This window comes from Dendrobates tinctorius, unplaced genomic scaffold (assembly GCF_039654945.1).
Source record: "Dendrobates tinctorius isolate UK_male_01 unplaced genomic scaffold, ASM3965494v1 ptg000019l, whole genome shotgun sequence".
NCBI classification, from domain to species: domain Eukaryota; kingdom Metazoa; phylum Chordata; class Amphibia; order Anura; family Dendrobatidae; genus Dendrobates; species Dendrobates tinctorius.
In genome coordinates this window covers 71,744,940-71,817,028 of record NW_027361687.1, presented here as the reverse complement: position 1 = coordinate 71,817,028, position 72,089 = coordinate 71,744,940, and the positions used below count along the sequence as shown (strand labels likewise).

At 46.6% G+C, this 72,089-nt stretch overlaps 1 protein-coding gene across 1 annotated transcript; it reads left to right on the top strand.

Annotated features, from left to right (window-relative positions):
* The first annotated feature begins 36,416 nt into the window (after nucleotides 1-36,416).
* Nucleotides 36,417-42,983, top strand: MCL1 (MCL1 apoptosis regulator, BCL2 family member). The gene is made up of 3 exons (XM_073567229.1): nucleotides 36,417-36,918; nucleotides 40,329-40,576; nucleotides 42,006-42,983. Exons 1-3 carry the CDS (start codon nucleotides 36,498-36,500, stop codon nucleotides 42,120-42,122), a joined length of 786 nt encoding a protein of 261 aa, XP_073423330.1. The 5' UTR covers nucleotides 36,417-36,497; the 3' UTR covers nucleotides 42,123-42,983.
* Nucleotides 42,984-72,089: the final 29,106 nt, after the last annotated feature.

Sequence of the window (72,089 nt, the reverse complement as noted above, 5' to 3'; positions counted from 1 at the left end):
AATTCCATCTTTAAAATTGGGTCCAAGGTTTATTGGGCCTTTTAAGATTGCTGCCATCATTAACCCAGTTGCTTATCGGTTGGAACTCCCTGCAGTATACAAGATACACAACGTGTTTCACAGGGCTTTATTGAAAAAGGTGTTAGGCTCTGTGGACACGACGCCGATGCCACCTCCAGTCATGGTGGATGGCGATTTAGAGTTTGAGGTCTCCAAGGTAGTGGACTCTCGAGTAGTGCGCCGTACTCTTCAGTATTTGGTACACTGGCGGGGGTATGGTCCGGAGGAGAGGTCTTGGGTACCAGCCTCGGACACACAAGCAGATCGGCTGGTCAGTTCTTTTCACCGTCGTCATCCGGACAAGCCGGGTCCTATGAGTCTTGAGGGCCCTGGGGTCCCTCGTAGAAGACGGGGTACTGTCATGTCGGACGCTATTCACACCACAGCGTCCGGCAGGCAGAGGTAGTTCCACCTCCGTCCACTATAGCCTCAGTGGCGCTGGCTTGAGTTTCTCAGGCTATCGGGGGTTAATCTAGCTGAAGATCAGGTTGGATGTTTGGTCACGCCCACGGTCTTTAAATAGTCGTGCTGGCCTATGGGCGTCGCCGATTATAGCTTGTGTGTCATACCAAGTGGTTCCGGTCTGGAGTGGAGGTGTTGGAGAGAGAGAGATTCATATCTGGTGTCGTATGATCCGTTGTTACCTTCTCGCCTTCCCATATTTGTGTTTTGTTGTGCCCTGTTCACATTACTGTATAGTCCTGTGTGTATGCGGCGCGGTGCAGTTTAAGTTCTCCCTGTCTGTCTTTATTGTTTGGGGCTTTGGTGGTTTGTCTCCTCACTGGGTGGAGGGTTAAGCTTAGGGCTGAGCAGGAGATAAGGAAAGGGTGGAGGCTCATGCATTTGCACCATCAGCAAAAACCCTGGGTTGAGGGTCAGACAGGGTTTCCCCTAGTTAAAGGGACATCACAGGGGCCCCGGGTATTTCTGCGTTAGTTGACCTAAGCCCCGCGTGACAGCCTCTAAAGACTCTGGGCCCTGTCGCAGCTGCGACCCCTGCGACCACGGTAGTCCCGCCCCTGCCCATAGTACAAGTCACACATTGTATGTCTCTTATCTCTATTGCACCTTCACTAACCCCTGTCCATTTCTATCTCAGAAAGGATTGTGTTTCTCATGCTGGGCAGCAGATTACATGCAGTGCAATGTCTACAGCGCAGACAAATAATAATCATTGAGAGTAATGCATGCAGCTGTCAATAGTGGCACAGTCTATTATAGGGGTACAGAATCATGGGAACTTTTGTCCTTTCTATTAGAAATCTTACAGCAAGTCTTGGTGGCATCAAATCAAAGGTGCAATGAAGAACTGTACAGAAAGCCCTTCAGGCTAGGGATGAGCGGACCTGTGGATGTTCAGGTTCAGCCAAAATGTAGTTCAAAGTTCGGCTCACCATCTGAGCTTGACCCTAAATCCAATAGAAGTCAAAGGGGACCCGAACTTCAGTGCTTTAAAATGGCTGTAATATGGTTATCGAATCACAAGGAAGTTCAATTGCAAGATAATATCCAATTTTAAATAACAGCCGACAAAATAAGGTGCACAGATAAGGATCCAACGTTTCGGTGTAATTGCCTTTGTCAAGGGTATCTGCATAAGTTAAACAAAATTAATAATGATAGAAATATGATTAACATCATCATATATGAACAATCAGGATACAACCATGCAAAAAACGGGATTACATCTCTGTATATAGAAGAAATCATGATTACAAACGGCTGTAAGTTCATATTGTAACGAGCGAACATTAGTAGGAACCTAGATGTGTTCATCACAAAAAGTTAATTCCAGGGTCAGGTGCAAGCCAGCATAAGGTGCAGGTAAAAAAAAAAGGAAGAAATCACAGAAAAAAGTCTAAAGAACACGAGTAACCACAAACACCACGGTGTGGAGCTATGACACCAGAAGGCAAGAATAATTGACCAAAAAGGTAGAATAATATAGTCTCTGTTATCCTTATTGGATTTACATCTATATATATGAGGCATCGTGATTACTCACTAATCCCGCCCCGTGCACAGTAGCTTCGCCCCCACCACATCACCACACATAATCCCGCCCCCCACCCCATTACCACACACAATCCCGCCCCCACACCACATCACCACACACAATCCCGCCCCCCCAACACATCACCACACACAATCCCGCCCCCACACCACATCACCACACACAATTCGGCCCCCAAACCACATCACCACACACAATCCGGCCCCCACACCACATCACCACACACAATCCGGCCCCCACACCACATCACCACACACAATCTCGCCCCCACACCACATCACTACACACAATCCGGCCCCCACACCACATCACCACACACAATCCCGCCCCCCAACACATCACCACACACAATCCGGCTCCCCACCAAATCAACACACACAATCCAGCCCCCCCACCACATCAACACACACAATCCCGCCCCCCACCACATCAACACAGACAATCCCGCCCCCACCACATCACCACACACAATCCCGCCCCCCCACCACATCAACACACACAATCCAGCCCCCCACCACATCAACACATACAATCCAGCCCCCCACCACATCACCACACACAATCCCGCCCCCCACCACATCAACACACACAATCCAGCCCCCCCACCACATCAACATACACAATCCCGCCCCCCACCACATCATCACACACAATCCCGCCCCCCCACCACATCAACACACACAATCCAGCCCCCCCACCACATCAACACACACAATCCAGCCCCCTTCCACATCAACACACACAATCCTGCCCCACCACCACATCAACACACACAATCCCGCCCCCCCACCACATCACCACACACAATCCTGCCCCCCCACCACATCACAACACACAATCCAGCCCCCCCACCACATCAACACATACAATCCAGCCCCACCACCACATTACCACACACAATCCCGCCCCCCACCAGATTACCGCACATAATCCTGCCCCATCACATCACCACACATAATCCCGCCCCCCCACATCACCACACATAATCCCGCCCCCCACCCCATTACCACACAATCCCGCCCCCCACCACATTACCACACATAATCCCGCCCCCCCACCACATCACCACACATAATCCCACCCCCCACCACATCAACACACACAATCCAGCCCCCCACCACATCAACACATACAATCCAGCCCCCCACCACATCACCACACACAATCCCGCCCCCCACCACATCAACACACACAATCCAGCCCCCCACCACATCAACACACACAATCCCCCCACCACATCACCACACACAATCCCGCCCCCCCACCACATCAACACACACAATCCAGCCCCCCACCACATCAACACACACAATCCAGCCCCCTTCCACATCAACACACACAATCCCGCCCCACCACCACATCAACACACACAATCCCACCCCCCACCATATCACCACACACAATCCTGCCCCCCCACCACATCACAACACACAATCCAGCCCCCCCACCACATCAACACATACAATCCAGCCCCACCACCACATCAACACACACAATCCCGCCCCCCACCACATCACCACACACAATCCCACCCCCCACCACATTACCACACACAATCCCGCCCCCCACCAGATTACCGCACATAATCCTGCCCCATCACATCACCACACATAATCCCGCCCCCCCACATCACCACACATAATCCCGCCCCCCACCCCATTACCACTCACAATCCCGCCCCCACCACATTACCACACATAATCCCACCCCCCCACCACATCACCACACATAATCCCGCCCCCCACCACATCACAACACACAATCCCGCCCCCCACCACATCACAGCACACAATCCCGCCCCCCACCACATCACCACACACAATCCCGCCCCCCCACCACATCACAACACACAATCCCGCCCCCCCAACACATCACCACACACAATCCCGCCCCCTCACCACATCACCACACATAATCCCGCCCCCCACCACATCACCACACACAATCCCACCCCCCACCACATTACCACACATAATTCCGCCCCCCCACCACATTACTGCACATAATCCCGCCCCCACCACATTACCACACATAATCCCACCCCCCACCACATTACCGCACATAATCCCGCCCCCCCACCACATTACCGCACATAATCCCGCCCCCCACCACATTACCACACACAATCCCGCCCCCACACTACATTACCGCACATAATCCCGCCCCTCCACCACATCACCGCACATAATCCCACCCTTCACCACATCACCACACATAATCCCCCCCACCACATTACCGCACATAATCCCACCCCCTCACCACATTACCACACATAATTCCGCCCCCCCACCACATTACCACACATAATCCCGCCCCCCCACCACATTACCACACACAATCCCGCCCCCCACCACATTACCACACATAATCCCGCCCCCCACCACATTACCACACATAATCCCGCCCCCCACATTACCACACATAATTCCGTCCCCCCACCACATTACCACACATAATCCCGCCCCCACCACATTACCACACATAATCCCGCCCCCCACATTACCACACATAATCCCGCCCCCCCACATTACCACACATAATCCCGCCGCCCAACATTACCACACGAGGCTCCATCCCCCCACATTACCACACGAGGCTCCGTTCCCACGCATTAACACACGAGGCTCTGTCCCCACACATTACCACACGAGGCTCCGTCCTCACACATTACCACACGAGGCTCCGTCCCCACACATTACCACACGAGGCTCCGTCCTCACACATTACCACATGAGGCTCCGTCCCTACACATTACCACACGAGGCTCCGTCCTCACACATTACCACACGAGGCTGCGTCCCCGTATTTTTTCTGGGGAGCGTTGTGGTCAAAAGGTTCTCATTCCAGGAATACCATTGGACACTAGCGAAAATTGCGATATCCCATTTAAGTTAACAAGAAAACAATTCCCACTTCGTCTGGCTCATTCCATGACAATTACAAAATCGCAAGGACAAACATTCGATAAGATGGGCGTTCTCCTACCTGATCCTGTATTCACACATGGTCAATTATACACTGCATTCTCTAGAGTAACAAGTTGTAAAGGTCTTTCAGTTCAAATTGTACCTGGTAGAAGTCAAGGAAAGATCTTTGAAAATGACGAAAATGACTATACATTTGATTGTGTTTACAGAGAAATTTTAACTTAATTTATGTTTCGTTATGAAATTTGTTTAGATGCTGGAATGAATAAAAAACACACATCTTACTGAATCCAGTTTGTTTTTGATTTTACACTGTGAATAAAATGTATCATTAGTATTATTCAGATTTTTAATGATTATTATTGTTATTAACTTCATTTTAATTTAATTTACCACCTGCGTAAGCGCTATTGAATGTTGTCACTATTTACCTTAGTTTAATCACCAGCAGCCTTAATTAGATAGCAATGAGCGTGCCGAGCGTTAGCTGGCTGGAAACAGCGAGTATTTCATATATTCCTTTCCTCTTTCGTCCAAGCAGTCGCCGAAGTCAACAAGACGGCAAGGTAAGTTAATAGATGTAGAAAAATTTGTTGAAAATAAAAGAATGTAAATAAAAGGATAAAGCGCAACAGATTATTATCTGCTATGTTTTATCCTTTTATTTACATTATTTACATTCTTTTAATTAAAAAAAGTAAAAATGTAAAAGATAAAAAATAAAAAATGAATAAAAATAAAAAAACAAAAAAAGTGTGAAAATATGAAAAAAATGAGAAAATATGAAAAAATGAAATAACTGGAGAAGTGGAGAAAGTCAAAGAAAATATAAAAAGTAAAAAAAATTAAAAAGGAAACAAAAAAGATGAAAAAATGTGAGACAGAAAAAGAAAAAAGAAAAAGGAATGAAAAAATGACCAAAATGAAGAGGATGAAAAAGGAAAAAAGAGAAAAAAGAGAAAAAAAATGAAAAAAGGGTTACAAATGAAAAATAAAGGAAAAATGAAAAAAAGAGGGGGGGAATCGACAACTAGAGAATATGAAACCAAAAGAAGTTAAAGACGAAGAAAAAATGAAAAAATAAGAGGGCTAAAAAACATAATGAAGAACATATAATGAAGAAACCAGGAAATGAAAGGTAATGCAAAGGGATATAATACCAGGAAAGAAGCAAAAGTTCACTACCTGTGAGGAGGTGTCCGTCAGTTTATATCAACAATAGAAGAGGTTCTGCCAAAAACTGTGCTGGGTTGCAGTGGATTAGTGCAGTTTCTGCATAATTAAAGAATGATAACATACGTACAATAATAAATTAAAGTCCCATTGTCAATGCTATAAGGGTGTGTGCACACGTTGCGGATTTCGCTGCAGATATTTATGCAGGGAATCCGCATCTCTTGGCAGAAACCGCATGGTTGGCGCTGTTTTTGGGAGGACTGTATGGGACCACTATGGTTAGTGCTGCATTAGGGAGTGCTGTATTAGGGAGGACTGTATGGGATCACTATGGATAAATCTGTATTAGGGAGAAATGTATGGGACCGCTATGGTTAGAGATGTATTAGGGAGGACTGTATGGGATCACTATGGTTGACGCTGTATTAGAGAGGACTGTATGGGACCACTATGGTTAGCACTATATTAGGGAGAACTGTATGGGATCACTATATTTGGCGCTGTATTAGGGAGTACTGTATGGGACCACTATGTTTGGCACTGTGTTAAGGAGGACTGTATGGGACCACTATGATTGGCACTGTATTAGGGAGGACAGTATGGGACCGCAATGGTTAGAACTGTATTACGGAGGACTGTATGGGACTATGGTTAGATATGTATTAGGGAGGACTGTATGGGATCACTATGGTTGGCGCTGTATGAGGGAGGACTGTATGAGACCACTATGGTTAAAGCTGCATTACGGAGGACTGTATGGGACTGCTATAGTTATAGATGTATTAGGGAGAACTGTATGGGATATCTATGGTTGGCTCTGTATTAGGGAGGACTGTATGCGACCACTATGGTTGACGCTGTATTAGGGAGGCCTGCATGGGATCACTATGGTTGGTGCTGTATTAGGGAGGACTGTATGGGATCACTATGGTTGGTGCTGTAATAGGGAGGACTGTATGGGTCCACTATGGTTGGCGCTGTATTAGGGAGGTCTGTATGGGATCACTATGGTTGGCGCTGTATTAGGGAGGACTGTATGGGATCACGATGGTTGGCGCTGTATTAGGGAGGACTTTATGCGACCACTATGGTTGGCACTGTTTTAGGGAGGACTGTATGGGATCACTATGGTTGGCGCTGTATTAGGGAGGACTGGATGAGACCGCTATGGTTATTCATGTATTAGTGAGGACTGTATGGAGCCGCTATGGTTAGAGCTGTATTAGGGAGGTCTGCATGGGACCACTATAGTTGGCACTGTATTAGGGAGGACTGTATGGGATGGCCTATTTATTGTCTTTACATTGTACATCCAAAGCCACTTGGTGCGTATATTTGCATTATTGAGCGATGAGTATACTGGGATATATTGAGACCGACATGGAAGGCTTTCCTCGAAAAGTGCTCAGTGCCTTTAAGTGTTGCCAGTGACTGATAACAGATGGCCCCGGTCTGTGCAGCGGTAATAACATAATGTGCTGCCATTCTTCTCCCATCGGTTATTGGCAGCAGTACAGAGGACACTCAATGCTGCAGGACACACGGCTGTGTTTTTCCACTCATTTTCCATGCTGAGCTGTGGGCGCCAGACTGGCATCAGGATCGAGTGTTCATCAGATATATGTATCTATAGGTGGGCTGTGTGTAGTGGGTAGACGGGTGGGCTGTGTAGCTTTATCAACACCTGTTCACTCCCCCACGTTTATGTTCCTGGGGGTTCTTGGCGGTGGGGCTTAATATCCTGAATATTTTGGTGTAAATGTACAATCCTCCCTAATACAACACCAATCACAGCAGTCTAATACAGTCCTCCCTCATACAGCTCTAACCATAGCAGTCTAATACAGTCCTCCCTCATACAGTTCTAACCATAGCTGTCCCATATAATCCTCCCTAATACAGCGCCAATGATAGCGGTCCCATACAGTCCTCCCTAATACAGCTCTAACCATAGCAGTCCCATACAGTCCTCCCTAATACAGCTCTAACCATAGCAGTCCCATACAGTCCTCCCTAATACAGCTCTAACCATAGTAGTCCCATACAGTCCTCCTTAATACAGTGCCAAACATAGCGATCCCATACAGTCCTCCCTAATACAGTGCCAATCATAGCAGTCCCATACAGTCCTCCCTAATTCAGCTCTAACCATATCGGTCCCATACAATCCTCCCTAATACAGTTCTAACCATAGTGGTCCCGTACAATCCTCCCTAATACAGCTCTAACCATAGCAGTCCCATACAGTCCTCCCTAAGGCCTCTTTCACACTTCCGTTTTTGACAATCAGTCAAGATCCGCCGATTTGGAAAAAAAAACGGATCCGCCATTTTTCTTTGCGGATCCGTTTTTTACCCATTGACTTTCATTATTGGCGGATCTTGACGGATTGCCGTCCGTTGCATCCGTTTTTCTGCGGATCCGCCAAAATGTTGCTGTCCGTCAACATCCTCAAAGACTTCCAAACGGAGCTTGCAACGTTTTTTTGGCCAGCGGATCCTCCACACACTGATTTAACCCGAAATTCTGTCTGGGTGCCAGACAAAAAAAAAAATCTCTCTCTCTCTCTCTCTCTCTCAAATTCTTCAGTCTGCGGATCCGTCATAAAATGGATCCTATTGCATCTGTTCACATCAGTTACAGACGGATCCGCTTTTCCGCCTTTTTGGTGGATTTTGACTGATGTAAATAACTGAAGTGTGAAAGAGGCCTAATACAGCGCCAACCATAGTGGTCAAATATAGTCCTCCTTAATACAGTGCCAAACACAGCGCCAAACATAGTGATCACATACAGTCCTCCCTAATCAGTGTCGGACTGGGGTGCCAAGGGTCCACCAGTAACATTGACTTTGAGTGGCCCACTTTTCACCGGCATACAAATATTACACTATCCTCTTTCACAAATGTACCTATATCTCTAAATAATAATAAACTGGGTAGTTTGGTTAATGAATGATGAGATGCTGCTTTTTCTGTACAGAATAAATCAAGTGAATTATGCCAAGTAGAGTTGAGTGAAACGGGTCGACCAAATTCAGAATCCGCCGACTTTGGCTAAAGTCAGGTTTCGCCGATCGAAACCCGACTATAGCGTGAGGTCGGCCATGAGGTCGCCGACCCGCTCGCCAAAGTTGCGTTTCCCACAATGCTTCCAGCGCCTTTTCTCATCCAATCATCAAGGATGCACACTGTGGGCAACTCAATTACATAGGCAGCGGCCCCCACCATGTTAGAGAAGGGCATGCAAGTGATTGGCTGGCTTTGTGTGGCGCCACAGTGCCTATTAAAGGCCGTGACCGCCGACTGCCATCTTACTTCTGCCGATCTTAGCATAGGGAGAGGTTGCTGCTGATCGTTCTCAATAGGGAGAGTGTTTAGGCAGGCAAAAAAAAAAAAAGTTGCTTCTGCTGATAGCGAATGTCACTGCACAACACAACAGTATAGTGTGCAGTGACAGGGGAGGATATACTTGTGTGCAGCAGCTCTGTTGGTGATTAGGCTGCCTTATAAGGCTCCCTGATAGCTGCATTGCTGTTTGCACACTGCTGTGCAAACTGCTTTTTTAAAAGCAAAAATCCTTTTATTCCTTTTTTTCTGCACAGTAGATACTAAGCATAACTTTTTTCACACACCGTATGGAGGTGTACGCTCCTCACACACTACCGTGTACCGGCTGGTATCACGGACAAATACATGCTATATGTGTGTGACTCCGTAAAAAAAATACACGGAGATTAACATTTTTCCATACATACACCGTATAGAGGTGTCCGATTATACAGTATCGGATATCTGGTGTTCTTATTACTGTCACATCTACACAGAGTCAGCGTGTGTGTGACACTCCATAAATACATATACGGACATTTCCATTTCTTTATACACCGTATTGAGCAGTCCGATTGTCAAACAGTATTGGATATCTGGTGTTCTTATTACTGTCACATCTACACAGAGTCAACGTGTGTCTGTGAGACTCTGTAAATACATATACGGACATTTCCATTTCTCCATACACCATACTGAGCAGTCCGATTATCAAACAGTATCGGATATCTGGTGTTCTTATTACGATCACATCTATACAGAGTCAGCGTGTGTGTGTGACACTCAATAAATACATATACGGACATTTCCATTTCTACATACACCATATTGAGCTGTCTGATTCTCAAACAGTATCAGATATCTGGTTTCTTATTACGGTCACATCTACAAAGAGTCAGCGTGTGTGTGTGACATTCCATAAATACATATGCGGAGATTTGACAGTTTCACCAACAACGTGTACAGCTGTACACCTCTGATACAGTACCATATATCTGCTTGTTGGATTACGGAGAAATACATACTGGGTGAGCGTCTGTGACTCACAAAATATATACGGAGATTTCACTTCTTACATACCCCTTACACAGCTGTACGCTACTCATACAGCACCATTTCTCTGCTGGTGTTTTTGGTACATTTTCCCAAACATGAGGAAGTCGCAGCTGGTACTGATGGTGGTGGTGGTGCATCGGCTGGTTCTGGCAAAAGCATAATAGCAGCTAAGGCAGGAGGTGTTGAGCCTGCGGCATCGTCTGGCACAAGAAGGCCTTTAAGGTTCGTTTTCTGGGAGTAGGTAAACCGCTTTTAAAGCCAGAGCATCAGGAACAGGTTTTGGCTTACATTGCTGAAACAGCCTCCAGCTCTATTGCCTCCTCTTCTGAAGTTACAAAAACTGCAAGCACAGAGTCGTCAGTGCAGGCCTCTGGTCAGGAACAACACCTTTCCTTGTGTCCTTCACCCACACCAAAAGTGAAGGATGCTGCAGCACACACTTCAGATTACTCCATGGAGCTCTTTTCACATACCATTCCTGGGTTATCAAGTCAAATCCTGAATTCCCCAGTCCAAGATGAATCTCACATGGAGTGCACTGATGCACAGCCACTGCTAGATGAATCTGCTGGTACATTCACCCACAGCAGTACATTGCCCTCGCAGTCTAGTGAGCCCGAACCAGACCCTGATGAAACTCAGGTGCCCCTTCCCGCATACTACACCACCTTACACGGTGACACAGAGGAAGGTACAGAGGAAGGTGCAGATGACATTGAAGACGAGGTAATGGATGACCGAGTTGATGACCCGGATTGGCATCCATTGGGGGAAGAGGGTGCTGGTGATAATAGGTCACAACAGGAGAAGGATCCGCAGCAGGCATCGTCATCGCAGCAGCGGTTATCCGGCAGGCCCGTTTCTGTCAAAAAACTTGGCAAGAAAGCTAAAAGAGTTGCAGAACAACTTGGCCAGACGGTCAGATTAGCACAGCGTGCAAGCCCTGAAAATTTGTACCATAGTAGGAAGAGTGCAGTGTGGCACTTTTTTGAACAAAATCCTACTGATGATGCAAAGGTTATCTGTAAGAAGTGCCAAAGGACCTTTAGCAGAGGCAAAAATCTAAGAAATTTGAATACCAGTTGCATGCTTAGACATTTAACCAACATGCACTTGCAAGCGTGGACGAACTACAAAAGCTCAGGTAGCACATGTGCACCTGCTCCGACTGAAGTTAGCCGACAACGCTCCATCGCTTCCCCCACTGTAAGGCCACCGCTAAGCACACTACCATCAATAAATGTTGAGGTGTCGTCGCTAGGCCAAAGCAGTCAGGCAATCACAATATTTTCAAGAGGAAACACTGAATCTATGCCATCAACACCCTCACCATCACCAACCCCTTCTCAGTCCGTCATGTCCAATGCTAGTTCCCCCATATGCAGCTCTCAAGTCCAGCTCACCCTACCAGACACTCTGAGTAGGACAAGAAAGTACTCATCCTCTCATCCGCGTACACTGACTTTGAACGTCTACATTGCCAAACTGATCTCATTAGAGATGATGCCCTTCCGTTTTGTAGAAAGTAAAGCTTTCTGAGAGCTCATGGCCTACACTGTCCCACAGTATGACCTACCCAGTCGGCACTTCTTTTCTTGAAAAGCCATCCCTGCCCTCCACCGGCATGTGAAAGACCACATTGTCCATGCACTAAAACAATCAGTGAGTGGAAAGGTGCACCTCACAACAGATGCATGGACCAGTAGGCATGGCCAGGGCCGTTACGTGTCCATCACTGCACACTGGGTTAATGTGGTGGATGCAGGCTCCACAGGGGACAGCGGTGGTGGAACAGTGCTGCCTAGCCCATGGTATAAGAAACAGTTGGCTGTAGGCGTTCGACCCTCCTCCTCCTCCAGAAGCGAAAGCTCGTCGACAGAGCGCAGTCGCACGAGCACTCCATCCACATCTGTCAGTGTTGCACACGAGGTGTCCTACTATCGAATAGCTAGTGGTAAGCGGCAGCATGCTGTTTTAAAAATGATGTCTTTGGGCGACAGTAGACACACCACGGAGGTACTAGCCGACTACTTGCATCGACAAACTGAGTCATGGCTGGGCAGTCTACATCTTGAGCCAGGCAAGGTAGTTAGTGATAATGGGCAGAATTTTGTGACAGCCATAGCCCTTTCAAAACTCACACACATACATTGCCTGGATCAACACCTTGAACCTGGTGGTGCAGTGCTTCCTAAATAATTATTCGGAGTTAACAGCCCTGCTCCATAAGGTGTGAAGACTGTGCTCACACATCTGTCGCTCAAACGTCCACTCCAGTCATACGCAGCGATCACTTAACCTCCCCAAGCACCGCCTAATCATAGACGTTGCTACTGTGACGTGCCCCGTCCTGAGTGACACAGCCAGCAGGCCGGTAACTGATACAACAGGACGCGGCACGTGTAATTGTCCTATGCGACGCGGCCCGCAGGCCGGTAACTAATACAATAAGACAAAGGGAATACGGGAAACCTGGGTAACAATAACAATGGTGGCCCTGCGATAGGGAACGGGGGACGTGGAGACCTCTTGCACTCCCCTGAGTCAGTGTCTCTACACTCCTAATGTTCCCTAGGCCGGTTCTGCACCGGGCGCCGATCAGGAACCTAAAAACCCTGACTCGCCCTGCACCTAAACCCTCACTAGGGAATTGGTCGGTGCGGAAACTAATCCCACCACTGCACTAAACACACATAAGGAAAGGTGACATAACAGGGTAACACCACTTAGTGTTACGGCAACCACCGCCACGCGCCCTGCCCCGGTCTCCACCGCGCACTCTGTCGCTTGCCTCCATACTCACCTGTCGGCTCCGCAGCATTCCTCCTCCCAGCGCCGGTGGCAGCGTCCTCCTCTGGCCGGTCCGCGGCCTGTGACGTCAATGCGACTCCTGCGCATGCGTCCTAGGCCGCGGCCGGCTCTCCCTGGCTGACTCACTATTCCGGCGGTGCCCTGACCGGCTAGCACCGCCGGACCAATGGGAGCAGGTCCCTGCCTATATCAGGCCGCCCTCCCTTAGTGGAGGCGCCTGATCGTTAATGTTCCATTAGCACCCTGGGCCCCCTTGCGTTAACCTATTTGCCATGTGCTCCCTTCAGTCTCCGTTCCTGTTGTCCATGCTCCAGCCTCCGTTCCTGTTGTCCGTGCTCCAGCCTCCGTTCCTGTTGTCCGTGCTCCAGCCTCCGTTCCTGTTGTCCGTGCTCCAGCCTCCGTTCCTGTTGTCCGTGCTCCAGCCTCCGTTCCTGTTGTCCGTGCTCCAGTCTCCGTTCCTGTTGTCCATGCTCCAGCCTCCGTTCCTGTAGTCCGTGCTCCTGCCTTCCTTCTGTGGTCCGTACTCCAGTCTCAGTCCCGCTGCCCGTGGTTCGTTCCAGCCGTCCTACTCCAGTTCGCCTACCCGGGTCTAGCTCCCCAGCACGCTCCGAGCCGCCCCTCTTGGTTCCGGCTACTGCGGCATCCGAATCCCCGGACCTGCTCCTAACGGTCCCTGTATAGGGGTCGGGCCCACCTGGTTGCTCGTCCAGGGCCCCTCGGTACCGCGGTCCAGAGGGTCCACTCCGGACTTCCACCTTGCCTAGCGCGAAGGTAACAGTATGATCAGGCCATGGACCCCGCCGGTACCTCCGCTCCCGCTCAAAAGGAGTTGCTTTTCCTACGGGAGAACCAAGGGCGGATCATGTCCATAATGAAATCTATGGAGTCACGTCTGTCAGCTCTCCAGGCCGCCGATCCGGGGAATGCTGCCCAGCTGGCCAGTCTCCAGCAAGAGTTGGGTCAGCAGCGGGATGCTCAGTCCTATATCTTGTCATACATGGCTTCCGTGGATAATCGTTTGGTGGCCCTCCAGTCCGCCGCTGCGGCCGCTGTCGCACCTCCTAGTCCTGCGCCGTTTCCTTCTGCCCGCCTAGCCAACCCCCCCGATTCAGTGGGGATTCCAAGCAGTGTCGAGGGTTCTTGAACCAATGTAGCCTGCACTTTGAGCTTCTGCCTCATCAGTACCCCTCCGATAGGGCCAAGGTGGCCTTTGTCATATCCCATCTGGAGGGAGAGGCCGTCTTGGGTCAATCCTCTTTGGGAGAGGGATGATCCCGTAGTGTTAAATATCCAGCTCTTCTTGGACACCTTTCGGAGGGTATTTGATGAGCCAGGCCGGGTAGCTTCCCTTACCGAGTCCCTTTTCAACCTGCACCAGGGCACCCTGACGGTCGGTCAGTATGCCATCCGGTTCCGCACAATGTCGTCGGAATTGGGGTGGAATAATGCGGCTTTGGTGGGAGCCTTCTGGCGGGGCCTGTCGGGCAGGATAAAGGACGAATTGGCGGGTCGGGATACTCCCTCCACTCTCGAGGACCTCATCTCCCTGGCTACCCGCATAGACCTCCGTTTTCAGGAACGCGCGCGGGAGTCTGCTAGGGATAGGAGATCCCCCAGGCCAGCTCCGCCTTCTGATCGGTCCTTTACGCCACGACCAGCGAGTTCCGCTCACGCCCCTCTTCCCGAGCCCATGCAGTTAGACCGGGTACGGTTAGCTGAGACACGTCAGAGAGAGAGACGGGCGCAAGGTTTATGTCTCTATTGTGGAGGAGCCTCGCATTTTATCCATTCTTGCCCTGTGAGGACGGGAAACTCCTCCGCCTAGGCCAGGTAAGAGAGGCCTCCCTAGGTGAATACGATTCCTCTCAACCACTTACGTTATCTGTTCTTTTGCTTTCAGGGGAGAGGCGTGGGTCCGAGGTGGCCTACGTGGATTCGGGCTCGGCAGGCAACTTCATCCGGCGTGATGTGGTGGATAAATACCGGATTCCCTTGGTGGCCCTGAAGAATGCTCGTTGGATTGCCTCCGTGGATGGCAGACCACTACGGGAACCCATTTCCTTGGTCACAGAAGAGGTTGTCTTGCAAGTCGGTGCTCTCCATCGGGAGAGCGTGGCCTTCTACGTGTTACCCGATTTGTCTCACGCCATTTTGCTTGGTCTTCCATGGCTCCGGACTCATCATCCGGTCCTCGACTGGTTGTCTGGGGAGGTGTTGCGCTGGGGTGATCGGTGTCTAGGTCTGCGTCTGAACTCTATTCGTCCTGTCGTCTCTGCACGCCCCCCTCCGGGACTCTCGGGGCTTCCGGCGGCCTATTGGTCCTATGCCGACGTCTTCGACAAGAAGGAGGCAGAGGTCCTTCCACCGCACCGCCCTTTCGATTGCCCAATCGAATTAATCTCCGGTTCCACTCCTCCCAGGGGTAGGATCTACCCGCTGTCTCCTGCAGAGACTACAGCTATGTCCGAATACGTCCAGGAGAACCTTGCCAAAGGTGTCATTCGGAAGTCTTCCTCTCCGGCAGGAGCCGGTTTTTTCTTCGTCAAGAAGAAGGACGGTTCGCTGCGTCCATGCATCGACTATAGGGGCCTCAACAACATCACTGTCAAGAATCGGTACCCTCTTCCTCTCATCCCGGAGCTGTTTGACCGCCTCAGAGGGGCAAGGATCTTCTCCAAGCTGGACCTCAGAGGAGCTTACAACCTTATCCGTATCCGGGCCGGTGATGAATGGAAGACCTCCTTCAACACCCGTGACGGTCATTACGAGTACCTGGTGATGCCCTTTGGTCTATGCAACGCTCCTGCTGTGTTTCAGGAGTTTGTTAACGAGATTTTCCGAGACCTCTTGTATTCCAGTGTCGTGGTATACTTGGATGACATCCTTGTCTTCTCCTCGGATCTTCTGTCTCATAGGAGGACTGTCCGTCTGGTTCTGCAGCGTCTCCGGGAGAATCGTTTGTATGCCAAGATGGAGCAATGCATGTTTGAACAGACCTCACTACCGTTTCTGGGTTATATCGTCTCCGACGCCGGGTTGCAGATGGATCCCGAGAAACTGTCTGCCATTCTTAAATGGCCCCGTCCCATCGGCACAAAGGCTATCCAGCGATTCCTCGGATTCGCCAACTATTACAGACAGTTTATCCCGCACTTCTCCTCACTCTCCAGGCCGATCTCTGCCCTTACCCGTAAGGGGGTCAGTTCTAACTTCTGGCCATCGGAGGCTGAGGAGGCCTTCCACTCGCTTAAACAAGCTTTCTCTACGGCTCCAGTGTTGTCCCGTCCGGAGAGCAACAAACCCTTCGTGTTGGAAGTGGATGCATCCTCAACAGGCGCCGGGGCAGTTCTGTCCCAGAAAACCCCCTCTGGTCGCCTACGTCCCTGCGGGTTCTTTTCCAAGGTCTTCTCCGCTTCGGAGTGCAATTACTCGAATGGCGACCGGGAGCTCTTAGCCATCAAGTTGGCCCTGCAGGAATGGCGCCATCTTCTGGAGGGCGCCGTCCACCCGTTTATTATTTACTCGGACCACAAGAACCTGGCTTACCTGCAGTCCGCCCAGCGACTTAACCCTCGACAGGCCAGGTGGTCCCTGTTTTTCGCTCGTTTCGACTTTGAGCTCCATTTCCGTCCCGGAGACAAAAACACCAAGGCCGATGCCCTGTCCCGAGTTTTCCAACCATCCGAGGCTAGGGAGGAACCATCTCACATCATCGAGCCTACGAAGATAATCACTGTGGCTCCGTTGAATTTGCTTTCTCCACCGCCAGGCAAGACGTTCGTGCCGGAGAGTCTCAAGGGTAAAGTCCTACAGTGGGGACATTCCTCCAAATTGGCTGGTCATGCCGGAATACAGAAGACCCTTGCTCTCGTGTCCCGGTACTATTGGTGGCCAACCCTCCTCCGAGACGTAGCAGACTTTGTTGCCGCCTGTTCCTCCTGTTCCAGAAATAAAGTCCCACGTCGGTCTCCGTTTGGTCGGCTACTCCCTTTACCGGTGCCTACATCTCCTTGGGAGAGCATCGCCATGGACTTCATCACCGACTTGCCCCGCTCCTCCAGCTGCACGGTGATCCTAGTGGTCGTGGACCGCTTTTCCAAGATGGCGCATTTTATTCCTCTGACCGGTCTTCCCTCTGCGCCCGAATTGGCCAAAGTCTTCGTCCATCACATTTTTAAGCTTCACGGCCTACCCCGTCGTATTGTGTCAGATCGTGGAGTTCAGTTTACGTCTAAATTTTGGAGAGCGCTATGCCGGCTTCTGGATATTTCCCTGGACTTCTCTTCAGCCCACCATCCACAGACCAATGGGCAAGTGGAGCGAACTAACCAGATGCTGATCGCGTTCCTTCGTCACTTCTCCAACGTTCACCAGGATGACTGGGTGGACCTACTTCCCTGGGCAGAGTTCGCTTACAACAATCATGCCGGCGAGGCCACTACTAAGTCTCCGTTCTTCGTGGTATTTGGCAAACATCCCAGCATGCCTCTCCCTGTAATCCCGGTTTCCGAGGTACCCGCAGCCAACGTCTTGTCCCAAGAATTTTCGGAGGTCTGGTCCGAGACCAACTCTGCCCTCAGAAGGGCCAGTGAACGGATGAAGAGACACGCAGACAAGAAGAGGTTGGACCCTCCACCATTTCGCATCGGAGATAAAGTCTGGCTCTCTTCCAGGTATATCCGGCTGAAATTACCTTCTTACAAGCTGGGTCCCCGGTACATTGGTCCTTTTGAGATTCTGAAACGTGTCAACGAAGTCTCCTACAAGCTGAGGTTGCCTGCTTCGCTCCGTATCCCGAACACCTTCCACGTCTCTCTCCTGAAACCTGTGGTGCTGAATCAGTTTCAACCCTCTCCTTGTCCTGTTCCCCGGCCGGTGGGTGCTGACGACACCTTCGAGGTAAGGGACATTCTCGCCATGAAGAGGGTTAGGGGTAGAACCTTTTTTCTTATTGACTGGAGAGGGTTTGGTCCTGAGGAGAGATCCTGGGAACCCCGGGAGAACATTAACGCTTCCCACATTCTTAGGAGATTTTTTGCCAATCGCAGTAAGGGGTGGCTTAAGGGGGGGTACTGTTACGGCAACCACCGCCGCGCGCCCTGCCCCGGTCTCCACCGCGCACTCTGCCGCTTGCCTCCATACTCACCTGTCAGCTCCGCAGCATTCCTCCTCCCAGCGCCGGCGGCAGCGTCCTCCTCTGGCCGGTCCGCGGCCTGTGACATCAATGCGACTCCTGCACATGCGTCCTAGGCCGCGGCCGGCTCTCCCTGGCTGACTCACTATTCCGGCGGTGCCCTGACCGGCTAGCACCGCCAGACCAATGGGAGCAGGTCCCTGCCTATATCAGGCCGCCCTCCCTTAGTGGAGGCGCCTGATCGTTAATGTTCCATTAGCACCCTGGGCCCCCTTGCGTTAACCTCTCTGCCTTGTGCTCCCTTCAGTCTCCGTTCCTGTTGTCCGTGCTCCAGCCTCCGTTCCTGTTGTCCGTGCTCCAGCCTCTGTTCCTGTTGTCCGTGCTCCAGCCTCCGTTCCTGTTGTCCGTGCTCCAGCCTCCGTTCCTGTTATCCGTGCTCCAGTCTCCGTTCCTGTTGTCCGTGCTCCAGCCTCCGTTCCTGTAGTCCGTGCTCCAGCCTTCCTTCTGTGGTCCGTACTCCAGTCTCAGTCCCACTGCCCGTGGTTCGTTCCAGCCGTCCTACTCCAGTTCGCCTACCCGGGCCTAGCTCCCCAGCACGCTCCGAGCCGCCCCTCTTGGTTCCGGCTACCGCGGCATCCGAATCCCCGGACCTGCTCCTAACGGTCCCTGTATAGGGGTCGGGCCCACCTGGTTGCTCATCCGGGGCCCCTCGGTACCGCGGTCCAGAGGGTCCACTCCGGACTTCCACCTTGCCTAGCGCGAAGGTAACACTTAGCTTTGCTCAGTTGCTTATGCTCCAGGCAACAGAGCCCACCACCTGGGTGCATCTTTTCCTCCACCGAGTCCAACATCTGGGTGCACTGTCCCGCAATGGATCTTCTCAGCACCATAGTGCAGCCTTGGAGCAAACAGAGTCCACACCTGCGTGCAGCTGTCCTGAAACAGAGTCTACCAAGTGAGTCCAGCTTTTCTGCCAAAGAGTCCAACATTTTGAGCCCAGCTTTCTGCAACCGAGTCCAGCATTCTGAGTGCAGCTCTACACCATAGCTGTCACTCCAACAAGCAATGCCAGCCCTCCTTGCAGACACCACAGCTGACATTCCACCAATCCATGCCAGCGCTCCTTGCAGACACCATAGCTGCTACTCCAGCACTCTGACTGGGCTGCCCATGACTCTCCTTCAGCTCCATTTTTCCCCCAGGCTTGCTTGCAAATGAGGAACTTATCACCAACAGTTATTAACACACCTGATACTCTCTTATAGAGCAATAACACCTGTTACATAATTACGTGCACAAACTAAGGTAACCAGAGTGCAATGACCCTAATGGCCACCGGGGGAAAACTACAACTGAAATCACAACAGTGCAATGACCCTAATGGCCACCGGGGGCAAAACCACCTTTCGCACACAGCCAAAGGAAAAAAAAGGTTACTTTGTGCATTTAATCTGTCAGATCCAACCTGGATCGTGACAGCTACAAGATGGAACTCCACCATGCGCATGGTTGAGAGGCTGTGCGAACAGAGGCAGGCTGTAATGCATTTGTGGGAGGATACACGGGCAGGCAGTTTGAGGGCAGACATGGAATTGTCGGGTGTGCAGTGGTCAAAGCTGAAAGACCTCTGTAAAGTCCTTCAGTGTTTTGAGGAATGCACATGGCTAGTAAGCGCAGACGACGTCATCATAAGCATGAGCATACCACTTATGCATCTGCTCATGCAAACTTTGATGCACATTAAGGATCAGGCGTCCGCAGCTGAGGAGCAACAGGAGGAGGAGGAGTGAAGCCTTGATGACAATCAGCCATTGTCTGGTCAGGGAACTGGCGTGGACAAGGTGGAGGAAGAAGAGGAAGATGAGGAGGATGAGGGGGATGATTATTTTGGGGATGAGGATGCTTCTCAGGGGGCAAGAGAACATGTGGACCTGCCAAGGTCAGGTACAGTGTTTGTGCATGACTGGAGGGATGTGGATTTGCCAGAAAGTGCTCCTCCACCCACCACTGGAAGTGCAGCATTGACACCTGGAACATTGGCCCACATGTGTGACTATGCCTTGCGGATCCTAAAAAGGGACCCCCGTATTGCCAAAATGATGAGGGATGACGACTACTGGTTGGCCAGCATCCTCGATCCACGCCATAAAGGCAAATTACACAACATCATGCCACAGGAGAGCCTACAGATAATATTGGCTAACAAACAAGCAAAAGGTTGTTTGAGGCATTCCCAGCACACAGCAGCGGAGCTGGTTCTCCCACGAGCCGTAGTGGGCAAAATGGAAGAGGTGTTTGTGGTGCACAAAGCCGAACTGGCGTTGGAGACAGGGGTTTCCTGACCATGTTGTGGTCTGATTTCTCAAGTCCCGCACACACGACAGCTAATACAGAATCGATTGCAAGTGACAGGAGACAGAAGTTGTCAACTATGGTTGCAAACTACTCCTCCCATATCGAGGTTCTCCCTCACAGGTCATTCCCCTTTGATTATTGGGCCTCAAAACTGGACAAATGGCCTGAATTGGCACAATATGCCTTACAGGAGCTTGCTTGCCCTGCTGGTAGTGTGCTATCTGAAAGAGTCTTCAGTGCTCCTGGATCAATCCTGACAGAAAAAAGGACCCGTCTGTCGACCCAAAATGTTGATGATCTAACCTTCATTAAAATGAACCATGCATGGGTTTCAAAAGGTTTTGTCCCACCCTCCCCTGATAACACATAGGTTGCTAGAAAAAAGGCTCGCTTTTGTCCTCCTCTTTCTCTGACTTCTCCAGTTCCTCCATTTGCAGCAGCTGAAAGTCAAGCCTACACATCAACATATGCCATTTTTTAAACCACCTGAAATGGGCTGCCCCCCCACACCAGGCCCAAGGTGAACACCTGCCGCACCCGGGCAAGTGCTGTTGCCCTGAACAGGTGTGTGGCCCCACCCTTGGGCGACGGGACTGGCACAGGGCCTCTCATAGTACAATAAAGTGTCTCTGACGGTGGGGGGGCCCACTCGCCATCAGACACACTGGCGTACTATAAGGGGCCCTGTGCCAGTACCAGCACCCACGAGTGGGTCCCCCCTGCTTGCTCAGGGACACAGCACTTGCAATACTTACCTCTCCCTGCTCCACCGCTGTGTAGTCTGGCCAGTTAAATCCGTCACAGGGACGGCCACTACAAATTTGGTGTACTGATCGATGATGGTTAAGACATAGCTATGTCCTGTCCTGCTGGCCTCTACCTTCAGATTACCAATGGCTACAATTAATGGACGTCAACTCCCAATCGGATGCAGTGGTGCTTTATGATCACCTTTCACACTTTTCATAGTCACAGACTTGTGACATTCCTTCCACCATTTTTCAATGTGTCCTCTCATGGCAATCCAATAGAATCCCCTACAGCCTGTGGCTTGTGTGTTTTGCACTCCAAAGTGACCAGACAGATCATGATAGGCAGTGAGGACCATGTTTACAGCTCTCCCTGTGATCACATTTTGATGGAGACGAGTTACGGTTATGGGATCGACACTACTGCGATACAGCAACCCTTTCTTCACTAATTTGCCTTTTAGCTGTATCCACAGTTAAAGTTATTGAGGGTCAGCATCGCCTCTGCGAATTCTCCCGGGAGGTTTTCCCGTGATTACTAATTCAAAAACATCTAAAATCACTCGACTTTACATCTGTACTTTTATCCATCTACCTTCCTCTAGCGGAGAGTCTGGACTGGCAGACTGACACTGAAATATAAACGAAGATTTCAAAGTACTCCAACACTGTATACAGTTGTACGTTTCAAATACATTTCCCTTTTTCTCATTTTTATATTCGGGTGTAATCCATACTGAGCCTGTGAGACTTTGTGTCTTACTCTGGTAAAATATAAGATTTAAAATGACACCAACACTGTATACAGCTGAACGATTGTAAAACATTACCCTTTTTCAAGTTTTTATATTCTTGTGTATTCCATACTGAGCCTGTGAATGTCTGTCTGTAACTCCAGAAATATATTTGTAGATTTAAGATTAACCCAACACTGTATACAGCTGTACGCTTGTGATACCTTACCCTTTTACTGCTTTTTATATAGTGGTCTAATCCATACTGAGCCAGTGAGAGTCTGTTTCTGACTCTGGAAATATCTACTGAGATTTACAATTACCCCAACACTGTACAATTACCCCAACACTTATTCCTGAAAAAAATAAGGAGATTTATGTTTAAACAATACTATATGTACCTTGTATCTGGTGATACAGTAACCTTTTTATACTTTTTATATTCTTGGCTATTGCATACTGGGACTGAGAGCGTCTGTGTCTGCCTCATGAAATGTCTACGGAGATTTAGAATGTTTAAACTATACTATATATACCTTGTATCTGGTCATACTGTACCTTTTTTCAACTTGTTACATTATTGTCAAAACCATACTGAGCGTGTGAGCATATGTGTCTGCCTCCTGAAATACATACGGATTTTTTTATATTTTAAGTATACTATATATACCTTGTATCTGTTGATCCAGTACCCTTTGTGCCCGAAATTCATCCTCCACCCACCACTCAAAGTGCATCATTGACACCTGGAACATTGGCACACATGTGTGATTATTTCTTGCGGATCTTCTTTTTATATTATGGTGTGATTCTTACTGAGCCTGTGAGAGGCTGTGTGTTACTCTTGAAATATATATGTAGTTCGCCCAATGACCCCAACACTGTATACAGCAGTACGCTTGGGATCCATTCCCCTTTTACTGCTTTTTATACTGTTGTGTAATCCATACTGGGCCTCAGAGCGTCTGTGTCTGCCTCCTGAAATAAATAGTGAGATTTTGAATGTTAAAACTATACTATATATACCTTGAATCTGGTGATACTGTACCCTTTTTCTACTTTTTAGTTTGTTGTCGAAGCCATACTGGCCATGACAGCGTCTGTGTCTGCCTCCTTAAATATATACGTAGATTTATAATGTTGAAACTATACAATATATCCCTGTTATCTGGTGTTAAAATGAAACACCACGCAGGGCCAGGGGTTACTCAGTAACAGGCCTTTCAGGCTCTGTTAAGGGGGAAGTATGTCACGGTGGTGATTGGGACCCGGTCCGTGGCCCTGGGTGTCCAATAAAGATGATGACAGTTCAGATGAGGGGGAAGATGGTATGATAATTAATTTGGAAAAGGGGAATCGTGACGCCACCCGTGGTACTTGGCTAGGGTAGCCGACGCTGCAATGCAGATCCTCTGGGCCGGTGTTAAAGCAGCCAAGATGATGAAGCTCTACACGGGCAGAGCTGTATCCCAGGGCAGTTGAGATGGTGTTTGTGAGCCATTGACAGTGATGGTGAGTGTAGCGTGTGTAGCAGGCGAGTTGTAAAAGCCACCAAGGACACAGTTGGGTGCAGTTTCTGAGTTTTTCCTCAAAAGTTTTGTGCACAAGATGACCCGATTGGTACTGTGTCATCCGAGAGAGGGGTCCGGCAAACTCCAAGGTAGATCAGGAACACCTGTTCAAGACTCCTCCTTGTGTATCCTTTCTAGGCCGTGTCTCTGCGCTGATCTTTCCCTTCCTTCCTGCTGTGGGCCTTCGCAAACAGTGTCCCAAGCCTGCAGCCACGGATCACACCGGGCGACGTGGGTCAGGCTCCGGGGTCCTTTATTCCAGCTGCTGCCTTTTTGAGTATTGAATGCGGCTGCGACTGAGGCACTTAAAGTTACCTCAGCCTCCGTCTTTCTAGCTGAGGCTGGTTTCACACTTGCTTTTTTTTGCAGCGCGTTTTTCCCGCAAAAAATGCATTGAAAAAACGCATACAAAAGCATACAACTGCTGCGTTTTTTTCAAGCATTTTTATGAGCATGCATGAAAAAACGCAGCGTTTTTATGCGTTTATATGCGTTTTTAGTGCGTTTTTACCGCGTGTGCGGTTTTTCCAAACATTAGGTGGCCCCTCACACTAACCCAAACCATGACTTTACTAACCCTAACCCTGACCCTAACCCTGACCCTAACCCTTAACCAAACCATACTTAACCCTAACCCAAACCCTAAACCCTAACTAACCCTAACCCTGACCCTAAACCTAACCCTAACCCTGACCCTAACTCTAACCCTAACCCTGACCCTAACCCTTAACCAAACCATACTTAACCCTAACCCAAACCCTAAACCCTAACTAACCCTAACCCTGACCCTAAACTTAACCCTAACCCTAACCCTGACCCTAACCCTAACCCTGACCCTAACCCTTAACCAAACCATACTTAACCCTAACCCAAACCCTAAACCCTAACTAACCCTAACCCTGACCCTAAACCTAACCCTGACCCTAACCCTGACCCTAACCCTTAACCAAACCATACTTAACCCTAACCCAAACCCTAAACCCTAACTAACCCTAACCCTGACCCTAACCCTGACCCTAACCCTAACCCTAACCCTGACCCTAACCCTTAACCAAACCATACTTAACCCTAACCCAAACCCTAACTAACCCTAACCCTGACCCTAAACCTAACCCTAATCCTGACCCTGACCCTAACCCTAAACCCCCTTAACTAACCCTAACTCTAACCCAAACCCCTAAATTCCATGGTTAACAAAAAAAACGCATGTGCAAAAAAACGCATACATAAGCATGCCAATGCCAACGCGCGCATGCGTTTTTTTGAGGCAAGTCGGACGCACCAAAAAATGCAACAGGATGCATTTTGTGCGCCCGAGCGCATACCGCAAAAAAACGCATGCGCGGTAAAACGCGTACAAACGCATGTGTATGCGCACATAAGCGCATCCCATGCAAAGTATAGGAAAAAAAAACGCATGCGCTATTTAGCGCTAAAATACCGCGAAAAAAAACGCAAGTGTGAAACCAGCCTGAGCCCTGTATTTCTCCACTAACTTCAGGAGCCACCTTCCCCAACGAGGCCTGGTCCTTCCTTCTCCAGAAACGGGCTTCACAGGTGGCTTATTGCACTTCCCATGCCCCAAGGACCCCTTCCTTCCAGTCTAGGAGCTTGGACAAGATTTTTCTCTCTTCTCTGACCCTCAGCCCTCTCACAGCAATCCTGCTCTTACTCTGTCCTGTCACCGACTGACAACCCTCTAGAAAGATCCATTTACCTCAGACTAGCTCCACCCATCAACTGTCAGCTTGCTCTCTCTGATTGGATGCCCACAATCACTCCACTACCTAAACTCCTCCCACTGTACCTACCTTCCACACTAACCCCCAACACCCTTTCCTGTTAAGAACGGCGGAACACACTAAATAAATAAATAAAGTGCGTTCGCCGCTCAGGGTCCAACGTGCTTTTAAAACCGCTGCTAAACAATGGCAGACGCGCTATATGGCGGTATAATACGTTCGGGTTCAACATCACCCGATGAGCGCGGAGGGGACTCTGTTAAACTCACAGAGGCGCTGTAACAAAAACATACAAGTATACACTGAGCCAGTTAGACTTCACCGGACTCAGTGAAATTGCGCGCACGGTATCTGGTCACAGGACACAGTTCCAAGACAGGGGACAGTGTCCATCTAGACCTACCGTGCATGCGACATCGCTGCTGCGGACGTCGGTAAGTGCTGCTACATGCAGCGCGGCGGCAGACACAGCCGCTAAGCAATGGTGCCTTGAGAGACGTGACACCACCGGACGCTAGTGTAGAGGTGCGGTGTGCACAGTGGCCTAAGGCTTGCCACTGACTGGCGCGGACTCTAACTATAGTTCCCTATCCACATGCGTAATATCAGAGGGAGGGGAATCTTAATGAGTCAGTCACCAGAATCATACATCCACCACCATTCACACATCTAGCAAGAATAGCCTATACTAGCGCATGGCCGAACTGCCATGCGGCCCTTTTATAGCCGTGCACTGCTGGGACCTTCCAGATCTCTGAGATGGACCAATCAGATCAGGAGAAGGACCTGAGCACGTGACTCCCGACCTCCAATGGGAGATCGTCACATGAGCATGCTCAGAGGAGCGGCAGAGGGACTTAGCCTCAGGAGTAACTTGCTGCGAAGCAGTATGTGAGGAGTCAAGATCCTGCTGTGTAGCCGCAAGTATGTGTAACTTGCTGCGAAGCAGTATGTGAGGAGTCCAGATCCTGCTGTGTAGGCGCAGGAATCCGACGCCTAACACTTTCCTAGTTAGTCTGGGATGTGGCCATCCTCCCGCCGGGTACACCCAGAAAGCACTGACTAACTAGTGTGTGTTGAGTGCAGGGTTAGGAGTCCTGAGTGGTGATCCCTCCTTACTTGAGGGTGGGATACCACACCTTTGGATCAGGTGCAGTACCTCGGTGGCGACTGTACCCTCAGGGGCGCCATAGTACCCTTTCTCAACTTTCTATATTGTTGTTGGATCCATACTGGGCCTGAGAGCATCTGTGTTTGCCTCCTGAAATGTATACGGAGATTCAGTATGTCTAAACTATACTATATATACCTTGTATCTAGTGATACTGTACCCTTTTGCAAATTTTTATATTATTGTCTAATCCATGCAGAGCCTGTGACCATCTGTGTCTGACTCATGAAATATATACAGAGATTTACAATTATCCCTAGACTGTATAGAGCTGTCCGCTTCTGAAACAGTACCATATATCTGCTGGTATTTTGAGTCCATTTTCACAAAAATTATTAAGTATAGTGGAAGAGGCCGCGGATGTGGGTGTGGGGGGGCCAGCTGGTACTGATGGTGGTGGTGGTGCATCTGCTGGTAGTGCCAAAAGCACAAGAGCAGCTAAGGCAGGAGGTGTTGAGCCTGCATCATCATCTGGCACAAGAAGGCCTTTAAGGCTCCCTTTTCTGGGAGTAGGTAAACTGCTTTTAAAGCCGGAGCATCAGGAACTGTTTTTGCCTTACATTGCCGAAAAAGCCTCCAGCTCTATCGCCTCCTCTTCTGAAGTTTAAAAAAATGCAAGCACTGAGTCGTCAGTGCAGGCTTCTGGTCAGGAACCACCACTTTCCTTGTCTCCTTCACCCCCACTAAAGGTTACTCCATGGAGCTCTTTTCACATGCCATGCCTGTGTTATCAAGAGAAATTCAGAAATTCCTGTCCAACATGAATTGGAAATGGAGATGGAGTGCACTGATGCACAGCCACTGCTAGATGATTCTGCTGGTACATTGATCCACAGCACTACATTCCCCTCGCACTCTACAGAGCCAGAATGTGACACTGATGAAACTCAGGTGCCCCTTCCCGCATACTATACCACCTTACACGATGACACAGAGGAAGGTGCAGATGAAAGTGCCGGTTCCCTGAGCAGGTGGGGGGGTCCTACTCGTGGGCGACGGCAGTGGCACAGGGCCCCTCATAGTACACAAAAGTGTCTCTGCCGGTGGGAGGGCCCACTCGCCGTCAGACATACCGTCGTACTATGAGGGGCCCTGTGCCAGTGCCATCGCCCATGAGTGGGCCCTCCATGCTTGCTCAGGGCCACAGCAATTGCCTTACCTCTCCCTGCTCCACCGCCGTGACGTCTTCCGCCTTTCCTGACAGTGACATTCAGGTTAGAGAGCATGATGACATCACGTCTGTATGCCCTCTACCAAAACAGTACAAGTTCAGAGAGCTTGAAGATGGCAATGCTGAGGAATCCAGAGTAGAGCAGTGCCCAGCGAGGAGAGGTATTCAATTATTTAAAATGTTGGGAGCATTTTTTGGGGCGCAATATACACTGTAGAATGATATATGGGGCCCATCATACACTGGAGCATCATCCATTTGGCCCATCATATACTGGAGCATTCCAAATGGGGGACATCAGACACTGGAGCAGCATTTACGGGGACCATTATACACTGGAGCATTAGAAATGGGGCCCATTATATATTGAGCATTATTTGGGCCCATCATACACTGGAGAATCATCCATCTGGCCCATCATATACTGGAGCATTCCAAATGGGGGACATCAGACACTGGAGCAGCATTTACGGGGCCCATTATACACTGGAGCATAAGAAATGGGGCCCATTATATATTGAGCATTATTTGGGCCCATCATACACTGGAGCATCATCCATTTGGCCCATCATATACTGGAGCATTCCAAATGGGGGACATCAGACACTGGAGCTGCATTTACGGGGCCCATTATACACTGGAGCATTAGAAATGGGGCCCATTATATATGGAGCATTATTTGGGCCCATAAGACACTGGAGCATCATCCATGGGGACCATCATATACTGTAGCATTATGTGGAGCTCATCATATACTGTATGGAACATTATATTCTGTATGGAGAAATATATGGGGCTCATTATTCTGTATGGCGCACTAGGTGGTGGCCATAATACTGTATGGAGTAATATACTGTCCGTTTTTTGAGCTATTGTAGAATTTAAAATAGATATCAGTCATGTCATGTAAGCAGTGAAGTATTTTTCAATTTTTCATTGTACTATACCTATATTTCTGTGCCGTATCAGAGCATTATGAATTGTGGTATGTGTTAAAAGGGCGCACTGACACTCTTTGGCCCAGTGCACACGAAAACCTGGCGCCAGTCCTACTCCCCCACAACTTTAGCCAAATAACCCCCAGTTTTCAATGAGTAACTATTATTATAAAGTAAATTAAGATTGACAAGCTTATGTAATAAGAATTGATGTTGTTGGCATTGAAATGGGCACTGTAGGTGTGTTTACTGTCCTCCACTCCCTGCCGACTTTGCTTCCCCATTGACTTGCATTGGGTTTCGTGTTTCAGTCGGACCCCGACTTTTCCCTATAGTCGGCCGATATAGTTCGACCCGACTTTTTAGAAAGTCGGGTTTCATGAAACCTGACTCTATCCGAAAAAAGGCAAATTTGCTCATCTCTAATGCCAAGTACTATCCATATAGTGGGGTTGGCGGCCCAAATCTGCACAGGGGCCCACCGGGGGATTCCCCTGTTACCCTGTGGGCCAGTCCGAGCCTGTCCCTAATACAGTGCCATCCATAGTGGTCCCATACAGTAATCCCTAATACAGCACCAACCATAGCGGTCCCATAGAGTCCTCCCTAATACAGCGACAACCATAGTGATCCCATACAGTCCTCCCTAATACAGTGCCATCCATAGTGATCCCATACAGTCCTCCCTAATACAGTGCCATCCATAGTGATCCCATACAGTCCTCCCTAATACAGTGCCATCCATAGTGATCCCATACAGTCCTCCCTAATACAGTGCCATCCATAGTGATCCCATACAGTCCTCCCTAATACAGTGCCATCCATAGTGATCCCATACAGTCCTCCCTAATACAGTGCCATCTATAGTGGTACCATACAGTCCTCCCTAATACAGTGCCATCCATAGTTGTCCCATATAGTCCTCCCTATTACAGTGCCAAACATAGCGATCCCATACAGTCCTCCCTAATACAGTGTCAATCATAGCAGTCCCATGATGTTATGTTGTGCTGGATGTAATGTGACTTTTTGAGACCAAAGCGTCTATTAGGAAGGAGTCCAGTATTGGGGATATATGCTGGACAAAGTGGGGCTGTGTGAACAAAAAGAGGAATTACCAGCGCGTCTATTAAAGGCAAGAAGCTTGCAGTGGAGTAGCGCTTGGTGCCCCGGTCCGTGGGGCAGGGATACCGCTGTTCAGGGAGGATGTCCTTGTAATTCCTCTTTTTGTTCACACATCCAGCACAATATAACATCATCTGTGGATAAATTGCTTACCTCCATATGGATATGACACCCAAGGATTTCTCTTCTAGTTTCCGTTAAAGGAATATTCTGATGAAGGTCCTATGATGGACCGAAAACATGTAATTCTTATTTTGTCTGGATGCATAATAAAAAGGAACTGAATTTTTTCCACATACTGAGTGCCAAGTCTATTTACTCTTTGTACAATATTGTGGTCGCTAGTTCTTAGATGCCCGACCACCTGCAGATTTGTTATTCTGTCAGCTCTGTTAGATAGTATTAGGTCTAAAAGTGCTGCTCCTCTGGTTGGATTCTTCACCAACCATGAAAGATAATTTTTCTTGGCTATTAGCAGAAACCTGTTGCCTTTATGGGTTTCGCAGGTCTCTGTTTCCCAGTTAATATCTGGGTAGTTAAAGTCCCCCATAACAAGGACCTCATTATGGGTTGCAGCTTCATCTGCCTTAGTAGTAGACTTTACAAGATTTCTGTTATATTTGGGGGTTTGTAACAGACCCCAATGAGAATTTTGTTACTATTTTTCCCTCCATGTATTTTGACCCATATGGACTTGACATCCTCATTCCCTTCGCTAATATCCTCCCTTAAAGTGGACATTAGACAAGACTTTACATAAAGACAAAACCCCTCTACGATTTTTACGATCCTTTCTAAACAGACTGTAACCCTGTAAGTTAACTGCCCAGTCATAGCTTTCATCTAGCCATGTCTCGGTTATTCCCACTATGTCATAGTTACCTGTAGATATTTCTGCTTCTAGTTCTTCTATCTTGTTTGTCAGGCTTCTGGTATGTGTGATCATGCAGTTTAGAGGATTATGTTTTGTTCCAATCTCCTCCCTGCGGATTGTTTTAGAAATTTTCTTACCTCCCTTCTGAGTATGTTGTCTTGGATCTTCTTTGACGCATTTCATATCCTTCATCAGTATATTTTCCGGCTTCATGTTCGTATCTAAAGTATTTCTTCCCGTCCCCTCTTCTTCTAGTTTAACACCCTCGTGATGAGTGTAGCGAGTCTTCTGGTGAATGTGTGTTTCCCAGGTTTGCTGATGCATAGTACGTCTCTGGCGAGGAGTCAGTCGTACAGGTAATTCACACCGTGGTCCAGGAATCCGAATCCTTGTTGACTGCCCCATCATCTTAGCCAGTTGTTCGCATCAAGGATCCTGTTCCATCTCCTGGTGCCATGCCCGTCTACTGGAGGGATAGAAGAAAAAACTACCTGTGCATCCAGTTCCTTTACTTTCTTCCCCAATTCTTCAAAGTCCTTGCAGATTGTTGGTAGGTCCTTCCTTGCCATGTCATTGGTGCCAACATGTATCAGAAGAGATGGGTGGACGTTCTTGAAACTGATGAGCTCTGGTGTCCTATTGGTCACATCCTTGATCTTCACACCTGGGGGGCAGCATACTTCTCCTGCGGTTATGTCCAGTCTGCAGATGGCTGCTCCTTTGCCTCTCAGTAGTGAGTCTCCCACCACTACTACTGGCTGTGCTTTTTGTTGTCGATTCTGGGTGTTGCTGTGTGCCATTTTCTTCTTTGCTTGCTAGGGAAACACACTGAGCAAAGCTCCAAAAAAAGCGGCTATAAGTCCAAAGTAAAATCAATGATATTTATTGTTAAGACAAATCCAGACACAAGTGGGGGGAAACCGCACACCGCATGGATAACAAAGGGTTGCTGTACAATCAGAACCTATATAATATCAAAAAGCTCTTATTCAAGCTCCATCCAATAAACAAATAAATTCACGCCCCTGATGAAGGAGTGACCCTCCGAAACGATCGTTTGGGTGGATTGCTGACTGCTGGAACCTTTGCCCGTCATTTCATTAGGTAATTCTTGCTTTTCTTTGCTGCCTTGCTTTCTAGGCATCATAGATCTGTCGAACTATGGTGAATTATCACCTGTTATCTGACAAGGACCTGTGTACTTGTTTATTTGATGGATGGAACTTGAATAAGATATCTTTTTTTGGTGGTGCACTTTATTTGCTATACATTGCCATGCACTATATGCACTTTGTGATAATTTAGTAAATTTATGCATGTATCTATTTTTTTGATATTGTATAAGTTCTGATTGTACAGCAACCCTTTGTTATCCATGCGGTGTGCGGTTTCCGCACGTTATTGTCCACTTCCCCCCACTTGTATCTGGATTTGTCTTAACAATAAAAATCATTGATTTTACTTTGGACTTATAGTCGTTTTGGAGCTTTGCTCAGTGTGTTCTCTTGGTAGATTGCAATTGTCCTTATTGTCCATTTATTGCTGTCTGCTATTGAATTATTATGCTGATTTCCTAATATTTGAAATGCAGATATTTGTCAAAAGCATTTTTATTCTTTGCTTGCTGGTAGTGCCTCATCCTTAGGTGTACCATCTTCATCCTCCACAAGGCCTTGGTATCGGTTTCTCAGTTGTGTGGTTGGTGATGTCTCCATGGTCTTCTTGCTTCTTTTGGTCACCTGCTTCCACTTGTCTACTTTCGGAGGTTTTCTGACACTTTCTTCACCTTCTGTGACCAGTAGAGATGCTTCTGTTCTGTCTAGGAAGTCTTCATTTTCTTTGATGAGTTTCAAATTTGCAATTCTTTCTTCCAGACTCCGGACCTTTTCTTCTAAAAGGGCCAGTAGTCTACACTTCTGTCAGGTGAAGTTGGATTCTTGTTCTGGTCAATCTGTGAACATGTAGCAGCTCACCATGTAGGTTGTCACATCTGCCATGTTGCTCCTATATCCTGCTGACTTGCTGTGTGTCTTCCTTCTTGTGTAATCTGCTGTGTGATTTCCTTCTTTGTGTAATCTACTCAATCAACCAAGATATCTTGCAATAATGCTATATGCCGTGTTCCTCACACATCGTGCCTGCTGTATGCCATGTTCCTCACATCGTGCCCGCTATATGCCGTGTTCCTCACACATCGTGCCTGCTGTATGCCATGTTCCTCACATCGTGCCCGCTATATGCCGTGTTCCTCACACATCGTGCCTGCTGTATGCCATGTTCTTCACATCGTGCCCGCTATATGCCATGTTCCTCACACATCGTGCCTGCTGTATGCCATGTTCCTCACATCGTGCCCGCTATATGCCGTGTTCCTCACACATCGTGCCTGCTGTATGCCATGTTCCTCACATGCTGTGTCCGCTATATGCCGTGTTCCTCACATCGTGCCTGCTGTATGCCATGTTCCTCACATGCTGGGTCCGCTATATGCCGTGTTCCTCACACATCGTGCCTGCTATATGCCGTGTTCCTCACATGCTGGGTCCGCTATATGCCGTGTTCCTCACATCGTGCCTGCTGTATGCCATGTTCCTCACATCGTGCCCGCTATATGCCGTGTTCCTCACACATCGTGCCCGCTATATGCCGTGTTCCTCACACATCGTGCCTGCTGTATGCCGTGTTCCTCACATCGTGCCTGCTGTATGCCATGTTCCTCACATGCTGGGTCCGCTATATGCCGTGTTCCTCACACATCGTGCCTGGTGTATGCCATTTTCCTCACACGCCGTGCCCGCTGTATGCCATGTTCCTCACATCGTCCCCGCTGTATGCCATGTTCCTCACATCGTGCACGCTGTATGCCATGTTCCTCACATGCTGTGCCTGCTGTATGCCGTGTTCATCACATCGTGCCCGGTGTATGCCATGTTCCTCATATCGTGCCCACTGTATGCCATGTTCCTCACATGCTGTGCCCGCTATATGCCGTGTTCCTCACATCGTGCCCGCTGTATGCCATGTTCCTCACATGCTGGGTCCGCTATATGCCGTGTTCCTCACATGCTGGGTCCGCTATATGCCGTGTTCCTCACATGCTGGGTCCGCTATATACCGTGTTCCTCACACGCTGGGTCCGCTATATGCCGTGTTCCTCACACGCTGGGTCCGCTATATGCCGTGTTTCTCACACGCTGTGCCTGCTATATGCCGTGTTCCTCACATGCTGGGTCCGCTATATGCCGTGTTCCTCACATGCTGGGTCCGCTATATGCCGTGTTCCTCACATGCTGGGTCCGCTATATACCGTGTTCCTCACATGCTGGGTCCGCTATATGCCGTGTTCCTCACACGCTGGGTCCGCTGTATGCCGTGTTCCTCACACGCTGGGTCCTCTGTATGCCGTGTTCCTCACACGCTGGGTCCGCTATATGCCGTGTTCCTCACACGCTGTGCCTGCTATAGCCATGTTCCTCACATGCTGGGTCCATGTGTCCGCTATAATACCGTGTTCCTCACATGCTGGGTCCGCTATATGCCGTGTTCCTCACATGCTGGGTCCGCTATATACCGTGTTCCTCACATGCTGGGTCCGCTATATACCGTGTTCCTCACACGCTGGGTCCGCTATATGCCGTGTTCCTCACACGCTGGGTCCGCTATATGCCGTGTTCCTCACACGCTGTGCCTGCTGTATGCCGTGTTCCTCACATGCTGGGTCCGCTATATGCCGTGTTCCTCACATGCTGGGTCCACTATATGCCGTGTTCCTCACATGCTGGGTCCGCTATATGCCGTGTTCCTCACATGCTGGGTCCGCTGTATGCCGTGTTCCTCACATGCTGGGTCCGCTGTATGCCGTGTTCCTCACATGCTGGGTCCGCTGTATGCCGTGTTCCTCACATGCTGGGTCTGCTGTATGCCGTGTTCCTCACACGCTGGGTCCGCTATATGCCATGTTCCTCACACGCTGTGCCTGCTATAGCCATGTTCCTCACACGCTGGGTCCGCTATATACCGTGTTCCTCACACGCTGGGTCCGCTATATGCCGTGTTCCTCACACGCTGGGTCCGCTATATGCCGTGTTCCTCACACGCTGTGCCTGCTATATGCCGTGTTCCTCACACGCTGTGCCTGCTGTATGTCGTGTTCCTCACACGCTGTGCCTGCTGTATGCCGTGTTCCTCACACGCTGTGCCTGCTGTATGCCGTGTTCCTCACACGCTGTGCCTGCTGTATGCCGTGTTCCTCACACGCTGTGCCTGCTGTATGCCGTGTTCCTGACACGCTGTGCCTGCTGTATGCCGTGTTCCTCACACGCTGTGCCTGCTGTATGCCATGTTCCTCACACGCTGTGCCTGCTGTATGCCCTGTTCCTCACACGCTGTGCCTGCTGTATGCCGTGTTCCTCACACGCTGGGTCCGCTGTATGCCGTGTTCCTCACACGCTGGGTCCGCTGTATGCCGTGTTCCTCACACGCTGGGTCCGCTGTATGCCGTGTTCCTCACACGTTGGGTCCGCTGTATGCCGTGTTCCTCACACGCTGGGTCCGCTATATGCCGTGTTCCTCACACGCTGGGTCCGCTATATGCCGTGTTCCTCACACGCTGGGTTCGCTATATGCCGTGTTCCTCACACGCTGGGTCCGCTATATGCCGTGTTCCTCACACGCTGGGTCCGCTATATGCCGTGTTCCTCACACGCTGGGTCCGCTGTATGCCGTGTTCCTCACACGCTGTGCCTGCTGTATGCCGTGTTCCTCACACGCTGTGCCTGCTGTATGCCGTGTTCCTCACCACACGCTGTGCCTGCTGTATGCCGTGTTCCTCACACGCTGTGCCTGCTGTATGCCCTGTTCCTCATACGCTGTGCCTGCTGTATGCCGTGTTCCTCACACGCTGGGTCCGCTATATGCCGTGTTCCTCACACGCTGTGCCTGCTGTATGCCGTGTTCCTCACACGCTGTGCCTGCTGTACGCCGTGTTCCTCACACGCTGTGCCTGCTGTATGCCGTGTTCCTCACACGCTGTGCCTGCTGTATGCCGTGTTCCTCACACGCTGGGGCCCTCAGCCATATTGTGCCGCTCACTGTCGCGGGAGGAGCAGTGACATTGATGTCAATCACTGACACATGTGACACAAGCCAACAGGGGGCGTCTAAAGAAATAAATTAACACTCCCCCTTCTGCCCCGTTAATAATACACATATGTGGGATCGCTGCGCTCAGACAGGTGATCAATAGTAATGGTCAGCGCTGAACTCTCACTGTGGCGTCACATGTCCTGTAAGTGCTGACATCACAAGTGATTGGAGAGCTGTGACGTCGCGCATGCAGTGTAATCCCCGGATTTCCGACCACTTTCCCAGCACGCCGGACGGAAGTGTCCCTCCATATATGGCCATGATGAAGGCGTGGCTGTCAGTGACGTCACCGCCCAGTAGGCGGGGTTTCCAGTCTTTCCCGGCCTCCTGGCCTTGGCGAGCTCTCATTCCGGGCAAGCGTCGGTAGAGGAAGGTTAGCGGAGCGTCGTAATCGTCCAGACTCCATTGTCACAAGATGATTAACCACGCTATGATTCGGAAACCGGCCGCCGGTATCATGCCGTACCTGTACACCGCCGGCGGGGGGAGTCTGCTGGGGAAGGACGGCGCCGTGCTCCCGGAGCTGGAGAAGGGCAGCTGGGAGCAGCATGGCGGCTACAACACGGACGGCTCCTTACCGTCCTCACAGTCCGAGCTGGACGAGGACGAAGACCTGGACCTCCAGTCTGACTCCCGGGGCTCCACGTCTCCCCCGCTCACCCCGACCTCCGAGAGCCCCCGCGACCCCTTGTACATGGACACTCGCGCTCTGCTGCACAGCTACTACCGGGAGAGTGCGGGGGGCATGAAGATGGACGGCGGCAGCCCCAAAGCGCTGCGCACCTTGAGGAGACTGGGGGCGGAAATCACCGAGAAGCACCGGCTGGTCTTTCAGGGTGAGACCCGTCCGCCATGTTCTACAACGACATTTTATACTCTGCTTTGCATATGGCTTTGTGCGCGAAGTGGTTACTACCCCTCTGGTTTTGCATTTGGTATGCTCCGTACAACTGTACTCTATGGCTTGCGGTTTACTACAGTACCTTAAAAAGGAGAGTGCCAAGTGTGCAGTCTTTAATTGTGTAACACTCCCCCTTTTATGGTGAATTTGGTATGCTCTTACAATTAATCATGGCTGAAGGTCGAATCCAATCTTGAAAATGGAGGAATAGTTTTGCATGGCTTGCATTGTACACGCTCCTTTTCTGCTGCATTTGGTATGCGCCTTCAGTTTTATGCTTTTGGAGGTCTAATCCACTTTTTTTAAAATGGGTGTTTACAGGGTTGAGTGGCTTACATTGTATGTAAACTGGTGTATTTGGTATGCTCCTTCAATTATACTGCATGGCTGGAGGGCTAATCCAAATGTGTAAAATGGGGGTGGGCACTGTAAATGGTAGTTTTTTTTTTTTTTTCTCTGTATTTGCTTTGTACTCCCAACTCTATGCTTTATGGCTGTAAGTCTAATTCTAATGATTGGTCACAGTGTAAATACTCCAAATAGGAGTGGAGAAGGTGTGACTGGCTCTGAACTGTATTAACCCCCTGTTCTAGCTGCATTTAGTATGCTCCTGTAATTATGCCTTCTAGCTGGTGGACTAGTCCAATTGTCTAATATGGTGGTGTGCATATATTTCTCAGTGGGGCTGCCTTGCAGTAATGGCTGCTCAGTGTGCACAGCGATGTATACGTGGTGCTCTGCACGTAGGACGGCTCCGCCTCTGTCTTGGTTGTAACTGCATTCTGTAAATAAAGGGTTAAACCAATACCTGAGTGTTTTGAGTGGTGTAGCTTTATTCACATCTGTCTTGTACGTTGGCTTCATATTTTGAATGCCGGTAGCTTTATTGGTTGTCAGCGATTTGCAGTATTTGGATTTTGGAAACTTTAGTTATTAACATCAGTCTTGTGATCTAGCCTGTCGGCCCAGGGTGTCACAGCTGGAATGTGGGCCGATAAGGCCGAAGTTCCTGTGTGACTGGAATTTTCCAGTGTTGTAGGACGCTGTGACGTTTCGCCCTTTGGCCCCGTCTTCCGCCCTGGGGACCAGGCAGCCGTTTGCCCCATAGGCCCAGCCCTGCCCGGTAGTAACCTCCCGCTCTGCAAGCTGCATCCTGTGAGCCGTTGTATAATGTATGAGCGACTCTGAATAATGTATTGTCCCATCCCCCTCCCACCGCTCCACATTCCTACTGATTTCTGGTATTTTTCCAGATCTGACTGGAACGCCGGCTGTAACAGCAAAGCGCAAGTCCTCTGCATCCGTCGTGGTCTGGTCAGCGCCCCAGATGGCTCCTGTACCCAAGAAGATCCATAACCCACTGTTCACAATGACTGTGCGGAGAGACTTGTGTTCTAACAACTTCTCAGACCTTCCTACTTAAAAAAAACCACTGCCACCCTTGTTCACAGGCTGCGTCTGGTATTGTAACACTGCCCGCTTCACTTGGCTAAGGGTAAGCTGCAATTCTGGATGCAGCTTATAAAGGGGAATGCCGTTCACTTTTATTTATTTTTTACTTGATCTTTATTTTATTTTTATTCCTATTTTGTATTAATATCTTTATATATAGATCAAGTCCCCACCACACACAAAAAATAAACATTTTTCCCACTATTGTGCAACCCATTTAATAATTTTAAAGAGTCACATTGGTGCTTGGGATCTGCTAAGGTACTGCACTTTCATCATTTCTAAAAGATCTAATGATGGTGGCCATTAATATGGCAGTCCCCTCACAACATGGAAAAAGAAGGAAAATGTTAGTCGTTAATTCTATGTAAAGGTGCTGGTCCTGAAATACTTTTATGCTAGACTAGCTGAAGAGCCTGGCGCTGCCCGGGCATAGTAACTAACTGTGGTTAGTTATAGCAAATTATAATTATCCTCCATCCCATAGTCCCGTGCCCATATACCCATCATACATAACCTCCATCCCATAGACCCGTGCCCATATACCCGTCATACATATCTTCCATCCCATGCCCATATATCCATCATACATATCCTCCATCCCATAGTCCCGTGCACATATACCCATCACACATCCTCCGTCCCATGCCCATATACCCATCACACATCTGCCATCCCATAGTCCAGTGCCCATATACCCATCATACATATCTGCCATCCCATAGTCCAGTGCCCATATACCCATCATACATATCCTCCATCCCTTAGTCCCATGCCGATATACCCATCATACATATCCTCCATCCCATAGTCCAGTGCCCATATACCCATCACACATCCTCCATCCCTTAGTCCCATGCCCATATACCCATCATACATATTCGCCATCCCATAGTCGAGTGCCCATATACCCATCACATATCCTTCATCTCAGTCCCGTGCCCATATACCCATCATACATATCCTCCATCCCATAGTCCCATGCCCATATACCCATCATGCATATCCTCCATCCCATAGTCCCGTGCCCATATACCCGTCATACATATCCTTCATCCCATAGTCCCGTGCCCATATACCCATTATGACATCACCATGGCAACCTTTATGACATAAGTCACCATTGCAACCTATGATGACATCAGCATCGCCATGGCAACCATTGTGACATCATAATGAGGGGCGGGCTTGATGCACACACTTTTTTCCCCATTATGTAGATGGAGGCAAAATTGTTTGGTGAATTGGAACGCGCTGGGTTAAAATTTCGCCTCACAACATAGCCTAGGACGCTCTCAGGGTCCAGACTTGTGTGACTGTGCCAAATTTTGTTGCTGTAGCTGCGACGGTCCAGATGCCAATTCCGGACATACACACAAACATACATACACACACTTGAGCTTTATATATTAGATAAAGACATTGCATTGCTTGCAGAAATAAACCCTGGCTCTTTTTGGAGTGTTACCCTCACTCCTACAGCTCTCTTACATTTCTGTACTTGTGCACAGACAGTGAAAACTAAGGCCCAGAGCTGAACCCTAAGGTTGTACCTTGCTGGCAAATTGTGTGTGGGACTAGCTGGTTACACTTTGTCCTCCTTAGTGAGGTATTCATGTTCTCTTGTGATACTGAGGGCTGATCTTTGTGGCACTGCTGTGATGAAAGGGCCTTGAAGTGGTCTCTTCTCATGAGGGTCTGTAATGGTCCCAGTTTATAGCATCTAGTCTCTGCTTGGGGACCTCTAATGTTGGAGTGTCTTCTAGTGATGGCTTTGGCTCCTGTGTCCCAGTGTTTCATCTGTGGGTCTGTGTAGCACAAATCTTTATTCTACACTGAAACCTGCAAAATGGTGCATCACTAGTTCTCACCTGGCATCTCTTTCCCCTCCAGGCATGTTGCATCATCTGTCTATACAGCATCCTGACGACATCGAGAAGCTTTCCCAAGTCCCATCCATGGTCTTCAGCGACGGGATAACGAACTGGGGCCGTATCATCACCCTGATAAGCTTTGGGGCCTTCGTTTCTAAACATCTAAAAAGTGTTCACCTTGAAAACTGCATCGGCACATTGGCAGACAACTTCACAGAGTATCTGATGACCCAAAAAAGAGCATGGATAATGGAGCACAATGGCTGGGTGAGTGCTGTGTGGTCTGCATAACTCTCTCCTCTGTATGTGGGGCCATTGGAGTTAGAGAAGACAGAGCAGAAGAACGTGGGTTCTTAAAGGTTCCCAAAACCCAAAAAAAGTTTTCTGCAAGTGACCCATCAGTGTCTCATAATTTGTCAAGTGTCCATGGCTTTTTCTTTGGAGATGCCCTGGTCTGGGATTGTAGAGTCTTCCCTATTGAGATTGTGTAACCCAACCTGGGCTACTTTATTTCCCTCCAGTGTTAAGCCACTGCTTTATGACTCTTAACTCAGTCTAAGGGGTGGGGCTTTCATTGATCGCAAATAGACTTAGATATGATATACTTAAGGGGAAAAGCGTCTTCAAACAGGAGATGTAAGTTGCATCAGCTCGCCTCTCTAATGCTGGATATTACCTTGGGTAGCGAGTAGAGCTGGTGTGAATCAATTAACAGGACCCGGTCTATCAGCTACGATCCAAACACTTCTTAACTGCCTGACATCTGTGCCTCTTAGAAACCCAAAAAGACCAAAATAAATTGTCAACTTCTAAACGAAATTATATAGACCCAAGAAAAAGGAAGTACCAGGCAAAATAAAATTTAGAAGTTTTATTAATCACAATTTAAAAATGAAATAAATCATATGCAAGGAATAATACTGAACAAGGCAGAGTGTGCTCAATGCACGATAAAAATAGAATCAAGTGAGCAGGTATACACAGCAACAAAAAACACTGCATTAACGACAGATCAGACCCATGACCACTAATTTAACAGCAATAAATCCATGTGGATATGACAGTGGTGGGCTAGGAATCGTGTAAGGCTAATGCTGGATTACAATATATCTTGCAAAGTGCATTGTGCCAAAATATAAAGTGCCGTGTTTCATGAAGTCGTACAAAAGTGCATTAGTGCTGAGAAAAGATGTATACATGTTGTACTGAAATTCACCTATATACCCAGGTGATTTCCCTACTAAATGAACACAATAGTGCAATACAAAGTGCTATAGGATATGTGGATAGGGGTCACTATTAATAGGTTAGCCAGGAGGCTGTCGTAATGCAGTGTGACTTATACCTGTGAATGGTGCCATGGGGATAAGGACGCCGATGTGCGTTTCGCTGATGTCGCTTCTTCCATGGGGGCGTCCTTCAGCAGCGATCCAACCGCTTCTTCACTGCCTGACATATGTGCCTCTTCAGATTAGTTGTGACGCTGCACCAGCCAGGTAATCAAAAAAGCCACAAATGACTGTGGCCAATGGATAAGGTCTCGTGAATAGATTCTCATCAGCCCTAAGTATAGGATGAGTATACCATTGCTTCTTGAAGCCAACCAAAAGGTTATGGATGCTTACTTGCCTATAGTTTTTTAATGGCCCTTGTGGTCTTTATGAGTTTTTAATAAACTTTCCTCTTATTTTTCCAGGATGGTTGTGTTGAGTTCTTCCATGTTGAGGACTATGAAGGTGGCCTAAGAACAGTATTGATGGCCTTCGCTGGTGTAGCTGGTCTTGGAGCAAGTTTAGCTTACATGATCCGGTGAAATTTTTTTTTTATATTTTAAGAACTCCTCCAGGTGATTTTACACAATTACCATCTTTTTCCCTGACTCAGCTTTGTAGTTAGGATGGAAATCGGGCCTCTCCGCAAAGTTCAAGATCAGCCACAGAGGGCCAGGAAGCTTGGGCTTGCCCTGCTATGCAGTAGATGAGGTGTATTTTTTTTTTTTTTATAACAATATGTAAATTGTTTAAATCTTTATTTTCCTATGAATAAATTAATATATTTTCACAAAGTGTGAAAATTGTGTTAAAAGTACACTTATGATGTTCCACTGTAAAAAGTACCAAACTGGCACCAATAATGGTTTCAAAACCCAGTTGATATTTCTTTCATGTTCTACCCCTTCACCCCAAGGATAAACCTGTAAATGTATATATATATTTTGTTAATGGTGTACAAATGTAAAACACTGTACAATAACTTTAACTCTTGTACAAAATAATAAAAGAAACACACAAATCTTAACTGGCCATTTAATGGCCAATATTTGGGAAGGGAAGAGCCCTTGGGTGTTGGAGGTAAGCACTGAGTTCTTCTGACTTCCCTATTGCTTTCTAAAAACTTCCTGCAATAATTGGAAATCTTCCTCCTTCAGGCTGTCAAAATAAAAGAAACCCCTTAAATGACTTTCATCCAACCCTATAAATCTCAAAACATACAAAAATGTTCTCATCTTTACAAAAAAAAAATATATTTTTTCCTTTTTGGGTTACATTAACCCTTGTGTTTGGTCACACGGAATGCACCTGTTGTGACATTGTAGAATGTTCTGCCATTTTTAACACCGCGCACGGTGCTACCGCCTGTTTACACAAAGGAATAAAAGCGACTATTTTCAGTATTTAGACTATTTGTTTTTCTTTATTGAAGTGCAGTGTGTATGGACATATTTATTTCTACATGAGGGTGTGGTGACTTCTAGTAGGCAGAGTATGGAAATAATCTGCAGGTAGTGAGTAGGTAGGACCTCAGTCCACCTGTACTGTGCCGATGTTGCAGACTTGGGTGGTACAGTCTGTGCTCTGTGTGTTTTCACAAGCTTACACCTGATAAATGGCTGGGCTGCGGGAGAGACTTGTCTACAAAACAGAAGAGTTTACATTGTAAATATGTTGGGGTGAAAACAAAGTTCAGTACATGAAGATTAAAAATAAACTTGTTGACTCTTGTATGAGAGGAGTGGGCACTGAGTGATGTATTCTACTGACCATCTAAAATGTGGAGGAAACAATCTAGATGTCACAAATCACTAAAACTAGCTGCTGGTTTGCAGGGATACAAATTGTGTCATCTCGTATATATTCCCAATCTTATTCATACGTGATAATAGAAGCAGTGGTGGGATGATATAGCTGGGTTTTTTCTTTGCACTATAACCATGTGTTGGGGAATGGATAGGATTCCTTCCGGTGTGGTGGGCAAAATGGTAGAGACTGCTGCTGAGGCAACAGGTGCGCTTTGATACGCCTGTCCTCCACCCCCTTTTTTTTTTTTTTTTTTCTCTAGATCTAAAGTTCAGTTGGCATCTTGTGCGGCTCTATCGGATCTTTTTTGAAGACTATTTGCTTTCCTATCTGGTTTGACTCCACATCAAAGCTGCTGTCGCAGCTGGCTGCTTCTCATGTTACGTGGACGCCTATTTCCTGCCTCATAGTTTGTGAACTCTGTTCTAGCCTTGGATGTGGAGCCTGTATGTCATGCTGATCCATCTGCTGCCATACCTCATGTCACACAACAGTAAACATAAGGGCTGTAAAGGTCTGTTCAGAGTCTTGGCTGGAGAAGGGGAGTCTCTGGAAAATCAACTAAATTTAACACCATACTTCTATGCCATATTAATTGTCTCCAAAACTTTCTTGAAAGAAAAAAATTACACCATACTCAAATTTCTGGCTAACTGATAACTTCCTCTGAGACCCTTACAAATCTAGAGATCAGGGCTCGGCAGCATCCTGTTGGGATACAGATCTCTGCGGCTCTCATTCTTTGGGATTGCTGGAGATGGCCATGTATAGCACTTGATTGAAGGCCTCTGCCAAGCTCTTTTCCTAGGATTTGTTGGGATTCCCAATGCTTGGACTCATTGATTAGGATAGGATATTAATTCTAAAATAGGTCTCATCTTTCACATTGATGACTTATTATGACGCGAGCTGGATTTCATCAGGCCAGAAAGGTTAGAGGAAGGCAAGAGCCAACCATGATCACATGACTATTAGTGACTGGTTTCCTTTCTGTATGATGGATTCAAATCCTGTCTACAAACCAGGAGTATTCAGGTTCATATACTAAAGATAGATGTATTGGCGCTCTTATGCATATATATTATGAAGCTGGCTCTTCCACCCTCACCCACCTCCCCTCTATACAGCTATAACATCTTCAAGGGTTTCCACCACCCTCTCCATGATAGCGGTATTCCTTAATGGTTGTGATCTCTTGCCAAGGTAATGTCCCTGCTTTCAGGAATGCTTTGAGGAACACATTAAAGTGTGACTCGATGACCAAACTTGCCAGTTCTCAATCCTGTTGATCTTTGGGATATACTTGAAAAACTAGACCTTATGTTTCAAGGCTCCTTCTCAGACTTCTAGAATTCATCAGATCCCTTAACATGTTGATGCCCAAGCACCACAGGGCAAGTCAGTGCTCTAGAGCATCCGTTCTCTTCTGCAGCACAGTAGGGATCTACACAATATTAGACATTGCTATTAGTTAACCTCTCCTGTTAATGTGGTTGATAACAGGAAACACTAACCAGAGTTTGCAAAAGGAAGTGATTTTACATGCATCATTAAAGTTTCTACATCTTATTGGTGTTTTGTGACAAAAGCTGTGGTTGTCCTGTGCTGTCACAAGAAGCATGGTCATGCCACCAATCTATGCAGTCTGCCTTGTCAGTTTAGTGCGATTACCAGGTTTTGAAAAACATCTGACCCTTAAAGTTTCCTTGCCACCTGACTTAGCTGGAGCAAATTCTCCCATTTGTATGCAGGTGTTTGCTCATCAGTGCAAATAGGAGACTGGTGGGAGGTGACACTGCCCAATCAATATATCGGAATTATGCTTTGTTCTGTGCAGCTGCTTTTGTAAGGGTGTGTGGACACGTTGTGGATTTTTTTCTGCATAAAAATCCGCATTGCTTGGCAGAAACCGCAGGATAAAACGCATGCAGTTTTCCTATCTTTCGTCCAGCGGAGTTGATGCAGATTCTTGTGCGGTTTGGGCTGTGCCGATTTGTGGAAGAGGAGAGAGAAAATTTTGTCCCTGAAGGAAATCTGCAGCAGCGGTTCTGCAAAAAAAAGTTGCATGCTGCGGAAAATAAACCGCAGCAAATCTGCGTGGAATTTTCTGCAGCATGTGCCCAGCGGTTTTAGTTTTCCATAGGTTTATATGGTACTGTAAACCGCATGGAAACTGCTGCGGATCCGCAGGACCAAATCCGCTGCGGAACCGCAGCAAAAACCGCAACGTGCACACACCTTAAGTGTTGGACTGAAGTACAAGCCCCAGATAATCACCTTAGTAGGGCACTCAGAAGGCACACTACCCTATGGATGATCTTAATTATGGTATTAGATATTATTGAGATTGGCTGACATCTTTTGCCAGTATTTTCTGTTGTGAGATGAAAATTCTTGGATTCTGTTAGATTAACCCTTGTGATGTCAAATTACACTGCTCAAAAAAAATAAAGGGAACACTTAAACAACAGAATATCACTCCATGTAAATCAAACTTCTATGAAATCAAACTGTCCACCTAGGAAACAACACTGATTGACAATCCATTTCACATGCTGTGAAAATGGAATAGACAACAGATGGAAATTATTGGCAATTATCAAGACACCCTCAATAAAGGAGGGGTTCTGCAGGTGAGGACTATAGACCACATCTCGGTACCAATGCTTTCTGGCTGATGTTTTGGTCACTTTTGAATGTTGGTTGTGCTTTCACATGTGTGGTAGCATGAGACAGACTCTGCAACGCACACAAGTGGCTCAGGTAGTGCAGCTCATCCAAGATGGCACATCAATGGAAGCTGTGGCAAGAAGGTTTGTCTGTCAGCCTAATGTCCAGAGACTGGAGGTGCCAGCAGGAAACAGGCCAGTACACCAGGAGATGTGGAGGGGACCGTGGGAGGGCAACAACCCAGCAGCAGGACCGCTACCTCAGCCTTTGTGCAAGGAGGAACAGGAGGAGCACTGCCAGAGCCCTGCAAAATGACCTCAAGCAGGCCACAGATGTGCATGTGTCTGCACAAACGGTTAGAAACCGACTCCATGAGGATGGTCTGAGTGCCCGACGTCCACAGAAGAGGGTTGTGCTCACAGCCCAACACTGTGCGGCCCTCCAAAGAAATGCCACCCCACACCATTACTTACCCACTGCCAAACCAGTCATGCTGAAGGATGTTGCAGGCAGCAGATCGCTCTACACGGCGTTTCCAGACTCTCACATTTGTCACATGTGCTCAGTGTGAACCTGCTTTCACCTGTGAAGAGCACAGGGCGCCAGTGGCGAATTTGCCAATCCTGGTGTTCTGTGGCAAGTGCCAAGCGTCCTGCACGGTGTTGGGCTGTGAGCACTACCCCATTTCTGGACATCGGGCACTCAGACCATCCTCATGGAGTTGGTTTCTAACCATTTGTGCAGACACATGCACATTTGTGGTCTGCTGGAGGTAATTTTGCAGGGCTCTGGCAGTGCTCCTCGCACAAAGGCTGAGGTAGTGGTCCTGCTGCTGGGTTGTTGCCCTCCTACTGCCCCCTCCACATTTTCTGGTGTACTGGCCTGTCATCCTGGATGCACTACCTGAGCCACTTGTGTGGGTTGTAGAGTCCGTCTCATGCTACCAAGAGTGTGAAACCAACATTCAAAAGTGTCCAAAACATCAGCCAGAAAGCATTGGTACTGAGATGTGGTCTGTGGTCCCCACCTGCAGAACCACTCCTTTACTGAGGGTGTCTTGTTAATTGCCAATAATTTCCATCTGTTGTCTATTCCATTTGCACAACAGCATGTGAAATTGATTGTAAATCAGTGTTGCTTCCTAAATGAACAGTTTGATTTCATAGAAGTTTGATTTACTCGGAGTTATATTCTGTTGTTTAAGTGTTCCCTACATTTTTTTGAGCAGTGTAGATAGAAATGATGGCACATTTCCCTCCCCCCAAAAAAAAAAATAATAATTCCATATCCTGGAGGTCCATAATAAAAATGGCACCATGTTCGACCAGCTTTAACTTCTACTTGACTGCACACTGCTTGCTCATTATCTTTTATACCTTCCCTAATTATATTCTTGGTACCAAAATACCCCCAGTACGTGGGTTACCTGGTTTCCTGGCTTTAACAGTGCATAATCGCTGGAATGAGGTGCAGCTATGTGCCACTCCTTGCTTCTGTCATGTTATGGTGTTTCTTAACTGTGAACACAAATCACCATTCCTGTCATATATAGCACAGCCTATATATCTTAAAAGTAAAATGGGGGTAAATACACTAAAAGTACGCTATATGGAAAAAAGTATGTGCCCCCTCCTGGAGCTTTTCAGATTTTCTGACCTCCCATCCATAAGCATTAATATGGAGTTGCTCCTCTGTAGATATAACAGCTCTTGCTTTTCTGGGAAAGATTTCTACAATATTTTGCAGGTGTCCATGGGAATTGTTGCCCTTTTGGAGGTTGGTTGGGTTAAGGGGTTGAATGAGGTTAAGGTTGAGGCTCCCCCAAGCATGTTTATATGCACCTTGTACAGTGAGGTGCAAGAAAAGGGCCTTCCCCCAAACTGTTTACACAAAGTTGTCCAAAATGTCTTGTATGCTAAAATATTAAGATTCCCTTCACTGGAGTTGAGGCCGAGCCCTGACAACAACCCTATTACATTACCCTCTACCATCTGTACAGAGGCACAATGTAGTCAGGGGGTGACTTTCTCTGGAGTTACTAAACCCTGACTCCACCATCAGAGAAGTGTAATCCATCCCTGCACAGAACACGTCTCCTTTAGAGTCCAGTGGTGGTTTTACACCACTCCTTCTGACGCTCGGCATTGAGCTTGGTGATGCAGGGCTCCAAGCAGCTACTCAACCATGAAGCTCCCGCTGGGGGCACAGTGTGTGTGCTGCTGTTAATACCAGAGGAGGTCTGGACTAGCTGTAGTTATGGGATCAGCAGAGCGGTGGTGACTTTTCTGCCCTCAGCTCTTGGCCTCCCGCAATGTAACTGGAAAAAGTCGCAATCAATCACCCACAACAGTAAGTAGGAGAGGACACCCTCTCTAGGTGGTAAACCAAAGGGTTCAGTTCTGAGCGCAAACATCTAGGTGTAAATAAGCTGAGTACCTCAACCCTCCGATACTTGTCTACATCTTTACATGTGTTCTGGATCCTTTCGCCTCCAATTCTGGTACTTGTTTCTGCTCTACATTCAGTTTCCTTTTCACATATTCTTTTATGATACAAGAATCTCCCTGTCCCACGAGTGTAGGATTTCATTCGCTTAAATAATGAAGCGTCACGATATTTAATGCCTTGTAATTAATTTAGTTTGGCTGTGTCTAAGGACTTTGTTCTCATGACATTTTGCTCTCAATTTAATTCTCACAGTGAATTTCTCTTGTTTTTCCCAGAGGAGTGTCAGGGGTGCTCACATGGCTCCAGTCTCACAATTAGATAGCAAGGCGTCTAATCATCAGCTAGTGGTGGGGTTTTTTTTTTTCACTACATGTATACTCTAATTTGTGCCAACTTTGGAGTTTTATTTTACCAGAGAGTCATAAATAACCAGGTGATGTAGAACCGAAATATAAAGAGCCAATCTGTTGAAAGAGAAGGACTGTTTTACACATATAAAGTCATACCAGGTTCACTTTGTCCCACCAGGGAACTTGGGCTGTACCCTGGATTTGATGCAATAGTTAGCGCCAAAGGTACTTTGCCTCTAGGGCGAGGCCTATTTCGGCTGAGTCACAAATGACCAGTTAGGCTGGGTTTATGCAGTGACTTAGGCCATGTCACAGGTCGTACGTTCACTCCGGCTACAGTGTACTGTAATGCAGGTCAATTGGGTTGCATTGCATCCGCTAAAGTCTTGTGGTAAACGTCCCAAAATTCGGAACCAGTTGGAGTTGTTGCAATTTGCTTGTCTTTATACGTGAGAGATCACAATGCAATCCCATTGACCCATATTACACCGTGGTGTAGCAGCGACACTTTAGTCGCACGACTTATGTTGCAGCTAAAATTACTGTGTAGCCCCTTCCTTAAGCCCCCATTCATTCTAACAATAAATCTGAACATTCAACCCGTGGATTTCTTTTATGTAGTGTTATAGGCAGACAGCTGACTCATGGACAAAGAAAACGGGAGTTTCAATGTCTTGCTGTTTGAATTTTTCGGAAAGGCTTTTAGCATCCTGTTTTGTGGTGGATCTTAGAGGGTCAGTCCTTTATGTTGTCCCTCTAATACATACTTATGTTAGGGTCTGTTTATTCTGTATGGGTCCCATTTACCCAACAGAGACCAGTCATTTTAGGCTGGCCATACAAATTCGATGGCTGTTGGCAGCAGGGCTCTGGAGTCGGAGTTGGAGTCAGGGATATTGAGGAATCGAAGGCTTGTCTTACCGACTCCACAGCTCCGGTTGACAGAACACTTCCTTGTCCGATTGTTCAGCTGACTGCCATCTCAGCCGACTCTCCCATACACAGGAACGCTTACTCGGCTGAGCACTCATGTTCTCTATGAGAAAGCCACCAAGGAACACATCAACCGGCAGCTTATCTACAGGAGAACAATGCGATCCGTAATTCGAAATCAGACATGCACTATTGACATCTCTTCCTACCATCGGTTTGTCAGCTTTTCTCATACACATTTTGCCAAATCTGTCGATGTTAGACATTAGTGCATCCAGATTTTTGCCCATGATATTCCATCGAGAGGCATGCCACCATAACCTTGAACTGTCAGCCTAAGTCAATGGCTGCCACTGTCTGGACTGACATCCGCCTGAGGCATCCTTGCAAGGTATGTCGAGAACTCCTTCCTGTGGACACTGCATAATGCATGTCATGTGGTGACTTGTGAGTTAAAAGACCTGGCAACAGCAATAAGTCATTCACATGGGTGAATGCCGTCTTTGTGAAGCCGTCTTACACTCAGCCTTTGCAGGAATTTCAACGTGTACTTGTGCTCCCAGTTGAATAGATTAGCACCCTAGAAACTTGCAAATTTTCTGAACATTTGACTAACGTTGCTACACAACAGCTTGTCCAAGGCTCCATACTAACTTCTTTACATATCTTTGATAAGCATGAATTCCAAGGAACATTTTAAAGGGTTTGTCTACTACTTTAAAATGTAAGCTTGATAAGTTTGAGGCAGAAAGGACAAGACCAACACTAGCCACTATTCTTGTACTTTTTAGTATGCAAGCCATATCTCTACTGTTGATTGAAAACACTGAGTTATAGACTTTGTCCACCTTTGCATGAAGGTGGTGTTTTCTTAGATTAGAACCCAACCCAAGGTGCAGTCTTCTGGAGTTCTTTTTTTTTGTCACTTGGTCAAATAAATTAAGTTAAATACCTTGTAAAAATCCTTATTGTGTCTCTCGTTTCTATTTTGCTATTCATCGCCTGACTGCGGAGATATTCACATTTGCTGCTTTTGGAGCTCAGTATGTGAAATTTCTGCATGCAGTCCACCTGGGCGTTTCTTTAGAGTTTTCTCTGGGTGGCTTAAGCTTTCACTCCTCCCTCCCAGATGCTGCTAATCACAGCTCATGAGCTAATCTAAAAGTACCATCACATTTAGCGATGCACCAGCGATCCCGACAACGATACGACCCGGTCAGGATCGCTGGTGCATCGCTAAATGGTCGCTAGTGAGCTGCCAAACAGGCAGATCTCACCAGCGACATAGCAGCGGTCGGCGGTCGTTACTTACCTGTCAGACGCGGCGATGAAGACGTCCTCCCGCCTGCGTCGCTCGTCGGCACCAGCAGGAAGCGGCCAACGAGAAACGGCCCAGGACGTTCACGCGCGATCAGCGATAACCAGTGGGGGAGCCGATCGGAGGTAAGTATCACACATAGCGATATCACTAGCAATATCGCTGCTGCGTCTCAAAATCGGTGATGCTTTAGCAATATCGCTAGCGATCTCGCTTAGTGTGACGGGCCCTTAACAGTATTTTGGCTTCAGATGCTGCGGAACTGTGATTGGTAATCACAGAGCTGTAGGAGAGATCAGCGCAACATAGGGTCTTATCAGCCAGGCGGGACTGGGAGCAGGGAGTGTGGTCGGCAGTGTGCTGTACCGGAGTGCAAGGATCTATTATACCACTACTCCGGGGTGTAAGGACCGATTATACCACTACTTCGGGGTAATAAACCAGTATTTTGTTTGACAATCTGGGATATACGTCTCATCATTGATCAGCAAGCATGTAAGCCATCCACAAACCCCTCCTTTCTTTCCTGGAGCTGTGATTGGTAGCATCTGAGAGGGAGGAGGAAAAAAGGCACACTCCTCCAGAGAAGTCACTGAAGAAATGCCCAGTTGATCTGAAAGAAGAGACTTCACATACTGAGCTCCAGAAGAAACAAATGTGAATATTTCTGCAATGAAGCAACGCAGATCAAAACGGAATGAAGTATCAGAATCATGGGAGCGCAAGGATTTTAAAAAATGTATTTAACTCAAACTTTTCAGGAAGTGACAGGTCCTATATAAGATTAAGAGAAATACGGGTAGTTCTTTAATAGCTGGGCTCAAAATGATGTACTGTCAACTTTAACTTCTATCTAGAGTATTTTGGACCTGAACTTCGGAGAGCTTTCTCAATTGTACACTCTGTATCTAAAATCCAGAAGGGAGTAAAAAGGGAAGTAGACCGACTTCTGGTTTCCAGTCGATAGCATGAGCCTCTGCAGGGTTTTTCACATGACAGGATCCTCAAATCCATACCAGGACAACATTCACACATGGTCAAAATTGTTGATACCCCTCGTTTAATGACAGAAAAACCCACAATGATCACAGAAATAACTTGAATCTGACAAATCTGATGACAAATAAAAACTCTTTGAAAATGAGCAAGTGAAAGTCAGACATTGCTTTTCAACCATTCTTCCATAGAATTTAATTAAAAAAAATCATGAAATGATGGTACCCCTGAAAATAATGTGATAAAAGGGACATGTTAAATCAAGGCGTGTCCACTACTTAGTATCACAGGTGTCTACAATCTTGGAATCAGTGAGTGGCCTGTATAGGGGGCTACAGATACTCACTGTGCTGTTTGGTGACATCGTGTGTATCACACTCAACATGGACCCAGAGGAAGCGAAGGAAAGAGTTGTCTCAGGAGATTAGAAAGAAAAATATAGACAAACATGTTAAAAGTAAAAGATATAAGACCATCTCCAAGCAGATTACTGTTCCTGTGACTACAGTTGCACATATTCAGAAATTTAAGCTCCATGGGACTGTAGCCAACCTCCCTGGATGTGGCCGCAGGAAGAAAATTGATGAAAAATTAAAGAGACGGACCATACGAATGGTAACAAAAGAGCCCAGAAAAACTTCTAAACAGATTAAAGGCGAACTTCAAGCTCAAGGAACATCAGTGTCAGATCGCACCATCTGTCGTTGTATGAGCCAAAGTGGACTTCATGGGAGACGACCAAGGAGGGCACCATTGTTGAAAAAAAAATCATAAAAAAGCCAGACTGGAATTTGCCAAAATACATGTTGACAAGCCACAAAATTCTAGGAGAATGTCCTATGGACAGATGAGACAAAAAATTGAACTTTTTGGCAAGGCACATCAGCTCTATGTTCACAGACGGAAAAATGAAGCATATCAAGAAAAGAACACTGTCCCTATAGTGAAACATGTAGGAGGCTCTTATGTCCTGGGGCTGCTTTTCTGCATCTGGCACAGGGTGTCTAGAATCTGTGCCTGGTACAATGAAATCTCAAGACTATCAAGGGATTCTAGAGAGAAATGTCTGACTTTCATTTGTTCATTTTCATAGATTTTTTATTTATTATTATTTTTATTAGATTCAAGTTATTTATGTGATCATTGTGGTTTTTTCTGTCATTAAACGAGGGGTACCAACAATTTTGACCACGTGTGTACATTGCTCTAAGGTAGACTTGAAAAATAATGGCACCTAGACATGGATGGACACATCTTGATCAGAACTTAATGACCAAATAATCTAGTTTTTGAGAGGGTAGAGCTTTATAACTACATTGTTCAAAAAATAAAGGGAACACTTAAACAACAGAATATAACTTTTGATACGGTGCCACACAAAAGGTTGATACATAAAATGAGAACAATGGAGATGTTAGGAACGGCGGAACGCACAAAATAAAATAATAATAAAGCGCGTTCGCCGCTCGGGGTCCACCGTGCAGTAGGTGGTATAACTGCTGCTAAGTGGTGGCAGACAAGCAATATGGCGGTATGATGCACACGGGATAAACTTCACCCAGAGTGCGCAGAGCGGCCTCTGTTCACACACAGAGGTGCCGCAACAAAAAACATACAAAACGCTGAACCTGTTAGTGACAGAGGCCTCAGGTAGATGCACACACGGTATCTGGTCACAGGAGCAGGACCCAAAACAGAGGAGCTACGTCCCTCTAGACCTACCGTGTGTGCGGCGTTGCTTCTGCGGATGCCAAGGAGGGCTGCAACTGCAGCACGGCGTAGGACACTGCTGCTCGATGACAAAGCAGAAAGCAAGCGCGAGGCTTAAGGCTTGCCACTGACTGGCGCTGACTGCAAAACTAATTCCCTATCCACATGCGTATTATCAGAGGGAAGGGGTTTCAAATGAGTCAGTCACCAGAATCATGTATCCGCCAACATTCACACATAGCAAGTATAGTCTATACTAGTGCATGGCGGAACGGCCATGCGCGCTTTTTATAGCTGTGCGGGACCTTCCAGATCTCCGAGATGGACCAATGAGATCTGGAACAGGACCTGGGCACATGACTCCAGATCTCCAATGGGAGATTGTCTCGTGAGCATGCCCAGTAGAAGCACAGAGGGACTTAGTCTCTGGAGCGGTCTGCTGCAAAGCAATCTCCTCTGCAGTAGAAAGACAGCAGGAGACCGCAGAATGTGAGGCTCTGGATTCCTGCAGAGCAGACGCACAAACCTCAGACTGGGTCACGGTTAGCAGTGGGGTACCACAGGGGTCAGTATTGGGCCCGCTTCTTTTTAACATATTTATTAATGACCTTGTAGGGGGCATAGAGAGTAGAATTTCAATATTTGCAGATGACACTAAACTCTGCAGGGTAATCAATACCGAAGAGGACAATTTTATATTACAGGAGGATTTATTGAAACTAGAAGCTTGGGCTGATAAATGGCAAATGAGCTTTAATGGGGATAAATGTAAGGTCATGCACTTGGGTAGAACGAACAAGATGTATAATTATGTGCTTAATTGTAAAACACTGGGCAAAACTGTCACTGAAAAAGACCTGGGTGTATGGGTGGACGACAAACTCACATTTAGTGGCCAGTGTCAGGCAGCTGCTGCAAAGGCAAATAAAATAATGGGATGCATTAAAAGAGGCATAGCTGCTCATGAGGAGAACATAATTTTACCTCTATATAAGTCACTAGTGCGACCACACTTAGAACACTGTGTACAGTTCTGGTCTCCGGTGTATAAGAAAGACATAGCCGAACTGGAGCGGGTGCAGAGAAGAGCGACCAAAGTTATTAGAGAACTGGGGGGTCTGCAATACCAAGACAGGTTATTACACTTGGGGTTATTTCGTTTGGAAAATCAATGGCTTAAGGGTGATCTTATTACAATGTATAAATATATGCGGGGACAGTACAAAGACCTTTCTATTGATCTTTTTACTCTTAGACCTGTGACAGGGACAAGGGGGCACCCTCTACGTCTGGAGGAAAGAAGGTTTAAGCATACTCACAGACGCGGATTCTTTACTGTAAGAGCAGTGAGACTATGGAACTCTCTGACATATGATGTAATGAGTGATTCCCTACTAAAATTTAAGAAGGGACTGGATGCCTTTCTTGAAAAGTATAATATTACAGGGTATATACACTAGTTTCCTTAGTGTTGCGTTGATCCAGGGAGCTAGTCTGATTGCCGTATGTGGAGTCGGGAAGGAATTTTTTTCCCCAATGTGAAGCTTACTGTTGCCACATGGGTTTTTTTTGCCTTCCTCTGGATCAACATGTTAGGGCAAGTTAGGATAGGATGTGGGTTGAGCTAGATGGACTTAAAGTCTCCCTTCAACCTTAATACCTATGTTATTATGTTACTATTTAAATCAAACTTCTGTGAAATCAAACTGTCCACTTAGGAAGCAACACTGTTTGACAATCAATGTCACATGCTGTTGTGAAAATGGAATAGACAACAGATGGAAATTATTGGCAATTATCAAGACACCCTCAATAAAGGAGTGGTTCCGCAGTTTTGGTCACTTTTGAATGTTGGTTGTGCTTTCACACTCGTGGTAGCATGAGACGGACTCTACAACCCATGGACAGTTTGATTTCACAGAAGTTTGATTCACTTGGAGTTATATTCCGTTGTTTAAGTGTTCCCTCTATTTTTTTGAGCAGTGTACTGTATATTGTGTTTTATTCGCTTTAGGAAATAACTGGGAAATTCTGATTGATATTAGGGAACCTTTTGGTACTTTTTAGCTGTGCTTACTTGTCAGGTTTTTCTTTTCTCCAAGAAAAAGGAACTTAGTACAACAAATAAAATTTGACAATTTTTCTTGCACTGGAGATTCAGTCCAAGATTTACCCTTGGAATTTTAAGTACTTTTTCACTTTCTCTACATGTTAGGGACAAGATAGTTAGCGCTTTTGTTTTTCTACACAAAGGAGCATATAAAGAAAAATCTATAATTTTCCAAAAACTTGAGATTTAGTCCCCTTTTACACAGTTGGAATAACCCATCTTATTGGAAAGTATCCTATAAACTTTTTATGTGAATTCCAAATTTATCTAGTATTGAAATTTCAGTTTTGTGTGGAGATTTAACTATTCCTCACTTCAGTTCTCACCACAAATTGTGTCCTCTCAATGCCTTAAGATGGCTGTTAGCCAACTGATGGTTAAGATGATAGTTCAGCCGACAGCTATCTCTACTGACTCTTTCTTACACGGTAGCGCTCACTCTGCTGAGCAGTCCTGTGTTCTCTTCTCTCATGACTCTTCCATACACAGCAGCGCCCGCTCTGCTGAGCAGTCCTGTATTCTCTTCTCTCTTGACTCTTCCATACACAGGAGCGCTCACTCTGCTGAGCAGTCCTGTGTTCTCTTCTCTCCTGACTCTTCCATACACAGCAGCGCCCGCTCTGCTGAGCAGTACTGTATTCTCTTCTCTCTTGACTCTTCCATACACAGCAGCACCCACTCTGCTGAGCAGTACTGTATTCTCTTCTCTCTTGACTCTTCCATACACAGCAGCACCCACTCTGCTGAGCAGTACTGTATTCTCTTCTCTCTTGACTCTTCCATACACAGCAGCACCCACTCTGCTGAGCAGTACTGTATTCTCTTCTCTCTTGACTCTTCCATACACAGCAGCACCCACTCTGCTGAGCAGTACTGTATTCTCTTCTCTCTTGACTCTTCCATACACAGCAGCACCCACTCTGATGAGCAGTACTGCACTCTCTTTCAGACACCAGCTGTGAGATACCTCTTGTGGCAGCTTATCTTTCAGTGACCAAAAGGATTGGCAGTCCAGTATCGGACATGCCGGATCCTTTTCTTCCCGGACAGATGCAGTTAAACTGGGATTCTCTGCATAACCCAGTGGAAATTTTCGGTATAAGTTCACACTACATATGCAAGACTTATCCATGTACTTTATGGAAAATTTTCATTGCATATATTCCAAACATGGTGTGAAATTCTCCAGTCTTGACAGGAATGTGTAGGGTCTACTGCAAAGTAAAGTCCCCCACATATTTAAGTCACTACATAACAAATAAGTTGCTCAGTTTACAAAATCACTATTATTTTAGAAGGTGACCACAGACTTGTTGATCGCCTAGTTGGAAACCTAACTTCAAGTAGTCAATTTCTCAGCAGCACCACCACATTGGATATGAAGCAAGAACGTCTGTCCATGTAAAACTATCCATTTAAAACACATTAGAATGATCGTTCTGCTGATACCATCTTCCCCACCTTCACCATACACAGAGAGGCATGGCTCGGCTCTTTGGAATTCCAACATGGTGATCCTTCTCTCTCTGGACGTCTGTCTGGTAAGAGCAGGGAGGCCCTGATAGATATATGATATACTGGCAAACAATCCCTTCCATTTCAGTGGGCTCAGACAACTTTAGACAAATGTGTATGGGGTCCTTTAGACTGGCCACAGACCTTAGGTAGCTGTCGAGTCCCACAATTATTTTTCCTGACACCTTGATTCTCATTAGGAAAAAATGAGCTTCTACCAGACTGACAGCGGCTTATTTCCCCATGAATAAAAGGAGCAAGCAGGTAAATTCCAGCTGCCTGACCCTTATCTCTCGACATCTGTCCTAGTTAGGAAGTCCCCATTCATGTTTGACTTTTGGATTGTACTGGCAACATCAATGGGTTTGACCAATAAGCATCTGCATATAGCGAGCCTCAAACTCTAGGCGGGGAACTCTCTGGAAAAAGATTATAGTAGAATGAAGAAGAACAAACAGCAAACCATCGATATTTCCATGTGTAGAGTATGAAAATTACTCCTGTAGAGTAGTAGGCAATATATTGGCAGAAATCCCCCAAATTTCCTCTATGGAAGTTCCCCAGATTACGTTTTAGTTCCATCTAAGGACTGCAATTGATTAATTCTCGGTAAAGTACATGAAACTTTATATCTAATGTGCAGCTCCTCACACCACACTATCGAAATAATAGCTACATAATCCAGTTCATTGATTTGGGAATTATGGAAACAGAAATTAATTTCCTGCCTATGGTGGGGTGTAACTGTAGACGATACGGAGGTAGCAGATGATTTTTGTCGTACCACTGAATCCTGAAAATATATTTGGTCTTTCAACAGACATAAGGAAGTAAACATTTTAAGTGGTTGTCCAGTAGCTAAAAATGTCCCCCACATTATCACTTGCAGCTTGAAACAAAGGACCAAGTGGGGGACCATCAGACATTTTGTTCTCCATCGACAGCGGATACAAGATTAACATATTAACTATTTTTTTTATTCAACTACCAAACCCCTTAACATTGTCACGTTCAGCTTTAGTGCCCTTTGTGCCTTATCTTGTACAAATACTTTTCAATGTAATTTAATGCCTCGAGCCTGAATGATCATCCTAAGCAACATGGGAACCAACACAATACATCGTTCTCATATCTGATTCTTTCACTTTTGCAGTCTGTATTGTCAAAGAGAACTGTAACATTGAGGGTAGAGGGTAAACCTTTTTTGGGGAGCCCTAATGGTGCTTGTATGTGGGTCAATAGCGATAGGTTCTGTTGTCCTCTGACAAATATAACCAACCAACTCCCACTTGGACTATCCATATATAAGCATATATCACCAGAACTCCGGCAGGTTGACCTTCACACTCCCAAGAAGACAAATTCTTGAGAGAACCAATCTCAGCCAATCTAATTATAGTTGGCTGAAGACATCTAGACATTGATGCTTGTTGCTGTCTTTCTTGGTTTGATTTCTGGGGCACCCCTTCATCTGCATTTGTCTGTGGTCCAACCAGTAGGTTCTGTTGTCCTTTAACAGATATAGGAAATTACCACCCACTTGGACTATCGATATGTGTCAGTATAAATCCCCAGATCTCTGCTAAGTTGACCTCACTCCTGAGACGAGAAAGTCTTAAGAGAACCAATCTACTTGCACACAGGCAACTTATATTTCAGAAGTAAAAAAAAAAAAAGGTGTTGTGAAAAAGATCCTGCTTGGATCGAAACGCGTAGCTGTTTCAGTGCCTCCCAGCACTTCTGCTTGCTGTGGGGAGAAAGCCAACATGCTGTCATTTTGATTTTAACCAAATTAAATTAAGCAAGAAATTTGAAGAAGCTGGAACGACCTTTTTTTTTTTTTTTTTTTCTTTTCTTCTGCCTTCATCCACACATCGTTGGGTCCAGACGAGGTTCCGTGCTCCGGCTGTGGTTGGTGAGCTGGCTGGGGCTTCTTATAGCCCATTCTCTTTATATTTAAACTTATATTTCACCATACACATCTAGACATTGATGTTTGTTGATGTCCTTCTGGGTTTGATTTCCACATCTTCTTTCAGCTCTTTCATTGCCCTCCATTTGGATTACCATTCTCAAGTCCTCCTCAACTTTGTGTTTGATGGAGCCAAATCCATACCAAGCGTCTTGTTGGTAGAACATTTGCCTGTTGTGACTATACTGTAACTATCAAACTTATTTTTCCTTACAATTTTAGGTAAACCTCTATTCACATTCTTCTGATCGTCTCAGCGCCCATATTTTTACTATCCCTGGTTCACATCTGGCCAACTTAAGCTGGTCATACACATTAGATGCCTGTTGGGAGACTGAACTACGGACAGCCATCTTGGCCGGCTCTTCCAGACACAGGATCAATTGTTTACCTGAGCGCTGCTGTGTTCCTTATGAAAAAGCCCTCACCGGCAATCTCCGGGAGAATAAAGTGATCTGCAGTCCGAAATTGAGCATGCCCTATTGGCAACTTCCTGAACAATCATTTGTTCGAAGTCCCCATGTACATGACATTGTTGATACCGATGGGTGCAGCCGACATTAGTCTAATGTGTATGAGGGACTTTAAAGACCACATAATCATTAAATGAAACTCACACACTGATTTTGAAGGGACCGGCTTACCATTTGATATCTCCTGACTCCCCTAACAGATGATGTCTGAGGAGAGAAGGATCGGGTCAATGGAATTTCAATGACCAATCCTTTTGTTTTCGGGAGCAGATAAGCTGCAGCCAGAGGAGTTGGGCAGCGGTTTCTCCTTGTTGAAAACACATGAACATTTGGTAGAGCACCAGTGTGTATAGGGGATTTGGGAGAGATAGCTTTCTGCTGAACGAGCAGTCAGCTGTAAGGCGCCAGGGTGGTAGTCGTGGCAACGAGCTGTGGCGTTCCCACACCCTGGCACCCTACAGATGAAATACAAAGTCCCTTCTGTTGTGTGTGCAGCAGAGTACTCACTTCAGTGGCTGGAGTCCCTTCAGGTTCTATCACTCCAGCTTCGTATTTCCTGGTTCCATAAAAGACAGAGTCATAGTCCTTTTCAAACAATTCAACTTTACTGATAACATGGACACTCATCACTTTGGCAGCAGAATTCACACAGAGCTGTATATTCTGCACTTTCCCTGCTTTCTGGGCAGACTCCATTCTTTCTGTATCCTCTCTTTCTGTTCTCCTGGCAATCTCTGCCGTTTCTGTTGACAATCCGTGCCCCATCCGTCCTTCCTACGTCACCAGCTCCCTGTCAGCCCCTTGTCCGGATCCAATCAGGAAAGGTTCCTGAGGATGGTCCTGCTGAGCTGGTGCCGGGCCGTACTACTCTTCAGCCTGGGGCCCATTACTACTGTCCGCAGCTTTATCCCCACAGCCTGTAACTTTCTCCTGCACTGCATGCACATTGCCCTTGGGCTGGCTGCCAGGGCTTCTGACTCTAATCAGGAAGTATCCTTACTATACTTCCCTGCTCTGTGCTGGTCCTCCCATTTAGTTAACTCCTGTTCTGCCTATCTCCTCTATTCTATGTTGTTTTCTATCTCTAATGTGCCCCCTCTTTTCTACTCCATTATGGTCCTATACTACCTAAGGTTCTATTCTAGTCCTACTCCTATAACAGTGTATGACATCACATTGTATAAACATTACATATCACATCAATAACAATGAGGTGCCGCATGTTACTGTGCGAAAGCGTCCAGGAGAGAGAAGGCACACGAGGCTCCCCACCATCTCCTTACACAGTCAACAGCTATCTTAGGTGTATGGCCAGCTTTCATATTTGTATATAGGCTCTCCGACTGAGCCCTCCACCCATCTGCCTGTGGTGGTTTTAATCACAGCAGTATCCTTCCTTCCCAAATAAATGTAGGTTTCAGCCTAGGAGAGGAATCCATTAGGTTAGGGTCCCAGCAAAAAAAGGTCGCCTTGCCACGGCTGCTGGACATGCATGAATTGGCCAAATTATGCACTAAGTATCTTTGTTTTTTTCCTATTGTCTAGATTAGTAATGCTTTTCTATTTCATGTTTCCATGCTATAGTGCTACAGAGTGCAGCTTTGTTAGTTATGTATGGAGATGGCCACTCTTAGTTTGCCCCTATTCACACTAGCTTTCTGCTTGATATTTGTATACATATGAAAAAAATCACTGACACTAAAAGGATTTAAAAAAAAAAAAAATCCTCCAAAAATATTACGAAATCACTGAAAAAAGGCAGAGATGCTTATCTGCCTGTGGCTCAAAACAACTGCACTATCAGGGTGCAGTGGACCCAACTAATTATGGCAACAACACAGGTGCAGCAATACCAATATAACAATCACTCACAACCTACCAACCCATGGAGGGGGTGATTGTTCAGTATGCTAGTGCACACAAACCAGATTCCAAACTGTATGCGGCATAATTCACACAGGTAATGCAGACTGGAATCTTTGTTGTGTACACTAGTATACTGATCAATCACCCCCTCCATGGGTTGGTAGGTTGGGAGTGATTGTTATATTGGTATTGCTGCACCTGTGTTATTGCCATTATTAGTTGGGTCCACTGCATCCTAATAGTGCAGTTGTTTTGAGCCGCAGGCAGGTGAGCGTCCCTGCCTTTTATCAGTGATTATTTGTATACATATGGCCAGCCTTGGACTCATGGAGCCCACTCCATCAGGTGTGTCTTGCCTGTTTATATTTTAGTGCCTACTGATCTCCTTTCCTCCTTTTTTCATCCTGTGAGGATGCCATGATTCTGCATTTAGCTTCATGCACTTGTATATACCGTCCCACATATAATTTCCCCTAATGGCCATCAGATGGTTACAGCCATTTTTCCTGCCCTGGGAGTTCTCCGCTCCTTCCTTTCCTGGAATATGTTGGTGTGGGATTTTTGGCATGTTGATCCTGACCTCATCGCTGACGGTCTGTTGTTCCCTGTAGGTATTTTGAGTTACTGCCCAGACCTGAATCATTTCCAGATAATGATTTCTTTATTCAGTACTGGATCCTTCATCTTGGCACAAAGCAAACGATCTGCAGAGCGGAGATTAGATCCGGAGATTGATTGCGCCCCCCCCAATGTAGATGTAGGGGGTCACGTAGAAAACAGGCTGATTTTCTGTATCATTATGCCATCTGTCAAAGATTGTGAATATGTATGGGCAGGAATCTCAGTAATGGTGACATTGTGCTATGCCTGTGGTCGGAGTCACTCTTATTACACCTAGCAAGATGAACAGAACTGCGTAACAAAGTGGTGAAAGCACGCCATCTTTGCTTCATGCACAGATAAATCTGACCATGAAAATACCTGACCATGTTGGCTCAGTGGGTAAGACAACCTGCTTTCCAGGAGGTGAAGACTTCCAACCCAGCTCTGCTACAGCCAGGTGCCTGATTGTCTACTCACACATCCAGCTGTCCTAAAACAAGGTGCCTGACTGTCTACTCAACTCTTCTGTACCTGAGTGCTATCTGCACAACCAGCACTACTAAAAGAAAGCGCCCAATTGCCTGCTCAGCTGTGCTGTTCCAGAGCGCTACCTGCACATCCGGCTGTGGTATAACAGCATGTCTGATTCCCTACTCATCTCTACTTTTCTCACTCTTAGCTCTGATGCATCAAGGTACCTGTCTGCGTACTTGTCTCTATTGAACACTCGGCACTGCTACATCTAGCACTTCCAGCTCCACTGAGGTGTCCGACATATCCAGCTCATCTGGTAACACATTTAAATACAGTAGATCACACAGGGACCACCATTCACAATAGGTGATGTCACAGCTCATCTCCTCTTGTACAAGTAATGATAACACCTCTATATACAGTAGATAACACAGGATCCACCATTCACAATAGGTGCTGTCACAGCTCACCTCCTCCTGTACACCTCTATATACAGTCAATAACACAGGATCCACCATTCACAATAGCCGATGTCACAGCTCACCTCCTCCTCCTGTACAATGACTGATAACACCTCTATATACAGTAGATAACACAGGATCCACCATTTACAATAGGTGATGTCACTGCTCACCTTCCCCTCCCTTCACACTGACCTTTGCACATGCTCATTAGATGATTCATTACATAACATAGGGGCGGAGTAAGTCTATTGCTGCTAATGTACAAGTGAATTTTGTGAAAGAACAGGAAGTATGAGCCTAGAACGGCCTAATACCTTCAGTGTCTGTTGTAAATAATGCAATATTTTTGTTTTTTTTAAATAAGATCTTGATATGAGAAATAACTCAAACTATGAGAATTATCAAAAATGTGTAAAAATTACGTTTAACAAAAACACCTGATTTGAACGGTAGAAAGGTTTCTGATGATACTTCCCCTTGTTGTCAGCTGGCCGCTAGTAAATCTAGACATTGGAGTTTTAGAGCCAGAGGTTAGGAATGTGTTTTTGTGCCATAGAAAAGGGACCAAATTCTGCCTCCCCATCCACATCACACTATGCATGGTCCAGGGGAGAGATCCCAGCACAGGAGCTCAGCACAATCTGCTCCTACCTATATCTGCATGTGTGTCCCCCAATTGTCCCGTATCTGAAGAACTGTCCTGGATCTGGGGAGCTGTCCCGTATCTGAGGAGCTGTCCCATATCTAGGAAGCTGTGCCGTATCTGGGGAGCTGTCCCGTATCTGGGGAGCTGTCCCGTATCTGGGGAGTTGTCCCGTATCTGGGGAGCTGTCCCGTATCTGAGGAGCTGTCCCGTATCTGGGGAGCTGTCCCGTATCTGGGGAGTTGTCCCGTATCTGGGGAGCTGTCCCGTATCTGAGGAGCTGTCCCGTATCTGGGGAGCTGTCCCGTATCTGGGGAGCTGTCCCGTATCTGGGGAGCTGTCCCGTATCTGGGGAGCTGTCCCGTATCTGAGGAGCTGTCCCGTATCTAGGGAGCTGTCCCGTATCTGGGGAGCTGTCCCGTATCTGGGGAGTTGTCCCGTATTTGGGGAGCTGTCCCGTATCTGGGGAGCTGTCCTGTATCTGGGGAGTTGTCCTGTATCTGGGGAGCTGTCCTGTATCTGAGGAGCTGTCCCGTATCTGGGGAGCTGTCCTGTATCTGGGGAGTTGTCCTGTATCTGGGGAGCTGTCCCGTATCTGGGGAGCTGTCCCGTATCTGGGGAGCTGTCCCGTATCTGGGGAGCTGTCCCGTATCTGGGGAGCTGTCCCGTATCTGGGGAGTTGTCCCGTATCTGGGGAGCTGTCCCGTATCTGGGGAGTTGTCCCGTATCTGGGGAGCTGTCCCGTATCTGAGGAGCTGTCCCGTATCTGGGGAGCTGTCCCGTATCTGGGGAGTTGTCCCGTATCTGGGGAGCTGTCCTGTATCTGGGGAGCTGTCCTGTATCTGAGGAGCTGTCCCGTATCTGGGGAGCTGTCCTGTATCTGAGGAGCTGTCCCGTATCTAGGGAGCTGTCCCGTATCTGGGGAGCTGTCCCATATCAGGGGAGTTGTCCCGTATCTGGGGAGCTGTCCCGGTTCTGGGGAGGTCGGGGTTATGTCCCAACATCAGTGTCCAACCATCACAACTGCTGCTAAATATAAGAGCGGAGAGAACAGGGAGGTCCATCCTCCACACTTCAGTCTTTGTAATGAATGAAGCTCCTGCCAGGACCTTTTGGGTCACATGACAGGCAGTGAACATGGAATCCATACTATTACATAGGACTGCAGATGACTACTATATTATCTGTACTCATTGACTATCCCTTCCCGCTCTAGTTTACCAGTTGGAAAACCACCCTACAATGGCTAGAAGTCAGAAGAAGCAGCAGCAATGTTTTCTGCAGTTTACAGCCTCTTCCATTTTCCCCACATTTGGTTTCCAGCCTGGCCTTCTTCCTGCCAATGTCGGACCATGTACGGCTGTGTTTTTAGGGAATTTGCTGTCTGCTATGCTGAGAATACTTCTCTGCTCTCCTCTGAGCTGGGATTTGAGATCTTAACCACTTGAAAGCCTCTTTGTTTAGACTGCCATTTCTGTAGGATGACATCATTGTTTTCCTCCATGGAGAATCCAAGCCCAGATGAAGGAGCCGTCTGTATGGATTATTATTTCACATGGGCGTTCTGATAGGGGTCTGGTTACATGTCGCTGGCACAGTGTGTAAAACGGAATTCTTGCAGAGTTTTTTTCCTATGAATTATTGCGATTGCAGTGGATTGGGGCCAAGAGAAACCACATTTTTTTCCGAAAATGGAATGTTACTAGAGAGAGAGGCAAATATCAGACACCGACTCTCTCATATCTGCATCTCTTCATAAAATGTTATCAGTTATTCAATATCTTCTTTATTTTTATAGAAATGTTAAGGATTTCCCCCCAAATCAATCTTAAATAATTTTATGTCACAAATGGAAGAAATTTCCTCCACAAAAATTGCAAAAATTGTCTGGAAATATGTAAATACTGCAATAATACTCAACAAGAACATTTAAAAAAAGTTTCCATCAATGGAACAAAGTTAGAAAACAATTATGGACAAATAATTACTACAATCTTTTTTCAAGGTTTTCAGCCATATGTTGATACAATTAATTCAAAATAATGTATTGGTTAAATGTTTCCAACTCTGATGCAAACCTTTGTGTCTCTATGGCTACAGACTACAAACAACCCCTTGTGTATTCTGATCCTGCAGTGATGTGTTAATCTACTCCGTCTATTCTTCTTCTATATCTTTAATTTATATGTAACAAATTTAGAAATGTTACATGGTTTGGTCCAATTATAATTAATCATTAAATCATTGTAAAGTAGGTCTCTTCCTTGTAACCTGGCAACTACTAATAAGACTTCCTCTGGACAGACTTTGTGCAAGCCATTTAATCTAGAAAGCAGGTCCCAGAGATCTTTCACCTTTCAGCACCTGTGCATGGATCTGAGCTTACATATGGCCCTTCAGGGTTGGTTCCACAAAGTAGCTGCTGGTCGGTGGAGCAGGCTGGCAGAGCCGGACAGTCTTTGTGCAAGCCATTTAATATAGAAATTAGGTCCTAGAGATCTTCCACCCTTCAGCACCTGTGCATAGATCTGAGCTTACATATGGCCCTTCAGGGTTGGTTCCACAAAGTAGCTGCTGGTCGGTGGAGCAGGCTGGCAGAGCCGGACAGTCTTTGTGCAAGCCATTTAATATAGAAATTAGGTCCTAGAGATCTTCCACCCTTCAGCACCTGTGCATAGATCTGAGCTTACATATGGCCCTTCAGGGTTGATTCCACGCAGTAGCTGCTGGCCCGTGGAGCAGGCTGGCAGAGAAGATTCTTAGAAGCCAGATCAAAAATAAAGAGGTAAGAAAACAAAGTCAGAATCATCAGGTTAATGTCAAAACAATCCAAGGTCAGCAACTGAATAACACAAGCTTATGGCAGCACAGGCATAGGGATGGAACCAAGGTCAGGTATAACTGGCAACCGAAGACAAAGAAACTATGGGTTTATATAGAGCAAGCCCAACCCAAGGCTCACAGAAGAGCTTTAATGAGATAACCCAAGCTCCTTGCCTGGATGGCAACATAAGTCCTAGAATATCAGCAAGGACCACTGCACTGTCACCCCGAGTTGCTTGCAATGAAGACGCCATGCCATCCGTTGACAGAGGGATTAAGCTCAGATATGGATGTAACAGTCGTTAGTTGTTATAGGTCCAATATAGTGTAACAACACAGAAAAGAGTAACCGTGACTTAGGATTAGCATTAATAATACCTGTATTTCCCAATATCCCTAGCTGGTGCTCCAACATGTTTGCCGCCTAATTTATGGACATTCAGTCATCTTTTAGCAGAGGATCAATCATGATCCTAATATGCTGACACATCCTTGTAGACTCTTCATACACGCATCTATAAATACAGCGACGTTTCGTGTTCCAGTTGTTGATGTTGGACGTCTGTGGGAACTATTGATAGTTTGTCTTATGTTACATCGGGCGCCAGCAAATCTCCTGTATTTCTCTTAGTGAGGTTTCCAGTTAGCTCATGCTATTGAGTTACAGATATGATCCAACTGCAGAGCAGCTCTGCTCAATCTCAACCATGTCATCGGGATAGAAATAACCCCTTTTGCGTCCTTGTGGTCAACATGCAGACCAAAGGAATGGGATATTGGAACAGTGCATACTTCACGTTAGGAATATCATCCTCCAGAGACCCTTCTAAAGCTGACCTTCAATGGTCAGTGGGACATACTGTATGCATGACGGGATCTTAAGCGTACCAGATATATAAAGGTGTGCTTTTTAAGGATTTTCACACCATACTTTTGTATCCTAATCAGGAGTGGAGCAACAGGCATTGAAAAGGTTACAGCTAAAAGGGCTTGACCAGGACTTTTACATTGATGGACTCTCCTTACGATAGGTCATCAATATCTTAGTGGTGGCCGTGCGGCACCCTGTTTCCTCACTGATCAGTTGTTCCCAGTGTTGACTCGATGTGCTCAGTTGCGGAGCTGCACAGCGCAGCTCCATCCACTGCATAGTAGTTGCAGCTGGAGTACTGTGCATACACCCCCTAGTTGGTGGATGTGCACTACACGGTAACGAACACTTTAAAATTGATGGAGCTGTGCAATTTGCCGCTCCACAACTGAGCAGCTGATCGGCATGGGTGTCGGGTGTCACACTCCCACCGATCAGATATTGATGTCCTGTCCTAAGGATAGTCCATCAATGTAAGAGTCCCAGACAACTCCACTGAGGAAGAAGTGATTTGTACTTCAAAACGCTGTGGAAAAAGGAATAAAACATCGATCTGCTTAAACATGAGTAATTTTTTGTCATGTTAAGCAGCGCACTAAATCCATAAAAAAGTTCCATTAAACTATATGTTTCGGCAGTCACTGGTTTAGTAGAACTTTAATACCTTTCATACCCTGTTTATCAGATAAGATATTATTTGCGCTTCTCTCCGTTCCTATAATGTGAACAAGTGGTTTTCCTCACACACTGATCTTCAGAGGAAGAGTCTTGAGGAGATCATTTGCATATTCCCAGTGCCTTCTGGGATAAGTGCAGAGTCTCCACGAGCTCAACGATCACTGGGTTTTGGCCGTTGCAGCTGAAAAGAGGAAATCGGAAAACCAGGGGAAGAGTCTTGAGGAGATCATTTGCATATTCCCAGTGCCTTCTGGGATAAGTGAAGAGTCTCCGCAAGCTCAACGATCACTGGGTTTTGGCCGTTGCAGCTGAAAAGAGGAAATCGGAAAACCAGGGGAAGAGTCTTGAGGAGATCATTTGCATATTCCCAGTGCCTTCTGGGATAAGTGAATTTTGGCTCATCTTTCATCGTTTTTAAGAAATCTCAAGATGGAAGAGGCCAGGAGCCATTTGGTGAGCTGCATTTCTTGCTACATGTTCACAGATTTACCAGTGGAAAAGCCAAACTTCACATGCCACAAATGCAAGCTTATGACCCTGTTGGAGGAAAAGTTGCAAAATCTCGAAGAGAGGTTAGCTACGTTGAAGCTCATTAAGGAAGGTGAAGAGTTCTTGGACAGAGCAGAATTATCTCTTCATGTTACAGAAAGAGAAGAAATTCGAAGTGCACCTGAAGAAACAGAGGAATGGAGACATGTGACCCAGAGAAGCAGGAGGATCAGGAGGCAGTCAGCACCCATACTGCTCAGAAACCAGTACCAGGCTCTCACGCAGGAAAGCGATGAAGAAATACATCAGGATAAGACTTTGCCAACAAACAACAACCTTGTACGCCTTCAGAGTCCTCCTGGATGGAGAAAGAGAAATGTTGTGAAGAAGAAACGGAGAGTGGTGGTCATGGGGGATTCCCTGTTGAGAGGAACAGAGGCCACTATCTGCAGACCGGATATAACTTCAAGAGAAATGTGCTGTCTTCCAGGTGCAAAAATTAAAGATGTGTCTGACAGGATATCAGGACTCTTCAGACCTACAGATGACCACCCATTCCTGCTACTACATGTGGGGACAAATGACACCCCAAGAAACGACCTGGAAACCATCTGCAGAGACTTTGAAGACTTAGGCAAGAAAGTGAAAGAACTGGGAGTGCAGGTGGTCTTCTCTTCCATCCTCCCAGTGGATGGCCATGGAACAAGGAGGTGGAATAAGATTCTGCAGGTGAACAACTGGCTACGTCGATGGTGCCGTCAGCAACGATTTGGATTTCTGGATCACGGAGTGAACTACTTATACGATGGACTACTTGCTAGAGATGGGGTGCACCTTATGAAGACTGGAAAGCAGGTATTTGGAAGTCGCCTTGCTACACTTGTAAGGAGAGCTTTAAACTAGAACAACATAGGAAGGGAAGCAAAAGACCAGAAAAAGCCATACACCTGACAAATGCTATTGAGAACTCTGCTATTAGAAGTGGAAAGGAAGAACAAAGACGAAAGAATCTAATTAATAAAAATATTGGAGAAAGAGAAACCAATCACAAACTAAAACTAAAATGTTTCTATACTAATGCACAAAGCATGGGCAACAAACAAGGAGAATTGGAACTACTAACACAGGAAAAGAAATATGATGTCATTGGAATCACTGAAACTTGGTGGGACAATACACATGATTGGAATACAAGACTAGAAGGATACAACTTATTTGCAAGAAACAGACTTGATAAACGAGGAGGGGGTGTCGCATTGTATGTTAGAAACGCGTATATCTGCACAGAGATTGAAGCTTCAGAGACTGGGAGTTCTGTGGAAACTGTTTGGGTAAGAATACAAGGACAGAACAATGGAAAGGACACCATTTTAGGCATTTACTACAGGCCGCCTATGCAAGCTGAAGATATGGATGAACTCTTTATGCATCAAATGGCCAAGTTCTCCAAAAAATATGACATAGTTGTCATGGCAGATTTCAACTATCCAGACATTTTTTGGGAATCTCTCTCAGGCAAAACTAACAGGTCAAGGAAATTCTTATCCTCTCTTGCTGACAACTTTATCTTCCAAAAGGTAAGGGAGAAAACAAGGGGAACTGCTACCTTGGATCTAATCCTTATAAACAGGGAGGAAATGGTTGAGGAGGTAAAAGTGGCTGGGACCCTAGGAGGTAGCGACCATGCTATTTTAGAATTTTGGATAACTAGAGGCGGAAGACCTGTGAAGACTCAGACGTCAAGGTTAGATTTCAGAAAGGCAGATTTTAAGGGATTCAGAAAGAGAATTGGAGGGATCCAGTGGCTGGATATCCTTAAAGACAAAAATGTCCAGGAAGGATGGGAAATCTTGAAAAATGAAATTCTCAAAGCACAGTTGTTAACAATTCCAAAAAGAGGGAAGAATAGGAAACATTTAAGGAAACCAGGATGGATGAACACAGAACTTAAGCACATGCTAAAAAGGAAGAAAAACATGTTTAGAAAATGGAAAGAGGGAGGCATATCTAAAGAAGAATATAATGCTATCTGCAGAACCTGCAAGGCACAAATCAGATTATCTAAAACTGAAAATGAATTGAGGCTTGCAAGAGATGTCAAAAGCAATAATAAAGGATTTTGGGGATATGTCAAAAGTAAAAGAAAAGTCAAAGATGCTATAGGATTTTTACAGGATGAAAATGATGAAATGGTAAGACAGGATGTTGAGAAGGCTGAACTTTTAAATTCCTATTTTGCATCTGTTTTCTCTGAGAAAGAAAATGTAACATCAACTGTTATTCACTGTCCTATTAAGGAAATAGAAGAATCCAGGATATCTATAAACAGAAAGATAGTGAGGAAACACTTAGCTAACCTAAATGAATTCAAGTCTCCAGGTCCAGATGAATTACACCCCAGAGTACTGAAGGAGATAGCAGAAGAAATTTTTGAACCCCTCTCCATAATCTTTGAAAATTCTTGGAGAACAGGAGAAGTGCCAGAAGACTGGAGAAGAGCAAATGTTGTTCCTATCTTCAAAAAGGGGAAGAAGGTGGACCCAGGCAACTATAGGCCGGTGAGTCTGACTTCTATACCAGGAAAGATCTTTGAACAAATTATTAAACAACATGTATGTCAGTACCTGGATAAGAATGAAGTGATTAAACAGAGTCAGCATGGGTTTGTAACTAATAAGTCATGTCAGACTAATTTAATTTCCTTCTATGACGGTATTACTGATTGGGTGGATCAAGGAAATGCTGTAGATATAGTATATCTTGACTTCAGCAAAGCATTTGACAAAGTCTCTCATACAATCCTTATTGAAAAATTGACTAAGTATGGAATGGACAAGGCAACTGTTAGGTAGATTCATAACTGGCTTAGTGATCGGACCCAAAGAGTGGTCGTAAATGGCTGCACATCCAGTTGGAAGAATGTCTCAAGTGGGGTACCACAGGGCTCTGTCCTGGGCCCTGTATTGTTCAACATCTTTATCAACGATTTAGATGAAGGAATTGAGGGTAAACTGATTAAATTTGCTGATGACACAAAGCTAGGAGGGATAGCTAATACTAGAGATGAGAGAGAGAGGATTCAAAAAGATTTAAATAAACTGGAGAAGTGGGCAGCAACTAACAGAATGGTTTTTAACAGGGAGAAATGCAAAGTACTACATCTGGGCAATAAAAATGAAAAAAGCATATATAGAATGGGAGGAATAGGGCTAAGTGACAGCACATGTGAAAAAGACTTGGGTATACTAATAGATCACAGACTGAATATGAGTCAACAGTGTGATGCAGCAGCAAAAA

Bases quoted from the DNA above. Each gene is read 5' to 3' on its own strand.
- MCL1 (XM_073567229.1), top strand. From the start codon at position 36,498: ATGATTAACCACGCTATGATTCGGAAACCGGCCGCCGGTATCATGCCG. The intron at 36,919-40,328 runs GTGAGACCCGTC...TTTCCCCTCCAG, and splicing joins GCACCGGCTGGTCTTTCAGG to GCATGTTGCATCATCTGTCT. The intron at 40,577-42,005 runs GTGAGTGCTGTG...TTATTTTTCCAG, and splicing joins TAATGGAGCACAATGGCTGG to GATGGTTGTGTTGAGTTCTT.